This window comes from Leuresthes tenuis, unplaced genomic scaffold, assembly GCF_036924035.1.
Source record: "Leuresthes tenuis unplaced genomic scaffold, fLeuTen1.0.hap1 SCAF_4, whole genome shotgun sequence".
NCBI classification, from domain to species: domain Eukaryota; kingdom Metazoa; phylum Chordata; class Actinopteri; order Atheriniformes; family Atherinopsidae; genus Leuresthes; species Leuresthes tenuis.
In genome coordinates this window covers 33608279-33680367 of record NW_027325358.1, presented here as the reverse complement: position 1 = coordinate 33680367, position 72089 = coordinate 33608279, and the positions used below count along the sequence as shown (strand labels likewise).

At 40.5% G+C, this 72089-nt stretch overlaps 1 protein-coding gene and 1 pseudogene across 1 annotated transcript; one reads left to right on the top strand and one right to left on the bottom strand.

Moving 5' to 3' along the window:
* Positions 1-26636: 26636 nt before the first annotated feature.
* On the top strand, positions 26637-27675 carry LOC140304910 (histone H2B 1/2-like; annotated as a pseudogene).
* A 6785-nt stretch (positions 27676-34460) lies between these two features.
* p2rx3b (purinergic receptor P2X, ligand-gated ion channel, 3b) lies at positions 34461-71095 on the bottom strand. Its single transcript, XM_072383885.1, has 12 exons — positions 70544-71095; positions 57008-57143; positions 56829-56900; positions 55385-55454; positions 45782-45875; positions 44823-44900; positions 44597-44738; positions 40729-40865; positions 38756-38849; positions 38515-38580; positions 38119-38196; positions 34461-35028 (listed from the first exon to the last, which is right to left on the bottom strand). The coding sequence occupies exons 1-12, from the start codon at positions 70663-70665 to the stop codon at positions 34912-34914; spliced, it is 1206 nt and encodes a 401-aa protein (XP_072239986.1). The 5' UTR covers positions 70666-71095; the 3' UTR covers positions 34461-34911.
* Between the last annotated feature and the right edge of the window lie 994 nt (positions 71096-72089).

The window sequence follows — 72089 nt, the reverse complement described above, 5'->3', positions numbered from 1 at the left end:
TAAGATCCCCTTCAAAGATGAGGTGATGTGTATTTAGGCACGGAATGGATGAAAATAGGGAAGACATAAAATTAGGGCAGTCCCATTTGGGGGCATAAACACAAACCATAATAACAGGAGTTTGGAACTGCACATCTACGACAATAATATAACGGCCATTGGGATCAGATATGACTTGTTCTCATGAGAACTGTACATGCTTGTGTAGCTGTGCCTCATGAACGACAAATTACAATGAGACATCGTAGGATTACTAGGCTCTACAGTCTGCTTAAAACTTCAGTCCAGTTTTCAGAGAGCACCATAAAAGTTGGAGACGTGTGAAAAGACATAATATTTTCACTTACTGCTGAGATCCAGGTAGAAACGCTCCGCTTAATCAGCAAATAAGTCAAATATGCGAGACTGTCCGTCAACAGTGACCCGTAACCGTGCCGGATAGATCAAACTGAAGCATATCCCATCCATGTAAAGGAGAGACTTCACTTTACTGACTGATGCCCATTTCTTGGCGAGTGAGGCGCTGAAATCCTCAAAGATCCTAATGGGATTGCTCTGGTATGCGATGCTCCGTGTCTTCTTCGCCCATAGCAGCACTCGCTCTTTCTGGATGTACCTGTGAAAGCATACAAGAATGGGCTGGGAACCCTGTGCCGGTTTCGGCCCCAGGCTTCGGTGAGCTCGGTCCAGCTCAAGGCTAGTATCCAGTAATGCATCTCCGGTCACCTCCTTAAACAGTCATGAAGAGTCAAGTGTCAGTCCCCTCTGCCCCCTCTGGGATGCCAATCACACGGCGATTTTTCTGTTTGGATCTGGAAACCAGGTCCTCAACAGCAAGCTGCAGCTTTTCGTTCGTCTGAGTGATGGTCTTCACCTTGGATTTCAGTGTGGCCACTTCGCGCTACAGAGTCGTCAGGTCATCTGAATGGGAACTGGCTGTTTCCATTGCGGAGATGCAAGCTGTGTGAGAGGCTACGGTATCAGCGATCTTTTGGAGAGACGCTTGGATAGGAGCCATGGCAGTTGTCAGGGATGCGGTGAGTTCACCTGTTACATCTTTGCGGAGTTTCTCGAGTTCACCGACGAGCATGTCCAGTGTTAGCGGTTGGGCTCCACCTGTTGCTACACCGAAATGTTGAGTCATCTGAGGCTAGCTTTTGCTGCAGTTCCCGTGGGATTTACTCATTACAGCTCCAAAAATGTTATGCTGAAAAAAAAACAAAAAAACAAAACTTCGTACAAGTGTAGATATGTAAAAGTTACAAATGGTCAGGGAGCAAATGTCAGGCCTGTAATCACGCCATCGCCATTACCGGAAGTACCTTGAATATACGTTCTATCGTAACTCAGGAACCCAAGTAATTGGTGTACCTCCCCCACTGTGGTAGATATTTTCTCCCTCAGAGACACTACAGCCTGTATGTCTTTCGGGTCCACTCTCACACCCCCAGCTGAGACCAACCTCCCCACATACCTGACCTCTTGCTTGAACAGCTCACATTTTGTAGGCCGCAGTTCAACACCATGATGTTGCAGGGCTCTTAGTATAAGACGTACTGCATCAACACGATCACTATAAGACTTGGAGTTACAGAAAATGTCGTCAAGGTAAGGAATACAGCACTCATCACGCAATGTGATGAGCATCTCCTCCGTGCTGCGCTGGAATGCAGCAGGAGCATTGCAAAGACCAAATGGTATTCTCACCCACTCATATAGGCCCCAAGGGGATATGAAAGCTGTCATGTGGCGGAATCCTTCAGCCATGTAGCCTTGGTGGTAGGCTTTTCCTCGGTCAGGAATACTAAACCACCTCTGACCTCCCAGAGTATCAAAGAGGTCCTGGATACGAGGCAGTGGGTGGCGGTCAGGTACTGTTTTCTGGTTCAACAACCTGTAATCAATCAGTCTGAGAGTTCCATCTCATTTTCTGACACAGACTAACGGTGCTGCAAAGGGTGACTTTGACCTAACAATCCAGCCTCTCGCCAGCAGGTCTTGGATGTACAGTTTGACCTCTTGGTGAGTGGTTTGGGAATGGAGGCATAAGACTTTTGGACGGGAATATCATCTTTGAGATTGATGGTCATTTGGAGACTGGGGATGTCATCAATATCACTGTCATTTCAAGCAAAAGCCCCCGATTCCTCCCACAGCATTTTTTTTTTACCTCCTTCTGTTGCTCATCTTTTAGGTGGCTCACATCCACAGGTGGGTACCAGAGTGATGCAGTGGGCAGTATCTGATCTTGGTTGAATGATGGTAAGGAGTAAACAGTGTTTACCTGGGTGCAATTTTCACCACTTCTGGGACAGTCTGTCTCAATGATTTTAAAAATGGGTTCAATAATGCCAAGAACAGTTCACCCTGGCAAAGTCACATCATGTTTAAAGTGATTTGCAACTGGCTCTTTGATGAAAGGTCTGTCTGTTTTGTGAATTTCCACTAATCCTGCCCATATACTCAATCTCTCCAGCCGCACACTGTCAAGCATGGGCTTAAAAAGCACAAGTGACTCTGAGGGGGTTAATGTTTGCTGGGACTCTGCACTTAATGTGAGCTACATGACCTGCTGAAATTGTGACTTCTTTAAAGCCTGCTTTCACTGTAGTATGTTCCTCTTTAGGAGCTTTCTGAGTAAAATTGACTATGGCCTCTACAGTGCCACTATCAATCTCCATGATGCCAGCAAGGAGGGCAGACAGAGTGGACATAAGCTTAGGTCGGCTTTCATTGTTCTGAATGAGTACTTGGATTACATTAAAACCAGTTATCGGCCTGTCTAATTCCAGGTGACTCACCAAAAAGGGTACTCATATGGATAAGTCTGGGTCATCGTTGCCTTGCAAGTTTACCACCAACTCCACCCATCCATAATATGGAATGTCATCACCAGTGACTGCGGACACATGCAGAGGATCATCCAGTAGCGCTCTCCTCAGTATCTATGGCGGAGGACGAACGCAGCTATGAAAGTTAACCAACATAAATCTCTCCACGCTGGGAGGGAAAAAGAAATGCTATGAACAATTTAACAAAAAAAACCTCACGCTCTCCTAATTAGGCGGATTTAAACAAAGGACGCACTCGAAAAACAGAGGCACTATGAAACTTTAACTATAAACGTAACACTCGCCTTTAACGGCGGTGACTATGAAAAGTTACAACGAAAAATCTCTCCTTGAAAACGGAGGAACAAACAAGGCTATGAAACTTACCGTATTGAATAAATAAACTAAGAATATGAACAAGAATAATTTACTAAACCAGATAGCACTGCAGGAGGATCACTCACTGCAGGCTCGTGGACTCTATGACCGTGAAAACTATGGCTCAAGACAAAAGGCTGGTACTGAAGCTCATGGGGAGAGACAACATACCGGCACAAGACAAGGGAAACGCAGACTATTTGAACACACGAGGGACCAAGGGGAACAGGTGGAAACACTTGGGAATCAGGGAAGACAATCAGACGCCTGACACGGGAGAAAAGGCAAGATACCTGAAACGAGAGGGGAAAGTCAGTGATTTTCAAAACAAAACAGGAAATGACGAGACAAGACATGAAACAGAATGTATATCGGGACAGAGACCTGCCACAAGAACTCATAGGTTTGGCAGTTATTGCTCTGCTGTCAGCACTCATACATCCATTTTATTTTCGTGAGACATGTGAAGGCACCTGTATATATTCATCTATTCATATATCACTGTGTCTTATTTAATTTATTGTCAATAAGAACACTTTATTAAAGTATGTTAGTACTTTATATATGTGTTAGTGCTTATATATGTGTTAGTGCTGTTTAGAGAGCCCAGTGAGTAGGCCATTACAGTAGTCTAACCTGCTGGAGACAAACACATGAATTAGTCTTTCTAAGTCTGGTTTAGACACTATTCCTTTGATTGTGGCAATGTTTTTTAGATGGTAAAAAGCTGCTGATGTTACTGATTTAATCTGGCTGTTAAAGTTCAGGTCTGAGTCCAATATTACCCCTAGATTTCTAACATGATGATTAGATTTTAGAGAGAGTCTCAAGGTGACTGATAAAACTTTCTCTTTGTTTGTGTGAGCCATGATGTCACGAAGCATTGGTGTGAAGGGAGGACCCACCCAGATGCAGAACTCAAAAAAACTACGAAAAAGCACAAGGCAAGAACAAAAAGCACGACTGAGCCAGATATCAATAATCTTAACTGTTAAAAACAAAACAAAACTATGATAAATAACAAGAGGCAAAAACCTGACCTGGCAAGATTTGAGAAAATGTGACCATGGAAGTAAGGTGAGGTAAGGTAAGGATTCAGTCTTGTGCTGAGGGAAACCTGGAAACTAAATACTGTGGGGAGGTGATTAGTTATGGGGTGCAGCTGTGAAACAGAAACAGGTGACTTGAGCGAAACTTAAGGTGACAGGGGAAAAAAACATGACAAGAAATAAACCAAGAATCCTGAAAACAAGACAAAACATAACTCGAAGAACACACAGACAGTGATTTCAGTTTTGGCTGAGTTTAGCTGGAGAAAATTGTTTTGCATCCACACACTGATCTGGTCAATGCAGTGACACGATGCATAGTTGTGGTAGGACACATTATCGTTGCGTATTAGCTGGCTTAATGGGAGCATGTATAGATTGAATAAGTGGGGTCCCATGATAGACCCCTGGGGAACCCTACAGATCATAGGCATTTGGTCTGAGACACAGATACCAGTTTCAACACTACCAATACTTCCTGTCCTCAAGATAGGACTTGAATCAGTTTAAAGCACTACCAGAGATTCCCACCCAGTCTTCTAATCTCTGGAATAAGATTGCATGATCAACTGTGTCAAAGGCAGCACTCAGGTCCAGCAGAACTAAGACTGCGACTTTGCCTGTGTCTGTGTTCAGGCGGATATCGTTTGTCACCTTGATCAGAGCTGTGTCAGTGCTGTGGTGGGGCCTAAAGCCTGATTGGAAAGTATCAAAAGCATTGTTAGACAAGTCAGAAAGCTGTTGGTATACAACTTTTTCTAGGACTTTCCCTAAGAATGGCAGGTTTGATATAGGCCGGTAGTTGTTCAGCACTGTGGCATCAAGACTGCTCTTCTTTAGAAGAGGCTTAATGACAGCAGTTTTTAAGGCCTTTGGAAATGTTCCAGTCTGAAGTGAGACTCAGACTGCAGATGATCTTTTCGACTGTTTTGTCAGTAACAGGCAGTTGTTTGTGTTGTGGAAATTATTGCATTTTTAATGCCTTCAACTTTGTCAATAAAGAATATTGCAAACTCATTACACTTAGTTGAAGAAATTAGTCGAATTTAAGTCGCACAAACAAAGACTCGAGACTTGACTTCAGACTTGCCATCAAAAGACTTGAGACTTGACTTGGACTCGAGGTTTGGGACTCGTAAACAATCTTTCATGAAATTATTGTTTCTGATCTTTATTTTATTCATTCCGATGTATGACAAGACTGATGGCACAACATAGCCTCAGGCATGCGTAGGGCCACTGATATCAAAACTGCTCTAACTGTAACTGCCCCACGTCAGTTTAATACATTCTCATTTATTTATTTTTAGTTCCTACCTACCTTTCAGTTGAGACAGGCTCATTGTTCGTTTTTGTTTGTACACGGTACCCTTTTAATGATACACTGTCTGGCAAAGCATGGCAAGGGAGAAACCACATGGCCGGTTGTCTCCACACACTCAGTAAAGTAAAGTTGACATAAAGAGTCTGTCTGGGATCGCTCGAAGAAAGTCACTGTGAATAAACCCTGTTTTTTTTAAACGATCTCGGGCCTCGTGCTTTACTACTGAGAGGAGCTACACTAACCATGGCAGCGTCAAGCTCATCTGGAACTGTGCCATTTGTTGTCACTTTTGGTGATAAAGCGTTCATGCAGACAGCAACGGACAGCCACTTGCAAAGTGTGTGGAATAAAGGATGCTGACTCAACTATGTCCAGCTTCATCAGGCACTTAAAAACGCACAAGGATAGGTCAGTCTTTTTTTAATGTGAAAGGGAAACTTAGCACGTATCGACAGGTACCACTAACAAACTAATCAAAGTAGACAGTGTTGTAAACAATATGCAGATTATAGCTTCATTGTTCACCACATGGCATTGCTGATTTAGCTGCAGCAGCCGGTGAAATTTGGGAAGGCCTTTGGTTAAGTAGCCTAGGTTAACAGTTACCAAAGTAATTGCTAAGCCAAGTCTATGTGGATGTAGCTTAATGTTAATCTAATTGCTGTTTTAAGATAGCCTACTTTTACAATTTTAGAGACACCTGATGAAATTCCAGGTTGACTAGTTCTCATCCATGTTTAGCTTCCCAAGTGTTTATTTAAAACGTAATAAAGGTTACAATTTCTTCAGTCATTTGAGACTTGAAACTTGACTTGGACTTGGAAAAAAATGCTTGTGAACATGTCTGATATATACTTAAGTATATACAATAGGAACTAATACTCCTGTAGCTGTACATATGTGCAGAAGTTCAACACGGTTTAGCAGAAGCTGAACACTGCAATAGCAATAGCAATAGCTTAAATATGCTTGGTGCAGTAATGATACAAGTCCAGTGTGTGATAGAAAAGTAGTGGACTATTCACTATGAAAGTAACACTTCTGTAAGCTGTGAGCATGTGTGCAGAAAGTCAACAGAGTGCAATCGCAATTTTCAAGGTGCAATAATGAGATCAAGTCCAGTGTGTGCAGTTCCTGAGATAGAAGTAGTGAAATATTGAAATATTTCTTTTGCAGGCTGCTATCTGCTGTTTAGGAGTCTGATGGAGTTTTTGAGCCATGACCTCCTACATTTCACACTTCTGTACCTCCGGACTGAGGGTAGGAGTGTAAACAGCCTGTGTTGGGGGTGGGGGTAGTCCCTAAGGATGGAGGTAACTCTCCTGTGGACTCTGCAGTGGTAGATGCTCTGCAGAGAGGACAATGGTGTCCTGGTGATCTTTTCCGCTGACTTCACCACTCTCTGCAGGTGTTTACGGTCCACGACTGTTGTGCTGCAGTAATGCAGTTGGTCAGGGGGCACTTGGCCATGCAGCTGTAAAAGTTGCTGAGGATTTTAGTGAACAAACCAAACTTACTCCACCTCCTCAGGAAGTACAGCTGCTGTTGAGCCCTCTTGACCAGCTGTGTGGTGTTGAGTATCCAGGTGAGGTCCTCACTGATGCACCAGGTTTGGACACCCAGGTACTTGACGCTGCTTACCCTCTCCACGTCAAGTTCTTGGTTGAACAGTGGCTGATGAGGTCTCCTCGCCTTCCTCATGTCCACTGTCATCTCCTTTTGTCTTGTCTGTATTGAGGGTGAGATTATTCTCGTCACACCACGTCACCAGACTGTCCATCTCCCTCCTGTAGGCTGCTTCGTCCTCCACAGTAATGCGCCTGATCACTGCAATGTCATCAGCAAACTTCAGGATGATGTTATCCTTGTGGCTACGTAGTCATGGATGAACAGGGTGTTGAGTATGGGGCTGAGGACACGTCCCTGTCGGGTGCCAGTGTGTGCAATTGTGCTGGCTGTCTTGGTACCTGTCCAGACAGACTGGCGTCTGCCTGTCAAGAAGTCCAGGAGCCAGTCACAAAGTGTGGGATTCAGGCCAAGTGCTAATAGTTTGTGGGTGAGTTTGTGGGAGATGACTGTATTGAAAGCGGAGCGGTGCTCTGGCTGAGAGAAAGGTTGAAAATGGAGGTGAGAACATCAACCAGCTCTTTGGCACATGAGGGCCCATCCTGACATGTTGTCTGGTCCTGCTGCTACCTGGTAGGGGTTGATCTTCCTCAGTGCTTTGTGTACTTGGCTTGTTGAAACTGTTGGGTGTGTGCGTGACTCCTCTTTGTGCTGTGGCTGGTGATCTCAAACCAAGTGTAGAAAATGTTGAGGTCATCTGGCAGACTGTCTACAGAGCTGATGATGCTAGTGGAGTTCCTGTAGTCTGTAATGTGCTCTAGGCCTTGCCACAGCTGCCTGGGAGCAACTCTGTCGTGGAAGCTGTCCAGTTTGTCCTTGTACTGCCTCTTCGCCGCTGTGATGCTTTCCTCAGTCTGTACTTGGCAGCTTTGTACTCCATCCTGCTGCCTGAGTTAAATGCAACAGATAAGCTCACAGCTTGTGACTGTTAAGCCTTGTTTATGCTACTGCGTAATGTCGACAGCGTAGGTTGTGACGCCGTCATTGAGCATTCGAAGTTCTGTGTTGAGGGAATGCGTTAATCTGCAATTCACCATGCCGCTAGGGGTGTGTGGCTGTGTTTTTGTGTGGTTTCAGGGGTTATAACCGAATCCTTGCTTTTTCTTCCGTTCTCTCACAGTTTTTTTTTCTCACAGTTACAACAGTGAACAATGGCAACGAGGTGGAGCAGCTGTATTTGCAGTTGGAGCTCATCAATATTGAATAATAAATGCTTATATTGCAAATGTTGAAGCGTAGGCGACAGAGAAGACAGTTGCGGAGATGGTCTGTACGACCACTAAACCAGTCGAGGCTTGGAATGGGTGAATTTATAACACTGGCTCACCCATTGAAGGACCTGGATGAACAAATGCACTTTCGATACTTTTGAATGTCAATGGGCCAATTTGGCGAGCTTCTTCGCCGTATACAGCCATTAAGACCGGAAAAAGCAACTACTGGAATTTACGTTCAAATCCCTTTTTTAAATGATTATCAACTTTAAAAAAATTTGGTGTAATCTGCTACATCATATGTCTCTGTTTACATCAACTGAACTCCGTCTCCTTCTGGATCTTTTCCAAACCATCAGGGAATCCCTGAAACCTTCCTCTTGGCTTTCTGCAGTGCTGGCAGTTCCCTCCCTCTCTTCCTCCTTCTCTCCTTCTGCCTTCTCATTTGACAATCTGCATTGCAGTGTTAGGCATCCCCCCGTCCCCTCCTTCTCTCCTCCTCTCTTGATCTTTGCAGCATTGAGCAAATAGCATGGCTATCCTCTCAGTCTGTGACTAAGTATGCCTTTACACCGTCTTCCTGCCTCCCATGCCTTCCTCCTCTCTCCCCAGCTCTGCATCATTTGCACCCCAGTTGTATTGTTATACCACTGCGCCCTCTACAGAGCAGACAGCTGATATTACATTCAGCTGCTACATAAGGTTTTTACAGGTGTTAGGAAAGAGGAATGAAAGGAAAGATCAAAGAAAAAAACAAGGTCTTAAGTAAGACTGAAAGATCTATAGGGGTCTGTTTGTGAACTGCGACAGGGGGCATTATTTCAAAATGAGAGCAATTTAAAATCCTTAAACTATCTAAAATCACACTGAAACATGGAAGATTTTAAAATTTAATGTGGAAAGCCATACAAAGATAATTTAGAGCCAAATGGGAATTATCTGGAATATTAAGTTTGATTTCCAGGAACACTTTTCAAAAAGTCAAAATATGGCTACAACATTTCAAAACATCATAATCCTGTGGATAATTTGTTCAGTCATAGGTTGATAGACTTATTTACCAGTGTGAAAGTATTTCTAAAAAAAACCCATTTTGTTCCAGCAGGTGAAGTTAGGTTTACACAAACACAGTTTCATGTTATTTAAAAAAAAAATATCCATCCATTCATCTTCTATACCCGCTTTACCCAATTCAGGGTCACTGGGAGGCTGGAGCCTAAGCTAGCTGCCATCAGCAGGCGGGGTGCACCCTGGCCAGATGCTGATCAAACTGCACCATATGTAATGTTGGTAGTATTTTTAAATTGATAGTATAGGGGTTTAGGGCAGAAAATACATCTGCTTTAAAACAGCCTATCATGAGTCTGATATTAAAAGGATATAATGCTGAATCGATGGCACATTCAACATTTTCACAGTTCATCCTCTTTTGTTTGTCAGTTGGGCTTCAATTTAGCCATGTCAGTATCTCTTCACATCTTGGATATTAATGTGGGACTGTTGATATAAATTATCAGGGCTGTACAATGCGACATATAAACATGCCTGTGCTAAGAATTGATCTGCCCTGTAGCATGAGTGCTATGGGTACGATGGTAACACGATTACCCTTCCTGGTAGTTGTCGTCAACTGTGATCAGTGATTAATGTTATGTCTTGTGTATTGAACACCAATTCCTCACGGTCGCAGCTTCATGCTCTGTCCCATGCGGCTGGGTTGGCACAGGTACACAGAGGCTAACGTTACTCCCACGAGCCAAGAATATGAAGAAATATTTTCAACCTGTTCACGTTGATAAACACGAAACGAACGAAAGACACCCCAGACACCCTGGACGACACAGACAACGTAAAATAAGTTGTTTTTTTCCTTGTCCTGTCCAGCATTATAGCAGCAGAATTGTAATCTGAATACCTTTTATGCCAAACAGATTTCCTTTGCCAAGGGAAGCTTTATGAATGTAAAGCTCCCCTTGATGCCTATCAACTGCTCATTTATTTATTTTTGTGACAATATTTAACCGGACCGGGGGACAGGGAAAGAGGAAGAGCAAAGAAGAAGAAACAGAACAAAAATAGAAAGAAAAACCAGACAACCAACTACTACACCTGTAAAAACAAAACAGAGGACAATCCACGGCCTCTGTGGGGAATCCAGCCTTAGCGCCACCAGGAGCACCTGAAAGCAGACAAGCAGAGAAAAAACAAACACAAACAAAAAAAACAAGCACAAGTAGCGGCAATCGCATACAACACAACTGTGGATAGAAATTACCACAGGATAACACATCAACTGCTTAGCGAGCATGCTACTGGGCTAATGTGTGTAATTAAAACAGGAGCGGGGAATTGCAGAGTGCAGCAAAGGGGACCACCAACGTCACCCCATCCACTACACTCCAGAGAACACACACGCCCCCAAAACCCCCTACGTGTGTGAGTGTATGCTGTGTACAGGAGCCAGAAGGGAGAGGGGTATGGGATATAGACCCAGAGAGGGCATCCAGACACTGGCTGCAATAGGCACCCCCGTTTCCTGTGACCTAAAACAGGGCAGGAGGGCCTGATGTCCACCAGGCTCGGGGCCTCCAGCGACCGTATTTGGGGAGCTACTGTGCACCCAGAAGGCTCCCACCCTCCCCATCCCACCTCAGAGGACCTCTACAAATAAAAAAATAAATAAAAAAAACAAACAAACAACCACACAGTCACACCAGTCGCAGCAGCCTGGGCCTGAGACCCACCATCACCCAGGCACACCCATGCTGCCCCCAACAGGTGAAAAGCACCGCGCCACCCCACCGCACGCCTCAACACCCTAAAAAAAAACAACAACTTGCAGTGTAGACACATCGGAGGTCCCAGAGCAACCAGCCCGGCACCAGGACTTGCACCAACCCACCCATACTGTGGCGTGCTCAGGGCAACCCAGACCCCCCAGACACAGGCAGGGCTCCCCCCTGGGGCGCAATGCAGCACCCAGACACCAGGGCCCAGGCCCAGCACCACAACTCATGCCAGAGCAGCCCGGCCACCACCCCAGTAAACGTAAATTAAGTTAACGAGGACCCACCAACACAGACCGAAAACGCGACAACGACAAAAGTGAAAGCTAAAATGTATAGCTACAACACTGAGTGGTAGCAGAAGTTCGCCTGGATCAGGCCTGGAGTGGCTAGTCAGGAGGACCAGGACAAATTGCCGGTGGGCTGATCTGATGTTGGGGCCGCAAGGGCCGGTGTTCTCTTTTTTTTCTTGTGGGCCAGTTTTCAGTCATGGCATGGGGTTGATTACGTGCTGCTACCGCTGTCCCTGGGCTGCCTTTGTTTGTTTGTTTGTTTTTTTGCACACGAACACTGACGTGTTCGTCACATCAGTGCACTCAGTCAGTGGTGTTTGAAATATGGAAAGCAGAAAGCGCAGAAGGCTGGAATTAAAAAGAGGAAAGCTCTGGAAACAGACGCAGCTAAACATGCAAATATTTGCAACTTTTTCACTAAAACGAGCTTGCGGTTTGTAACGTCAAATGAGAGGACGATGAAACGGGTAAGGCAATATGTTGAACTTTGCCTGCAAACCACTGTTCAAATTAATAAATTTTCAAGCCAATGAATTGTGTGGCATATAACGTAACGTTATATAATTTAAATTATAGTATGATGCAACGCCACATAACTGGGAAACTTTGTCTTGTAGCCCCTCAGAGTCAGAAGCAAGATATGGTACCAAGCACCAACCATGAGCCCACAAGTCCAGAGTGGACAGGATTACTCATTGAATGAATATTATTGTGAGAATGCTGTAAAGAAAAAAGTGCCCAGAGATGCTAGATGATTCAGCACTACATTAATGAAACACACCTGAATTGATCAGAATGCTTTGTAAAAAGGGGAGATTTGCGCTGAAAATTATGACCATTTTTTAAATGTGATTTAGTGTCAGAAGCAGAGCCAGGAGCGATGAGTGGATGTGTGTGGACAAGCAAGCATTGGTTACAATATAACCACTTTCTATGCCCAAATGATTGTAGTGACCCGTTATACTTTTATCATTAAAAGTAAGACAGTAAATACACAAAGCCCACAATGGAAAGGGAATAGGATGAAAGCAATATGAATTAAACCTACATATTTTGCCATTGAAAATATCTTAATTTGTTAAGTCAAAATTTGTTTTCCATATCAAATGTAAGGTTATAATTACATGATTTTAATCATAGTTTGTGTTCTAAAGTGGGCCTGTCTGAGGCATGAAACTCCAGTGCTGAAAATGAGTCCCACTCTGTCCCTGGCTAAAGTTCGATGCGACAAAGCTGTAGAGGTAACAGGCATTTTTAGGGTGTGCTACAACTCTCTGGTCCTGTGCTAAAACGCTGTCAGCCTCTCTACCACTAGTGCTATGTGCTGAAAAAGTAAACGTACAGCCCTGGTTAGAATACCGAATTATTTCATAACCAGTAGCTGCTGTTCTTCAGGTGGGACCTAACCTTAAGTAAGTAAAAGCAAACGGATTTCACAGTAGCTGGAAAATCTTTGTGCAAAAGACTTGTTTGTGAAGGATTTTCACATAAATCCTTTGATATTGTGAGGGAGGTTAATATGTATGTTTTCATTCAGAATTATTTCTGGCGATATTTCAGTTCACACATACTTTGAAGTCCAGATTTTTGTCTAGGCTGAACACAAATTTGTTTAACACACCTGAACCTGAGAACTAGAATCAGGCAAAAACCAGTACAGAAAACCACACTCACTCCTAAGGACAGTTTTAGAGTCACCAATAAACCTAACATGCATGTTTTTGGACAGTGTTGAGGAAGCCGGAATACCCAGATAGAACCCATACATACACAGGAAGAACATGCAAACTCCACACAGAAAAGCCCCAGGTGGGGCTCAAACCTGGAACCCTCTCACTGTGAGGCGATGGTGATAACCACCACCGTGCAGCGTATATTTGGAGGTAAAATAGTAAAACAGATTTTATTACACTATATTTTTAAAAAGTAGAATTTGACTAGAGAGACATTCAGTATATGTCACGTGGTGAGGTTAAACGATTGCAGTGTGTTAGACATGAGCATCGGTTGCATGAGGTGGCAGTTTTGTCTGCAGCCTTTACCTTATTTCTCCAAACCACATCCCACCCCCCAGCCCAACCATGACCCTTTATATACAGGTCAGGTGCCGGGCTTCATGGCAACAGATTAGGTTAGCTCCCTGATTGGCTGTTTATATCTGTGAGAACTCTGCTGCTGTCAGAAGTGCTGAGTGGACCCTCTTTTTTTAAAAGGCCCCAGCCCTGCCCTTCATATCCCACCCGGCTGGTTCATGGCCTCCTATTATTTAGCAGATTTGTTTTTGCGTCCTGGCTGAACCTTCTAGTTTGTGAGGAAAAAACTGTAGTGGGGGATCATATATGTGCCTCTGCTGGGACGCCGGGGGCATAACCTAACAAATGTGTGGGGTCAATTGGTAAGGACTGCTTTCTGTTGTGTTCCTTGTGCAGAGGTATAGGGAGTACTGCTAAGTTGTGTGCTGAGGTGAGAAATGGGGGTGATGGAGAGCTTGGGTTTGGATAACATTGACTGGGACTCTATGTTCCTACTTTAAACTGCTAACTCTTAAAGCTGAAGTGTTTCAGAGCCTCACAGTGAGAACTTGAACTCCTGATGAATTTGAGGCAATTGTTTTCGTTTGTTAGTTGTTGTAGATTTACTTTTACAAGTTTAAAACAACTTAGTAGTACCTCTATTCTCTGATCTGTGTGAGTGTTTGTAAAAATAAACTTCTCTCATGGATTACTAAGTTTTGGGATGAATGATTTTTTTTCAAGTTGAAACAGAAGGGAAGCGTATGTGACGTTGATGGTGATGCTGCTTCCAGCTTGTTTGTTAGTTGACTCAGATATTAAGAGTGAGCTCCTCTTGCTAGCTGCTACAGGCTGGACTGACGAAGAGAATGTCAAAGTTATTTGGTTCTTCTGAGTCTAAAGACAGAGGCCACCGGTCAGTAAAAAAAAAAAAACTGCTGTGGAGCAAGAGGAGCAGGTGGTAGGCTTGGGCAGAGGAAGAACTTAGATGATAAAAGACAATCGATTAGACAAATGACAGTTGAGAGGAAAACAGCTGCAAAAGCAGGATGGTATAGTTCATTACAAGGAGTTCTGGATTGATGAGATGCAAGAAGGTAAGGTTCTCAACCTGCTTTTATGACATGAGTCTTCAGAAGAGGGAAACAAAAGAAAATGGCCAAGTGAAAAGTAATGAAAAAAAGACTCAGACAAAGCTAAATTAAAAAAATAATTAATAAAATGAGAATGCAGATGAACTAAAAGAAGACTAAATTGAAATAGACCAGTGTGTTTGGCTCAGACAAGGTCAGCAAGAGGTCAAAGAAACAGTTTTAGATCCGGACTTAAGAGGATTTTTATTTTTTTTTTGCCTCTAATTGTTACATTGAAAAAGAAGAAAACATCTGAATCAGAAGTCACAAAGCAGCTTCCTTTCTTTTATCCCTGAAACCTCAAGGAGCATTTGAAATAAGGAAGAGGCTAAAGTGAACCTACTCAGATAAGTACAATGAAAGAGGTATCTGGTAAAGGGAGGGAGGGAGCAGGGGGAGCAAGGTCAGCTCGACAAAAAAAGTTATTCTCGGTACATTTAACATCGAGCCCTGCAGGCGACAACAATGGCGTCAGCAAGGGCCTTCCATGTGTAAACGTTGCTAGATTTCTCTCTGGCTGATTTCAGTGTGCTCGAACAGCACAAAGTCCAAACAATTGAGAGGTTTTTCTGTTTTTCATTGTGCTCAGCAGGTCACAACTTGTATAAAGACACAAAGGCTGTGGTGCTACACAAAGCTGCCATTAAAAAGCTGCTGCGTTTTTGTTAAGAATGTGAAGCTTACATCTGAAGGAGGCTAAAAACTTGTGCGATGATGGTGCTTCGGTGAGGAGTATTACTGGTTGAGGTACTGTCCTGCTCGCTCATCTAGGGTTTACAAAGTGAGGGGAAATTAATGCTGCAGCAGATGTGGGGAGTGATAAATTGTACGGTGAATGTGATTGATTGTTTGGTTCCGTAGCCAAAATTTTAAATATATAAAGATTACATGCTGGATTGTTAACTGATCATTTAGTTAGGTTATTTTTTAAGCAAGAATGACATATTTGTTGATTCCAACCTCTCATATATAAAGACTTGCTATTTGTACTTGAACATAATGAGGAAGGAAATCTGTCTGGGAAATAGAGAGCTTGGGTTGGCATGACTCATTTCATATTTATAAGTTTATATTTCAATTTTATCATCTCGCAGAATTACACTAATAATTAGATGTCAGAGTCCTGCACTCTGTAATACCTGTTTTCTGACATTTCACAGTCTTAAATCAAGAAAACATCTGAGTGATTCATAGATCATAATGATTCTCTGATAACCATGGATTATTTAATTACATCTCAAAATGAAAGCAAATTTCAACTCCAGCAGTTTGTTCTGGTCAAGGTTAGAATTGTCTTGCCAATTAAAGAATAACTTTAGATTCATTCCATAGCTGGGTTTCCATTGCTGTGTTTGATTTACCTTTTAAAGATCTGAATAAGAAATAGTTAATGGAATGAATGTGAAACGGAATGAAAATCTAAAAAACTTCAACTAATGTGCAAATGAAATTGTATAGTCACTTTTTATGGTTTCAGCCTGTTTAGAAAAACAACTTGATGACGTTAGGGGGAATAAAAACATTTTTATGAGTCTGATCTGGCAGAGATTGAAACTATGTGTCTTACCAGCTGGTCTAGTTCAACACATAGTAAAACCATGTGACCAACCTGTGTCTTCCCAGATATGATTATGATTCAGATATACCAGATATTGCTGAAGAAGAGCTTTATACGTTTTTGTCTTGTAGATGTCTACTTAAGGTGTTATTTTTTTTCCCTCTCGAAGATTTGTTACTGGCTAGGACAACTACTACTTTACTGAATCACAAACAATTTCCATTCTGTGGGGAGAGTACGCATCTTACCTTTTTCACTTCAAACCAGTCAGTGGCAATAGGTTTGATTCACATTTATTTTTTTTACAGCTTTTGAAAAAATTGCTTTACATTCACTTTGCTTGTGACTGGAAACCAAATGACACAGATCTTAGACATTTGAATATTAGCTTTGACCTGTAAAGGTTAAGCTTGGTTAGAAGTGTAAGATGGAAAAAAAGGTTTACATTATCATGAAACTGTGAAAACTTGTAATGTTGCCCTAACATGACATTAGTTATACAGCCAAGCAATTGCTTTCTGTGCTGTTTTCATCTTACAATTATAATCACTTTAATAGGCTGCAAATATGTAAAGTGGTGAGACCCAGATGTACATCTAAAGCACGTTCAGTATCTTGTTTATTAAAACTAAACATAGTTGGCATTTCTGTTTTTAAACCAATCTATTGGGAAAATTAAAATTTGTTCAGGGGGAACATTGATTTTTTTTTTTACATAAATAAAGTAGATGTTAATATGTCTAAGAATCTGGTTTGATTTCTAATTTTAGTAAAGAAAATTACTTAAAGTGTAATTCAAATAACCTTGCTGTATCTAAAATGGCAGCAAAGAGTTTAGATCATAAAGTGTCTTAAAGCTTTCTGTTTTGTTTTTTGTCCTATGAATTATGATAACATAAAAGATAAGTAAACAATAACAAGACAGTAACCTTGCCAGCTATGTGGTTGCCATGACTGTAACGAATATCTGTTCCTGCAGGTTTCCCAAGGGGACGCTACTGAGAAGCTGGCTCACCAAGTCGCGGCCCAGGTTGCTGCTGCTAATTGCAGGGTTGAAGAGGCCTCAGGTGACCCTCATGAGGAGGAAAAGGATGAAGCGCACAAAAGTAGCAAAGGCCACGTAAGCGGTAAATATGGCTTATGTTGCATGGAAGAATGCTAAACCCCACTATTAATGGAAACAAAGGAACAGCAAGAAAACGATCATATAAATATATATATATATTATAACAATATAATATATACAATATATATAATATATTCACTATGTATATTCAGTATGGTTTTCAACAAACAAGGTACTCTTAAACCATATTCTTTGGATGGGAAGGGATGTGATCTAACTGTTGATAAATGCTATATCATCTAAAAAATCTAAAAGATCAGCAGTTATTTTTTTTAACCTTTTTAAGGCCTAACTATGACATTTCTACATACTAACCAAGTAATTCTAAACCAGGGCCAAGGGGAATTCTGGTATTTTTAAACCTAGACCTTATTTCTGTCATGAAATATGTTTATCTACTCACTGAGAACAGTTTGGCGAAAGTCGGCATTCTTCGGAAGATATTTAAATGACTCGCGATCGTGTATATCCATATAACGGGAAAGAGCAGGGCATAGAAAAGACAGCCTCTAAATATATAAATAAGGCATTATCTGTCTTTGTTTCACCAATACTTTAAGACGAATGAATGAACGACCGTGTACTAAAGCTCTGTTAGCTCATAGGTGCTATTATGTGGCTATGTGGCTATAGGAGAGCTAACGGAGGGATTTCTACACAGGCACTCTACTGGGACCACTTCACCCACGGCCCCCCTGGAGCACAGTTTATTTACACCTTTCTCTGTGACAGTTGGCTAACTTCACACAGAGTTTGCTACTGCTAGTTTTGTGCAACGTGGCAGGATATTTATCAAATTTTGACAACATGAATGACAACTTTGAGTAAGATGGATGTTCTTACCAGAGTGAATGAGCTGTGCTGCAGCCATGCGTGTGGATGAAGTCGTCCCAGTAGAAGTGTGTGTAGAATTCCCTCCGGTAGCTCTCCAATAGCTGCAAGTAGCCACATAATGGGTGGCAACACCCATTCCGACATCCCGCTATTCCGACATCCCACCATTCCGACATCCCACCATTCCGACATGCAAAAGTCCCACCATTCCGACATCCCACCATTCCTACATCCCGCTATTCCGACATTCAAATGTCCCACCATTCCGACGAGGCTTTCCGTATAAGGAAATGTGCGTTACTCAACAGGTGAGTCCCTTCTTTCTGTTCATGCAATGTATATGTTTACAGATAAGCGTTATTAAAAACACAAAGTCTCGGCAACTGGAGGAGGAGAATCACACACTCCAATGCCACTTGTTTCAACTTCCGAAAATTTAATCCAGGAAAAAAAGGCTTACAAACATGGACCGAAACGGCTCCATAACACGCACAAGAATCCAAAAGAAACGAAAGTTAACTAAAAGAAAGCAAATAAACAGCATGAAGTGGTCAAAATTGGTTTTACGCATGCCTATGTGCGTCTGGCACATGCGTCTTCGGGCTCTCCCACGTTGGTTTGTGGATGAAAGCTATATGTTCAGCTGTAATGCCATGTAAAAACAATCTCTACATGACATTTACTCCCAGGTGTGGCCAGTTAGGTCCTTAAGATATCAACAGGCTGTATAAAGCCTTGCGCAACGGCTGTGTGTTTGTGCCAAATGCGCAAAGCCCATCTGCGCTTCCCAAAATTGGAGCGAGTACTCATAAATCACGTGAATAACATGAATAAACGTTTTTACTGCATTTTGTTGTGTTTTATACGTTCTATGCTGTCATTTCTCTCTTCTCCTATTGGCAAGGCAAGGCAGAGTGCTCGCAACTGTGTCCTGTGCAGTAGCCGTGATATCTGTAATTGCAATTATTACTTTTGCATATGATGACAGCGTGCAAAAGACGCATGGGCTCTGTAGAGAGCTCCGTTCCAGCTGGCTGCTGTGACAGGTCACTGACACTGTATTTCTGCTTAATCAGTTTCAGTCTCGAGTTACATTAATATCTGTATTTTTATATTTTAAATTTCAGGGGATTTTGATAATAGATTATTAAAGTTTGTTTGCGAGGCTGTGGCCTCCGCATTTGCAGTTTGTGCGCCAAACTTTAGGGCGTATTTGCGCCGGCATATCATTAGTGCAAAATGTTTTGGGTAAAAAATAGACTATTAAAAGGAACTGTTGGAATGGCGGTATGTTAAAAAAAAAAAAACATACCGCCATTCTGACCATAGGAGGAAAAAAGTGTCGGAATGACGGGACGTTTGATAAAAAAATAAGTGTCGGAATGGCAGCATGTAACCCCACATAACAGTAGCTATGTGCTAATAGAGCAATAGTATGCGTTCGTTCGTTCATTCATTCGTCTTAAAGTATTGGTGAAATAAAGACAGATGATGCCTCATTTTATTTAGATCACTAGTTATCTTCCGAAGGACGCCGACTTTCGCCAAACTGTTCTTGGTGATGTTATTTCTGACATGTTTCATGCCAGAAATAAGGTCTAGGTTGAAAAATACCGGAGCTCCCCTTTAAGAATATGTAACAAAGTTGTGATAATGTTAATTAGTAAAAAGAAAGAGCTGAAAAACAATGTTCCCCAGGTTAAACACAAAGGCTGACCCAAATATCAGTCCAGTGTGTTTGGGATAATGCCAAAAACTAAACTGAAGAAAAATTATGTTTCCTAATGTTGTAGTCTCTCGGCACTGGTACCAATTTATTTCCAGATTATCTCAATTCCCTACAGCAGTAAGAACAATGAGTGCCATATCCCTCTTATTTCCCAAGCTTGCTTAATAACTTCTCATATTAACATTATCCCATTATGGTTTAATGGCTTAAACTGACCAAATATGTGGACCATTCAATTTATTTTATTTATTCATTTGATTTATCTGATCAACACAAGGCTGGGAAAGTTATATAATTTTGATGCAATTTTATCCATGTGTCTTACGACTACAATCAGCTTTTCCATGATTTATGTTATGGGAGACCGCACATCTCCCCAAAATCTGCCCTATGTGACTTTCATGAAGGCAGATATGCAAGCAATAATTACATTCAAAGAAAATGCAGCCTCTCGTGGTCATGGGAGCATCTGCATGTGAAGGATGAAATGGTATCCGTGACACTAGAGTTGTGTTGTGAATATTGTAAATATAAATCAATAATTTTTTAGTCCTATCCATGACTGTTTCCCAACCTTACCCAAGTAGTTCAACTAGTTTTGTTCTTTCGTTGGTATTAATGGGGTTTTGTGTTCAGTGTGTGGTTGTTGATGAGAAAAATGTCCAAGTGAACAGAACATCTTAAAAAGAATGTTTTTCTGCGTAACATTTTGTCTGTCTTCTTCCTTATCTTCTGTGTAATGTTAAACTGAAGACTTCTTGACTGTATGAGACGACAAAATTTTGATGTGGTCCATCAAATGTTCCTCCTTTTCCTCCAGAACTTGCAGCCGAATGCCCCACTTCACCTGAGTCCTTAACAGAGATGACCTGCTTGTTAGATATGGAAGACAAAGAAAGTGAGGACCTGTGTGTAGCATCTTTACTCCATAAAATAACTAAAATCCAAGAACCACAGAACAGATTGAAGCTAGAAAATGAACCACAGAGATTAAGACCTCCAGACTAATCAGACTATACTCTGTCCTAGATGCTTTTCTTCAAATACACATATGTTTTGACTTAATAGACCGTAATGACTGTTATTTGAACATCATTCCAATCCAAACACAAAGTGTTGGTCAAACAAACCTAGCTGTACCCTTGTTCATAGTTCTAAACTCTGCGGTTTGAGTCTCAGATGAGCTTAAACCAGCTGCTGATTAAACTCTCTGCCTTTCCAGTCTCACATTCTTCTGTCAGATTGAAATGTCTCAAGTTGCTCACTTTAATGCAAAGTTTTACATGACACACACTAAGAAATGTGAACTTTAGCATATCTAAGCCTAAATTACACGATAACTTGTAATGTCAAGATATAAATATAACATTAAAAATAAAGTTTCCAGGCAAGACAATTTTCAATAGAAACAAATTCAACTTAATTACGTTTGCTGTTACAAGCACTTAACAATACAAGACACATTTGCAAAGCAGAACTTTTAGGATTTAGACAAACTTTTTTTTTCTTATCGTTTTAAATGTTCTTACCTAATAAAATTCCATCTAAATGCTCAAATAACGAATTTTAGTGATATGCTTTCCATCTGGGTAATAGTACTTTCCAGCTCTTGTTATAATATCAGCTACACTACAAAATTTATGCAATTAAAAATGTTGCATTTTGTTATTCGAGTAGCCCCCCTGTCAGAAATATCCCGACTTCATACATACTGGATCAAACTTATTAAATTGTGATGTAATGAGGTACGGACAAACTAGTTTGATTCATTAAAGCATAATACAGATACTAACATACTGTTAGTATCATACTATATACATTATACAGTATAAAGGAAACTAATTGGGTTTTTTTCAATTTCAATCTAATTTTCACAGTAAATTGCCAAATCAGAATTCCTTTACCTTTGCAAGTTAGCAAGCTGCAAACATGCTCTGTTGTTGCAGTTCCTTACAAAATGTAACAATTCAATCTGCGATTATTTGATGTTGGTACACATCTTGTTATGGTACTAGATGGTAGCCTGGTAGTCACTTTGCTGTGATGCACTTCAGAACAAATAAAACAGGGTCTGGGTTGTGGAGTGGTAAGATTGCCACCTTTCATGTGGGTGACCTGGGTTTAAATCCTGACACCCCTGCATGAAAGGTACTACCCCCAGTAGGGGTCCCTAGGTAAGACCCCCTTACCCTACCTGCCCACCTGGGATATGAGTGTAAGTTGCTTTGGATAAAAGCATCTGCCAAATACATAAATAAAAGACTATCCCTTCTAGCTGAAATTTGAATATCCAGTGGGAACACTTTATATCAATTTTTTTATTTATTCTGTCACATATTAGTAATTCCTTAGAAATGGATAAAAATTAATGGATAACTAAATAATTTATTTCAGGGGATGTACATAAATCAAGGTTATTCGATTTTTGGTAAATCAAATAAAGAACTTACTTTATAAGGTGTCACCAAATATCTATCATCATCAATACATTGGCTATGTACAGCCTATCACTACTAATTTGAACAGTCATAATTACTACAGCTGGAACAAATGTGACACGGGTCTGGACATGATGACCCGATTCTCGTCATTTCATAGATCTGAAGCCAGGATTACTAGATCAGTTATAGTCAATCTGGTCTCAATTTTGCATATTTTAGCAAGTGTGCTTTGGGAATCACCCTTACTTATAACAAACAAATAAAATAATAAAATATGCTTTCCTTTTGCAAATGTTTTGATAAATGCTTTAAGGACAGAGAATCTGCATTTTGTCTTTCCTCTTTTTCCCAATTTGTATAGAGATCAAAATATTATTTTAGAAGCGACATCGATAAAACCTTTAGTTACATGTAAGATCTGCATCTATCTATTTTTCGTAATTTGAAACTACATTCAATAGAGGGTATGCACGTGACTTCACGGTACCCGGAAGTTGGTGTGGTTATGCTCACTGAGTGGCAAAAAGACGAGTAGCAGAGCCGCCAAATTTTTAACTATTCAATTAGATATTGAACATGGGGAAGAGCTGCTGTTCAATCGACTGTACAAACAGGTTTTCAAAGGGGTCAGAGCAGAGTTTCTACAGGCTACCTAAAGCAATAGAAAAGAGACGGCGATGGATTGCTGCGATCCGGAGAGACAGCTGGAATCCAGGCAACGAAACCTGGATTTGTGGTTCAGTGTCAGTGTCAGTTACGAACAAATAAAGCCTGACAGTAGCTAACTCAGTTTCTAAAAAAATAGAAATATGTATAACTTATATACAAACCTGTCCACAGACCACCATAATATCCATCGATGTTCTCATCACTTTAATATCGCCAACAAATCCCGCCTTAAAGGGAAAGTTTTAAGTTTTTTTAGTTTTTTTAGTTTTTTAGTTTTTTTAAACCTTGACTTTATTTCTCGCTGTATATAATTTCATTTACTTATTGATAACATTTTGGTGTCACTCTGAATTGTTTGGACACTATTTAGATTATTCGAGAGCCGCATATATATCAGGGAGCCTACATCAGTCCGACGCTCCAAAAGTCCTACTGCCCATCTCTCCGACTACCCATTAATCCGACTTTTCTATGCCCGTTGGCTCGACTGCCTATTGCGCCGATCAAAGCAATCCCTGTATTCCGACCGGTGCTAAATCAAACCTTCCAGAATTCCGACTTTGGACCGGGTCAGTTTGGAAAGGCTCGAGGCGAAGGAGACTCACCTCACAGTCACGGTTTATTTGTTTGCCTCTTTCTTTTCTTTTTGTCACCGGCTTTATGTTCAAGGCATCTCCTCCTTTGGATGCCAAGACTTTGTGTTTATTAATTAAGCTTTCACTGACTGTATCACATCTGTGCACGTCTTAAAACATGAAATGAACAGAAGCAGGTCCCATGCGCTTTTGACTAGACTGTGGCGCCGCCAAAATACAGGAGCTTAAGTTGATATCTCAGTCTATATCCTGCTTCTGGGCTGTACTAGTCAGTCTAATACTATTACTGGGAGTCGGCACACCGGGAATACTAAAGTCAGGGAAATGGGAGTTCAGACTAATGGACGAAAAAATATAGAAATGTATGGTCGGAGAAATGGGAAATCGAACTTTTGGGTAGTCGGAGAAATAGATAGTTGGACTAATGGACGCAAAAATAAAGAAATGTATAGTCGGAGAAATGGGAAGTCGGAAAGACGCCATGCGCACGTAGATATGAGTATATTTTCTAATGGGAGTGAACAAGGCAAGGTCAATGCTGCCTCTAAAAAATGGCACAAAACTCCTTAATTTCACCAATACTTTAATACGAATCACCAGTACTATTGCTACTGCTAGTTTTGTGAAACATGGCAGAATATTTGTGGTGGATGTGGACAACTTTGAATACGACGGACACAGATGGGGAGCTCCTGGAAAGAAGGGAGCAGAAGCAGAGGAACAGCTGGCCAAAGAACAACAGACTGCTGTACGTCCGTGAATCGATGCTATCTAGTGGTGTTCTTGTGGACCATGTTTACCTGTACCTATGCCATTGTTTTTTCTGAGTGGGATTTGAGGCCAGGAAATACACGCCTGGATGCCTCCAGAAATTTCACAACGGCAGACTTTTTCGCTGCTTTGATAAATCGGGCTGTGGTAGGGATAATGTCCCTAAAGTAAATTGGAAGACCCAGCCAAAGCCTGCAGGACCGAACGGGCAACTTTCGATTGAGTAAGTAGCCTACACACATGCATAAATTGCTGCATTGACCCTGCCCCGTTAACTCCCGTTATAATATACGCAGATATATACGCGGCTCTCAAATTATCTAAATAGCGTCCGAATGACTCTGGGTGACACCAAAATGTTATCAATAAGTCAATGAATGTATATACTGCTAGAAATAAGCTCCAGGTTTAAAAAAATGGAACTTTCCCTTTTAAAAATGGGAAAAGCAAACAAAAGCCTTGACACTTTTGTGTACCTTTAGGCTTTGCAGTCTGTATTTACCTGGCCTTGAAATCAGATAGATATAAATGTCCAGATACCCGATTTCTGGCCACGTGTCACTGTCCGTGGACCAGATGGTTTTGGGGAGCTGATCTGGATCACTGTCGAGTCCAACTGACCTCAATTTATTTTGATGATCCATTTTTGTTCAATTTCCCTGTGTCTGCCGCGATCCTTCACCATGTTGTGGGCGGTTTGTTTTGCCACTCAGTCTGAAAGAGGGGGGCGTGTCGCGGGGCGGAAGTGACATAAACGCATACCCTCTATTCTACATTGAATATGAATACCCATAAAAAAAGAAAAGAAAAATATATGAATACCCACATGTCTGTAAACAAACAGTATAAAACCCAGACAACAAATTTAAACTTGGAAATTTACTAAATAGAATAGAATAGAAAAATACTTTACTCATTCCCCAGTGGGGGAAATTCAAAAGGTCATAAATATAAAATTGTTTCAAGTTCTCAGGACATTATAAATATTTTAAAATATAAATCACGTACTGACAATCCAGCAGATCAAAATTAAATCTATCATCTGCTTCTGGTCACACGGTGAAAACAAGTCTTTACAATGAACAGCTTAATTCTGGCTCAATTTTGTAGGGAAAAGCAGAATGATAAGGAAATGAAATGTTGCGAACCGTATGACCTTTGAAATAATAGGCATATAGAAATTCTCTAATAAGTCATTTTTTTTAATCTCTTTTCGATTGTAATGCATCATTTCTGACGGTTTCAAATTGTATGCATGATAAATGTTAACCATCATCGGGTGGAGAAGAATAGAGTAAAATAAATCGGATGAACTCTTAAAGTGAAAATGAGGTGGCTCTTAAAAGAGTTGTTGTTGTTTGTGGAGCAGCAGCTAGTTTAAGCTCTCTCTCCGCGAATGCGGCGGGCCAGCTGAATGTCTTTGGGCATGATAGTGACCCTCCTGGCGTGGATGGCGCAGAGATTGGTGTAATCAATTAGACCGACCAGGTATGCATTGGCCTCCTGCAGCGATTTCTCTGACCAGGTGCTGGAAGGGCAGCGTGCAGATCAGCAGCTCCGTGGATTTCTGCTAGCGACGGATCTCTCTCAGAGTCACGGTACCGGGCCTGTAACAGTGTGGCTTCTTCCAGTAGATTTACGGGCAGTCTTCTTGGTTCTTACCATGGTGTCTTCTTTCTCTAATGAGGAGAAAAGTGTTACAAACTGAGATGACTACCTGCTCTTAAAGGAGAACTCCGTTTTTTTTAAACCTAGACCTTATTTCTGGCATGAAGTACGTTTATCTACTCACTGAGAACAGTTTGGCGAAAGTCGACGTCCTTCGAAAGCTATTTAGAAAACTCGCGATCAGCGTATATCCATATAACAGAGGGCAGGGACGATGCGGCCTCTAAATAAGGCATTTCGATAATTTTGAATGTCAACGAGCTTCTTCGGCGTATACAGCCATTAAGACTGGAAATGGCAACTTCCGGAACAATTCAAGCATTTGTTCTTCAATATTGATGAGCTCCAACTGTAAATACAGCTGCTCCACCTAGGTTTCCATTATTCACTATTGTTAACTGTGACCGGAAGAAAAAGTAAGGATTCGGCTATAACCCCTGAAACCACACAAACATACAGCCACACCTCCCTACCAGCATGGTGAATTGCAGAGCATCGTGTTCCCTCAACGCAGAACTTCGAATGCTCAATGAAGACGTCACGTTGACATCGTCGACATTCTGGAAGACTATAAATCTAGCTTAAGACTGTGACCGCCATGGATGTGGTTTACGCTCTGAAGAGGCACGGCCGAACTCTGTACGGCTTCAGCGGTTAAGCGTAACACTGAATTCAACAAACCAATGGTCCTTTTTAGGGCCACCTATTTTCTAACTTTGAGAGCTGATTTTAGTTTTTGACTTACTGTTTTCGTTGTGCTTGATGGTGATTGTGTAAGGAGTTTCTACGTAAGAGGGTAACTAAATAAAACAGTGTATTCCTTAATGTATGTGTGTGGTGGTTGTCTTAATCAAGCAAAGGTGATTCGAAAGTACTGAAACAATTGCCGCCACATGAGTAGGCCTAGTCGTAATAGCGTGCATGTGTTGTGATACTACTGCACTGTAAAAGACCAGATTCTGAGCCACACATTATTTATTTGTCCTGGTCAGTCAAATGACATTTTCTGAACTCCAACTCCCTCCCTTTTTTCTACATGTAGCGCTTCATTTATTGTCCGCCACTTTATTTAAATGTGTAAATTCTGACTGAACAGTCAGACTGAACAGTCAGAATTTCGGGCTGGATAGTGTAGTGGTTTCTAAGCAGGTTTCTATAGAAACGCATAATTTTTCCTTTAACCACGCGGCTTCACAAATCACAGACCATGAAGAGCATAGTCTAATTTGCCTGCACTGTGTATAAAATTACTTCCCCTCGTCGAAACATTCAATATAATCTCAAACCAATTGAAAAACCTAAACTGCCTGAACCCGCAAAGTCTGCGCCAAAGAAGGGCTCCAAGAAGGCAGTGACCAAGACTGCAGGCAAAGGAGGCAAGAAGAAGAGAAAGACCATGAAGGAGAGCAACGCCACCTACGTGTACAATGTGCTGAAGCAGATCCACCGACACCGGCATCTCCTCCAAGGCCATGACCATCATGAATTCCTTTGTGAACAACATCGTCAAGGCCACCATCACTTCCAGGGAGCTCCAGACCACCGTGCGCCGCTTGCTTCCCGGAGAACTGACCAAGCACGCCGTGTATGAGGGCAAAGGTTATTTTATGAGCCACCCACTCAAGACCAATGCTTGATAGCATGTTTATTTTTCTTATTTTTTATGAAGACGTCATTACAAGATCATGAATTGATTTGGTAATCAGTGAACAGGGAGTCATGTGATGGACAATAGGTAGTTATTTTGCTCTTGCTGATCTGAAGCTTATCAATGTGTCACATTTCAGTTGCATTCCATTTTGTCCAACAATTACGTCCAAGTTACATTTATCTCCAGGCTTTAGACGAGGGCATGTTTCTGAGCCCGATTCTTTCATTGGAAGCCCAACAACAAACCAGAGAAATCTTAAAGCAAACAATTATTGGTCGCAGGTAAAGTATGGCAGCGCTGGACTTGGAGTGACAGAGTTCTCGCAGGAAATCCGTCAGCCCGAGCCCCGATATCCAGAAATAGTTCATGTTTATCTTCTTCACATTTATCTCACAGAGGTTGTACTTATGGTTATTAGTGACATGACCAGGCCAACCACCATCCTTTAGGCAACTCAAAAATCAGTCAACTGGGGACGCATTTTCCTTTGGGGACGAAAACCACCGACCCCATTTAGACTTCAGTCTAACTGCATTCAGCATGCTCCTAAATGGGTTTTGCTCGGAAAATCTCTTCAGTCCCTAAAAGGGACTTTTTTCAGATTTTTTTGTGTATGTGTATGCCTTTCATACCAACCTCCCCACCCAATCTGTGTATAATTCTACATCGCTCCCTATTGGCAGTGTGTAGAAATATTTAGGACCCAATAGGGGATTCGTTTTCTGCCTGATTTAAAAACTCACATAGAACAATGTCTAGAAACCTTTAGAACCTAACAGTAGCCTGCATTTTGCCTGATTTTTAAACCACATAAAAAGAACAACTTGCTATATTAGCTTTAAATCTGAAAAAAATCAATTACTTCTACAATTAATGTAGCTAGTGTTACATTAGCATTCAATAGTTTGATCAGCATTACCTCCATTATTTAGCACTATATTGGTATGTATATTATTAGAAATAGATTCAACTCATATACATATACTGTATATCATAAAGTTAGTGCTATATTTGATTTGATTCCTACTTTAGCTCATACCACCTCATCTCGACCCAAATTAGTATATATAGGATATACATTATTGCTAATGCTACATTAGCATATGAAAGCTGCAAAGCATTGTTATCCAAGCAGACACCCACCCAACTTCACACACTTTTCAAGGTACTAATAATAACTTTTTACCACCAGAGGTGTAAGTATTTAATATAAATGCTCATACCAATAAATTACATCAAATCTTGTTACATTAGATGAGTGATGCATTAGGAGCTTGACTTGTTTGAACTTTACAAACAGTTCTATAAGTATTGGAATATCTTGAAAATTTCATTTTCAAAACTTGATCATCAAAAGAGCAGGTTACTTTCATAAAGGTGAGGAGAATTAACCAATTAACAACATCAATAATCTAATAAAACACATTTTTGAATCTTTGATGAATATCAGTGTAGGCGTAACAATCACATGTGCCACATGATTTGATAGAAATTATACATTTTGCTCATGTTTTCCTATTTTCAAATTAGACATAAATTTGCTGTAGTTTTCATTGTTCACACAGTTAAAAAAATATTATTGTTGTTGTAGTCCATTTGTACATAACAAAACAAAATGCATAAATAATATATGGTCATCAGCAATTATATGATCAAACCCATATGTATTTGTATGGTGTTTTATCATACCTGATTATTACAATCCAACTTTGCTATAAACCACCGCTGCTAACAACCACATTAATATTAACATGTAGTTAACATCCACCACGGGAGCAGATACTCTGGACAATGCTTAAGCATAGCATCATCCAAAAAACAGGTAAATGAAAGGTAAAATCATCATTGGAAACAAGTATTGGAAGACAATGTAAAATAACACAAGTCTCTTGAAACTGCTTCCCTGGTAAGTTACTGTTACTGTCATACAATATAACTGATCCTGTGAAACCATATGGCTAATACTAATACATACACATAGAACTTATTTAGAAATAAGAAATTATAGAAATTATTTCTTTAACAGCGTAGCTATATTTACATGTTATCATTATATTTTCTACTTGACAATAACATCAACGGACAATGGTAGATAACATCACCATTGCATATATTCAATTACATCTATAAGACAATTTGAAATACTGACTAACTTTCTTAATTTGTTTAACAGAAAATAACCGTGTACATGAAGAATCGCTCCTAGGGTCAATTTAGTGTCACCAATTACCCTAATATGCATGTTTTTGGACTGGGAAGAAGCCAGATTACCCAGTGAAAAAAATCAAACTCCATTCAGAAGGGATAGAAACCAGGAATAATCTTGCTGTGACGTTATGGTCCAAACCACCATAACCCCAGGCAGCCTTTCCCACATCCGATTACTTCTAAATGTTTGCATTATATAGCTGTCAATATTATGGTGGGAAAGTTGTATCAAGCCAAGGTAGACTAGCTATGTAGCCTATGTTGATAAACTAAGGCATCACATTTTCAGCTCCACTCGGCGTGCTTTGAACCCTGGCCTAATTGTTGCTAAGGAATAGCAGGTGCTACCCCCTAACAGAAGATTCCAATAACTGAGTCAAGTCGAGTTGAGTTGGACTGAGAAGGTACGAGTGGAAAAGGCCATATATTCACTCAAAACTTCCATCAGCCAAAGAAACGGTTGATTTAATGCCTTGTGTGTGCTCCATGTCCATTGCATTCAAGTATAAAAACCTTGAGGTCTTCAAAGTGGCAAAAGACGAAGGTGGGGTATCAAAAATGCCAACCAAAAACTACAAGAAGCATAATGGAGGCCACTTTAAGCTTAACAATTCTGCCAGTCAAAAGTTTGGACACATCTTCTCAGATGAATATGGGTCCATCATATGAATTTGTTGTTTACTATATAATTCCATGTCTTCATTCACAGTTTTGATGCCTTCTGCAATGTAAATAGTCATGATAATAAAGAAAAAACATTAACTGAGAAGCTGTTTCCAAACTTTTGACTGCTAATGTAAATGAAAGTAAGGGGAGACATTTGTTGGGTATGGAGACAGCTAAACAGCATAAAGCAACAAGATCTTCCCAGAGACATGAAACAAGTTCTTCACTCCCTTTAAAAAACAGAAAATAGAGGTCATCAACCACCCTTCTTGATCCGAAGGACATACCATTAAACTGCATCAATACCTTGTCAGATCTACACTAGGAGTGTGAATGTCCCTACTGCTATTATTGAAACGGTGTAACTTCTATAAGCCTCTATAATTCACTTGGCTCATTTATCATAATTTTCTTGGGGACAGAAAGCCATGACAGGACCGAATCTCCTCAGCATTTGTCTTGAGCATGAGATAGTCAAGAGACATTGCCCTCAACCTGCTTTCGTATACTCTTTTTACAAATGACTCCTTTCGCCATCTGCCCATCCAACATCTGATGAGACTCCCACTCATGTACTCATGACAGATAGCAACACAAACATCTACAGTAAGGAGGTATGTCATCTAAGAAATCTGGACCTCAGCACCACTGAGATAAAATAAATAATTGTGGATTTAGAATATCAAGACACAATGAGTCACACCTAAGTTAACAGCTATTGGCAGACTTCTGTTGTGCAAACAGCTCACCTAAATGCACATTGTTGTATGGTAGTTGCTTTGAGTAGAACAAGAAGGATCTGATGTTGTCGATTTTGTCCACAATAACAACCTTAAAGGGCATTTATTATGACTGACTGACTGCTAAAGAGAGCCAACTGTATCAAAAACACCATTCTTATTGTGGACCTTGTTGAAATCTCCTACTTCCGCTCCCGGCGCTGCTGCAAGCGGCTGCACCAGCACTCCGCTGTCAAGGTCCTGCACCAGCACTCCACTGACTCCGCCAATTGTTTCAGCCATGACCCAGACGGCTGCAGCCACGACCGAGACTGTGGTTCCAGCCACGCCTGTTGCCACGACCAAGCCTGTTGCCACGGCCAAGCCTGTTGCCACAGCCACGACCAAGCCACGACCAAGCCTGCTCCGGCATTCAGAGACCCTCCCTCCCACCCTGAATTTGGAACGTCTGGGAGCCGTTCCTTGAGAGGGGGGCTGTGGGCTTCGCCGGGGGTAGGCCAGGTGGGCTCATCTTTGCCCTCGCCATCGCAAGTGGAAGTTCGGGCGAGCTCACGCCGTCGCCAGTGGAAGCCCGAGCGAGCTCATGCCTGCCCTCGCCTTCGCTAGTGGAAGTCTGGGCGAGGTCACGGTTGTCCTTGCCATCGCCAGTGGAAGCCCAGGCGAGCTCACGCCTGTCCTCGCCTTCGCCAGTGGGAAACCGGGTGGATTCACCACTGCCCTTCACCAATGGGAGCCCGGGCTGGCTCACGTCTGCCCTCGTTTCTCCTCGCCGCTCTGGAGGGGCGTCCGGGTCGCCGGAGGTCTGGCCGCCCGCCAGATGGGAGCCAGCCCAAGGCCCATCAGAGCCCTTCCCTCCCACCCTTTGTGGATGTCTGGGAGCCATCCTTGAGGAGGGGCGCTCTGTCACGGTTTATGTTTTAATATTCTTGTTTTCAGGTTCTTTGTTATGTTCTTCCCCTGCCACTTAGTTTCACTCTAGTCACCTTTTTTTCTGGTTCACAGCTGCACATCATCACCAATCACCTCCCCAAAGTATATAGTTTCCTGGTTCCTCTCACTCATTGCAAAATCCTCACTTTAACTTCCACGCTCACGTCACGTCAAGTCTGGTTTTGCCTCATAGTTGACCATAGTCTTCTTTATGCATCATAGCCTTGTTTGTCATTTATCACAGCCTTGTTTTGCGAATGTTTAATATTTTTGATGTCCGGCTCAGCCGCGTTTTCTGTTTTTGCCTTGTGCCTGTTTGGAATAAACCTTTTGATTTTTTTGTGAAGTCTGCATCTGGGTCCTTCCTGCACCAGCGTTTCTGACAATCACAAGTGCACATGTAGCATGCCTTCAACTGGTTCAAGCAATTGTTTTATTAGCAGTCTATTTTAGGAGTGAACATGAATCAAAAAACAGAGAACATGAATTTAAAAAAAATGACAAGTACTATTTTAAAGCATATCCATTTATTTTTTATATGTACTTTGTTCTGTACTGAGTACTGAACTGTGCTCAGTTCAGCTTAACCACCACTTGCACAAGGCACAGCCCGTGGCAAAACATTGGTTTCATCTTGTAGAACCTCCTGATGCAGTCTTTATACTCAAAGACCTCTTGCATGGTTTGGACCATCAATGGCTTTACAGCATACATCAAAGTGCCTCTCTCTAAGTCTGTTGCGCAGGGGTATTTTTATATAGAAAAAAACACACAAATTATTGTGTTTTAGCTGCCTGTCTTCATTGTCTAGTCTAGTCTGATGTGACTATACTTTTCCCTGCCTAGTCCAGTATAAGAATTCAAATTAATAGTCAGACGACGACTACTATTTAATCTCCTTCTCAAAATCACCAGTTTCACAGATAAAGTAAATGAACAATTTTCAATTGTATAATACAAGATTAATAAGGATCTCAACGAATTTGGTGGAAGCTGCACATCGCTCATGAAGTTCGCCATCATTTTCAGCGCGTCAAGACCATAAAATTCTGCGACACTCATTGGCCAAATATTTATTAATTTACACTGGCAACAGTACATGATTGGCTGTTCGGCTGCACTGCTGGGGCGTTCTGACCTGCGCCCCATGACAGAATCGATACGAGTCGGTGGAAATTCACTGGTGAATGAATGTTAGTAGGTGGGAAATGTAGTGTATATAATTCATATTGTATATAGGCACACATAAGTGTGTAAACCGACATTTTTAACTGAATTTGTAAAAATATATTTTACATTTCCCCTCCTCTTATCAAGGAGGGCGGTGCCCCATTGGAGCTATGGACCAGTCTCCAATGAACTGGACGTGTTTGGGTGCAAAAGAAACAATACTAACCCTTTTTGTCGATCTGTCATCATCCATGTTTGTTGCAGTGAAAACTTCCTCTTCTTCGTCTCTATGGATGTGGTGGTAAAAGATGCTTTGTTTGACATGTTGGCCGGTGCTAATTTCTACACAGCGCCACCGCCAGTACTGGTGGTTGTGTGAAACTGCAGCTACATATGAATTAAATGACAGATCCCAACTGGGAAACGCTTGATGAAATTACCGATTGAAAACCAGCCGTGAGCTGGTGGCAGTAAGGAATTTGGCGGTGGCGGACGACACCAAATTCTCTAAGCAGGAAAAACCCTGGTTGCACTTGTTTAAGCCATTTGATCTGCAGCCAACATATGGTTTTGACAGAGATTACCAGTATGTCGTGCCAGTGCATGTACTGGTGTAGGATATATTTGAACTTTTATGTTTAATCTTTTACACTTTTGTTTTGTTTTTGTATCTCAGTGATGATACAAAAAAAAATCTTTTTTCAAGCTTATATCACACCATGGCTGTGTAATTTTGGTACAAACTGATTTGGTGTTCAGTACATTTGTTAATGTGTTTATTATAATATGATAAAGACATATTTCAAGAAAATAATGTGTGGACTATAAATTCTTGAAGTGATGATAATTCACTTTAAAACTGTTAGGTGTACACCAAGCAGAGAGTATATTCTCATTTTCATAGTGTTAAATGATAAGCTCTACAGATTCCTATAAAACACTTACTTAGAGTATATCTTTTACTCTCTGGGATTTTAGGTGTACACTGCAGGTGTTGAAAATCACTGGAATAGTGCCTAAAAGCGATGGAGTACAATTACACACTGTAAGGGTTCAAATATAACTCTTTATTTGGAGTATATATTTTAAACTTTTGACAAAATTCAGTGAACACCAAACTCTTGGACCTACATAGACACTGAAACTGGTGTTAAATGTACATTTAAAGGGTACAATATACACTGGGATTTTAGCTCTGTGATTGAAACTAAATCAGATCTATTAAAGAGAGCCAAACAACTGAAGGGGTTCATGCCCCTTTTTTATAAGCAAATTACAGTCACGTCAAGACACATAACTCAGAAGATCCTGAGCTTCTTTCACATGCAAAAAATATCCCCATGCAAAATTATCCATTCTTTTATATTGTGTTGTTTCATATGTGTTTGTCTTTGTGTACAGTTGTTTTCAATGGACTCAACCTGAGAAACATCTTTTCACACTGATAAAAACATGTTTTTTGTTGTAAGCAAGATCCCTAAATTAGCCAAACTGTTGGTCCTGTTGATTCAGCAGTGTTCAATAGAAAATGCCCCAGAGTCACTGGACCTGAGTGTTGTTTGTCTGAGTGACAGCTGGGAGCGATAAAAGCCATTGCTGTGGGATTCCAGAGAGCTGTCCGACACCTACAGTTTTTCATAAGAGAGAGAGAGAGAAAACGAGAGATCTAATCTTTAACTAATTTTTACAACATCCTAATTCCCGTGTTAATCCAACAAATTGCTAAAAAAGTACAAGTTACATTGGATCAAATTTTTTTATATAAAATTACTACAATCATTTAGTACAGAATTACTGAAATGTTATTTCTTCAGTTAATCTGACAAATCCAAAGCCATTATCATCAATGCAGAACCTGTCATTAAAAACATTTCACCATTTTACTTATCTAAAAATGAATAATAATAAAAGAATGTTTACTAATTTGGAGGGGAGGGGGGTATTTTCTTTGTCTAAATATTCACTTCTGTTTGTATCATGTAAATCCCCTCACAAGTTAAATTAAACAATATGGTGATGAAAATCCTAGACTACAATTAATGTTGATGCAATTAGAAACATTCATTGTGCAAAGATGACATCTACAAACCCTACTATTTGCCTTCAAAGGAAGTGAAATCCTATAACCCACCTCAACATGGGTTTATAACTGCTTTGAAAATTGTGGTCTTAGGTAGAGGTCATCAGTACCATTTGACCTCACTTTATCACACAACATGGCCTTAAAGATAATGAAAGCAACCCTTTTAAAAAACAGGTAACAACTGCCTGATCACTCAGGTGCAGATCAGCTCTTCACCATCACCCTCCCCAACCCTTCACTCAGCTTACCTTGTCTGCCAACCACACCACACAATTTTATTTCTTTAAAGGTACACTTGGGGTTAACCCACATCTCAGGATAGTGCTTGAACACATCCTGAGAACCTATAGCAGACACCAGTTAATAACTGCTTGGGCAAGAAAATGAGACATGGTCAGGACCCACTGACACTAGAAGGATCTGCCAGAAAAAGTTAGTCATCCAACTCTGTTTCTTCTACTGCATTTCTGTTAAAAACACAATTTCAGTAACGCAATCTTTTGTTGTAATCCAGCACAAAGAGTTATCTACAGAACGCCAAAATGAAAAAAAACATAGTTTGTTCATAATTTCTTAACCTAGAGGCAGAATTATGGTCTTAGTGTCTATTAGTGTCTATGGGATGAGGAAAAGGACAACTTGAACGACTGAAGTTTTCTAGTAGATTGTTTGAATGACATTTTCTCTTTCTCTCTCTCTCTCTCTCGCTCTCTCTCTCTCGCTCTCTGTCTGTCTTACACACACACACAGGTTTGGTGAAATTTTCTGGAAAGGGGTCTGACCACGTTGGTATCAACGCTTCTGACAGGGTTAATTTTTTTAAATGTGCAGAGCCGGCTTAGCTCTTTTACTGTGGGTGGTCTAGATTTATCAGATATTAGGAGGTACCAACTGTGTGTGCACTTGATATATATACCACTGTGTCTCAAACAGAACAACTTCTATTTGGCTGGATGTGGAAGCATCCCTTTCAGAATACCCACTGAGAGACCTCCTCTTTTTTAAGATATTCAAAACGATTAGACAGAGATGTGACAACCCTGTAACACTTACTACTATCAAGGCATGGCAGCTTACGCGTAAACTTGAGAGAAGGTCTAAATTTACATCTGCCTTCTCACGTATTATGAATAATCCTGAGTTTCAGCCAGGACTATTTGATACTGGTTATCGACGTTGAGCTACTAATGGCATTGGTACATTGAAAGACTTTCTTGCTAGTACTATAATACTCTCGTTTTAGCAGATGGTTGAGAAATATGACTTCCCCAAACAGCTTTTTACAGATAAGACATCTTATAAAGCACTGCACAATCTTAACTGAGTATCCAGAAATATCTCCCTCAAACAAACAGCTGGGAGAATGCCCATGAGTCTTTTCTATGGGGATAGGTGTGTAGCCACCTTTGGTCTGGCAAGGGTCAGAGATAAATGGGAAAGAGATCATTCTATTAAAATCAGTGACATTGAGTAGGAAGATATATGGAAACATGCTAAATCGATTTTACTGATCATGACAATGCAACACAATTCAAGATTATACACAGAGTGCATATATCTCCTAACCGCAAATTTAAATTCAATCCTTTTTTTCTCACATGTGACTTTTTTTTCCATTGACTTCCCAATGTTTCCATCTCTCACTTGTAAAGGAGAAAACCCATGAAGAAAAAAAAGGAAATGTGTGGTGTTGTGTGTGTTCTGCTGGTTGAGTGGTCACAAACATACAGAGGTTGAAGGTCATCAACGCAGCTGGCCCAGGTTTAAATCTAGCCTGTGGCTTTTTGCTGCATAACATTCCCCATTCTTTCTCTTTCCCCCATTTTCCTGTCCTGAGACTTTCAAATAAAGGCCACTAGTGTCATGATTATGCTTAGCTGTGGTGTTTGTTTGGTTTCTGGGTCTTAGGCGGGGCTGAGCAGGTTTTCCAGGAAGCCCGGGGCAGAGTCTGGTTCAGCTCTTGCTCTTGCACTAAAGGATATAGCGCTCCACTGTGGAATCCGAGACTCCTGCCTGCTAGCCGCCTACCTGCTGGCCCCGCCATTGACTCAATACCTTCTACACCACAGCCAGCACCCTCCCCTCCACTCTGGAAACACTCCTGGATTCTGTAAGGAAAAACCCTCACTTTCATCTGGATAAATTATTCTCTCCAATTCACTCTAACCATCTCCCTCTCCTCTCAGAGTCACCCGTTCCCCTGGATCCACTCAACGGCTTACTGCTGCACCTTCCTTTAAATAAACCTAGTCTTTTACTCAAATCCCTTTGTGTAAGTGTCTGCTCTTGAGTCCAATTTTTGAGTCAGCCCAGCTCTCACCATGACAACTAGAGCCCAAAAGAAACTTAAATATAGCACTTATTTGTATTCTGAAGTTTGTCTCTGTATAACTGCTTCTCTTTCAAAATGATTTTGAGTATAGTTAGCACAGATTGTGAGCAGTTTGGAGGCTTCTTCATAAGTCACTGCACAGTGGCTTTGGTTGTCTTTATTATCTTTATCGGTTCATGTCTTGTAGCAAAACGCATTACCGGGGCTTATAACGATAATAATAATGATTACTATTATATATATATATTTTTTGTGATGCACATTACACTGAATAATTATCATAAGAACCTGGTATTTTACCTCTTCAAATTTCTTGGCCTTGTACTGCTCTGCCCCTTTCAGGAAGTTCAGTAGTATGATGTCACACAGCACTGTGCCCTAAGTGAATAAAACAACAACAATAATACATTGAAACAAGAGAAGTACAACTTTACTATTTCCTTTGACTTAATTTCAATGTTTTAAAGTAGCCAACTTTACTTTTACTGAAAAAAAAGATGAAATGTTTAATTGAAAAAATGCAGCAACAATATATTACTTTAAAATTACTTTAAAAAAAATAGGTGTATCTATGCCAAAGGTTAATTAAGGAATTTAACATATTATTGTGAAAAACCAATTACAAAATGAAAAAAAAAAAACTGGTACATAAGCAACCTCTACACTGGTTCTGACAATTATACCAGTAAAACTCACCACTCCAACTGATGTAAATGCTGCCACCATGTTTATGAGTGTAGGGATCATGTTAAACTTGCCTGCCTACAAAGGAACACCAATAGTTGATAACATGTTTCAGTTACTTTGATAGCTTTAGCACCAAGTTAGAGCAGTAGCACAAGAACTGTTTCTTTCATTTTTGTTTTTACTTTCTTGTGTTGAATGGGAATAAGTGACTGAAACCCAAACTGTTGCATATATTAAAATATATACTCACATTTCCATTGACCAGAACATCAAATCTAATAGCATAGGCTTTGACCAGCGTGCGGTAATCTGTCCCATTTTCCATTTTATAGTATTTGGCAAACCTGTACAGACAAACCCATCACATTATTTATGGCTGTTACAATAATTCAGATCTCATACTTTAGTATATATCTATGAAGTAGTTTCAGTTTTTAATATAAGAAAAATAAAGTGAGGGTAAGAATAGAATAAACTGTGAAAAATATATGATTGGAGTGTTTTATATGAAATACTTATCAAAAGATACTAAATTTAACACCTGATTTACTTAAACTGTGACATCAGCTAACAACCAACTTATCTAGCTAATTCAGTGTTTTCTCAGCTAAATCTTCATTATACAGATGTTCCTTGGAGAAGAAGCCTTTTCACATTTGTGAAGTACACAGTGTGTGACAGTACAGAGGCAGAGTGGGGGGTTAAAGTTAAGCTGCCACTAATATATGCTTGAGTCGGCATGTATTAACAGAAGCGAAACAGGCAATGTGTGTAAGGTAGAGCCAGAGCCACAGGAACCATTCTAACCAATAATGCTGTTGTCACTCAGCTGATCCCACGACAACAACATGTTGTATGTAAATACATACTGATGCAGTGCTGAGCTTCCTCTCTTTGGCAGGTGTAATTACCAAAGAGGAACACTAGGTTAACAATAATTTTTCATTGATAAAGCACAGCTGATGTGTGAAAAGGGCTAAATGCTAACAGGACTACTTGAAGGAGCAACCACTAGCATTCCAGACAGGTTACCAATTTTTGCTAGATTTTATTAGTTGAAGTGACACACTGTGACTGGTTGTTTCTTTGTTCTTTATACACAAAGCCGACAATTTACCGTTGGGCACATCTGGAACATTAGTAAATGTTTATCTCTTGTATTTTCCCTGTGTGTGCATCCTTGCTATCATCAGCCTTTGTTGATGTATTTTTTTTTTGACTGCTCAACATGAAGTTGTCAATGACAAAACTCTGATTGGCTGTTTACAAAACAAGGCAAATGACTGACAACAGCCATCCATTTTCTATACTCTTTATGTATTTATTCTATTCTTTGTATGACTACAATGAAAAACTGAAACTCACATTGTATCTTTTTTTTTTGTCTAAGTGGTCTTCTCTGTTTGTATAATGTATGGACAGCCACGGGTGCTGTTTTGTTTTACTGGACACTGGCAACATGACAGAAAACACTACTACTGCCATCACCAGTATGTTCTGGTCCCCCAACACCTGATGCAGACTTTGTTAATATGCGCAACACCCAAGCCGCCATGGCTCCAATTCTATGCCTCACGCTCATATTAGTATCAAGATTGCTGGAGGGAAGCCCTGACTGGGAATCGAACCACCATCACCATATATGTGTACATAGAATTGAAGCTGTGCCAGCCCGGCCGTCACACAGATTAATGAAGTCTTCATCAGGTGTTGGGGGACCAGGACTTTTTTTTTGTTAGAACATAATTACTTGTTTTTGGCTTGCTTTCATAGATCTTGTTTCCATGAAAAGCTCTGAATTTCTTTTACTCAGACTTTATAGTGTAACATGTATTTGATACTGGTTTGATATATAGTGTTGTGTCACCCCACCAGAAAGTTTTGGGTTTCAACCTGCTGATCAGTTCAGGACTTTTTCTTTGAGGCTTTTCCAAGCACAGTGATTTCCTCCCACAACCCAAAGATAACGTCGGTGTGAGGTCCAACCGTAGTAACAATTACACAATGAATCTTTAAATATGTCATTTCTTTCCACAACATTATGACATCCATGGTTATCTTTAAAACATTTTACATTAATAAAAGAGTCAGGTGTTGGGTTAAACATGTTTAATTGACAGGGGATAATGAATCTCTGCATAAAATTTTCTTGTAATCTTGTCAGTGGTGGTCAAGTTATCTAACTGTATTCTCTCTTTGGAGCATATCAGAGTATCCAAATACCTGAAATTGTAGCCAGGTGAGACAGCGTTCTTCTGTGACATAGCATCCAGTCGAGTGAATGAGTATGAAGGGTTACATTGGTCATCTGACTTGTCCAAATCGCACATCCAGCCAATCTTTATTCCAATTACTCCTCCCTGGCAGATGTATCAACAAGAGAGCGATACATGGATAACTAAATCTCTGCTTTTACATTTAGAAACTGCATTTATATGCAGTGTGTTTGACCTTGATTATTTGTATGGGAGAAGTAGTATGCTTTCTGTATCTGTATAAGATTATATTCCTCTGCAGGAGATGTGACACACTTGTATCACACCAAAGAAGGCTTCTTATTTTGCCTCAAGATTCAAATTAGCTGGCCATTTCAACTCATTGTTCAAGCGATCTTGTGAAAAGCTACAAAATAGAAATGGGAATCAGACACCTTCCCAATGATGTGTTTGATGTGAGAAGAAAATAAACAAACAAAAAAAGGACAGGCTGTAGAGTAGGTTGACAATATTATGGATTATGTTGCCAGCTGCTGTAAATGTGTGTAAGAAGTAGTTGTCCTAACCAGAAATAAACCTTTATTTGAACACCTGTGTTGGACATCCAGCAGAAAAGAAAACTGACAGCTATTTGTTAGGAATTACTTTTGTTTCTGGGAATATCTGGGATATTATATCACATTACGTCATATTATGAAAAGATGCTGCTCTTTCAAATTAATTAATTGTTTCCTTGCTCAGACCAGAAATAGTAGATTCACAACATTTTAGTCTTTGCCAAGTCAGATGTGATTCACAGTGCTGTTTCCATTCCCCTCAATGCCTATCAAGACTTATTTGAAACAAGCAAAACCAAGCTAAGCAAGCGTAAAAAAAGTTTTCCGCATTAAATATTTACTATTTCTATTAACCTCTGTCTGTGAAATTGCCAATATTCAGGTAAAAAAATGATGAAAAGAACTTGATCAGGATAATTTCTCCCTCTGCTCTGTGTAGACTGTAAATCAAGGGAGATTGAAGCTGTGGTTGATTACGGTAATAAAACAAATTAAGTGTGCCTATATACACCATTTACCTCAGTGCTCTGTATCATCACGAATGGAAAATAAACAACATTACAATAGCAGCGTGTTTATCCAAATCTGTGTCATGAATCAGAAATGGAAATGATAATTATAATCTTATCATTATCATCTCTGCTTTATAGTTAAAGCTGCAGTTTGGGTCTCATTTCATCTAAAGTAAAAATGTTTGGTTAGTTGGAGCGACTGAAGCAGTCTTCTGGCAACTTCAAGGTCAGTGATTTGACTCCTAGCTTTCCCGGGGACCAATTATCTACTAATGCATCCGTTGTTGTATGAGTGTAATTTGTTAAACTGTATAGACTAAGACATGCTCCATGAGTGTGTGAGTGAATGGGTGAATGTGGCATATAGAGTGTTTTGAGTGGTCAGCTAGACAAGAAGTACAGTCCATTTACGATTTTATCAAATTTTACACAAAATTAAGTTTTTGGAAGTCTTGGAAGTTTGCAGCCTTTAGAATGTCTTTAAAATCCTTTTAAAAACGTTCCTTGCTATCTTGGAATGCATGGCTCTTTAATATATACAACCTGCATTATGTTGCACATCTACTGATTTAACACATAAACCACATTCAGATCCTTCGAAAAAGTAAATAAGAAAAGCAAATTGTATTACATGCAAACCAGAACATTTTATTTTTGTTTTATCTTATTGTGACAATGTTTGTTCTTCATATATATCATAGTATATATGAAAATATAATAGCATTATTCTTGTTAGGTCCTGTAACATTACCCTACTTTTTCTTTTGATATTTTTTTAGTGACATCTGGAATTGTTTTTTTTATTATTATTATTTGTCAGCTTCTATAGCATGGCAGCCAATTCTCCTGTGTTCATGTGCAGAGCTCAAATTTTTCAAGGTCATTTTAGGTATAATGGGTACATTTAGATCCATCCATCCATCGTCTACCATTTCTCCAGGGATCGGGTCACAGGGGCTGCAGCTTCAGCAGAGAAACCCAGACGTCCCTGTCCCCGGCAACTTCCTACAGCTCTTCCGGGGGGACCCCGAGGCGTTCCCAGGGCAACCGAGAGACATAGTCTCTCCAACGTGTCCTGGGTCTTCACTGGGGTCTCCTTCCAGTGGGACACGCCCAGAACACCTCACCAGGGAGGCGTCCAGGAGGCCTCCTAACCAGATGCCCGAGCCACCTCATCTGGCTCCTCTCGATGCGGAGAAGCAGCGGCTCTACTCCGAGCCCCTCCCAGATGACCGAACTTCTCATCTTATCTCTAAGGGGGAGCCCAGACACCCTGCAGAGGAAGCCCATTTCGACCTCTTGTTTTTGTGATCTCGTTCTTTCGATCACTACCCACAGCTCATGACCATAGGTTAGGGTAGGAACGTAGATTGACCGGTAAATCGAGCTCCTTCTTCACAACGACGGGTCGGTGCAGAGCCCGCAATACTGCGGATGCCACATCGATCAGCCTGTCAATCTCCCGTTCCATTTGTCCCTCACTCATGAACAAGACTCCGAGATACTTGAACTCCTCCACTTGGGGAAGGATCCCATTCCTGACCCGGAGAGGGCATTCCACCCTTTTCTAGCTGAGGCCCATGGTCTCGGATTTGGAGGTGCTGATTCTCATCCCAGCCGCTTCACACTCGGCTGTGAAGGTCACGGCCCGACGATGCTAGCAGAACCACATCATCCGCAAAAAGCAGAGACCCGATTCTGAGGTTGCCAAATCGGACCCCCTCAACGCCCTGGCTGCACCTAGAAATTCTGTTCATAAAAATCATGAACAGAATCGGTGACAAAGGGCAGCCCTGACAAAGTCCAACCCTCACCAGAAACACGTCTGACTTACTGCCGGCAATGTGGACCAAACTCTGACACCGGTCATACAGAGACCAAGCAGCCCCTATTAAGGGGCCAGCACTCCATACTCCCGGAGCACCCCCCACAGGACTCCCCGAGGGACACGGTCGAATGCCTTCTCCAAGTCCACAAAACAAATGTAGACTGGTTGGGCAAACTCCCATGCACCCTCCAGGATCTTGCTGAGGGTGTAGAGCTGGTCCACTGTTCCACGGCCAGGACGAAAACTACACTGCACCTTCTGAATCCGAGATTCGACTATCCGATGGATCCTCCTCTCCAGTACCCCCGAATAGACCTTACCAGGGAGGCTGAGGAGTGTGATCCCCCTGTAGTTAGAACACACCCTCCGGTCCCCCTTTTTAAAGAGGGGAACCACCACCCTGATCTGCCAGTCCAGAGGCACTGTCCCCGATGTCTACGCGATGCTGCAGAGGCGTGTCAACCAAGACAGCCCTACAACATCCAGAGCCCTGAAAAACTCAGGACGGACCTCATCCACCCCACAACGTCCCTAGTTGAGGTCAGAAGCCCGTCCCTACTATACAGAGTGTTGACAGTGCGTGAAAAAAGTGTAGTACTTGGTGTAATTTAAAATCGGGAAGCGGATGCTATTCTTAATGAAGATCGTGAAGTTCTCCTGCAGGAATTTACTGGAGAGTAAATATAGATAATTTTTTGTTAACAGTACCATGGTCTATTACTGAATGATTCCACCTGAAGAACGAAGATGGAGGAAGACTATGGAGACCAAGGTCCTTCAGAGTAAAGAAGATAGCTTTGATAATAATAAGATAAGTATCTGTTAAGTATGTAATATAGATTACATGTTGTATGAATAATATATTAATTATTAATTAATTCTGAATGAATGTGTGTCCAAAATTTTGTTTGATAATATATATGGCATAGGATTGCTCTAAAGCAAATTTAAAACCCTTAAAACAACTAATGTCTTTACCTTGTCTGCCAGTTCACTGAAGTTCTGTTGTGCATAGCGGACAACATCTCCCACTCTGAAGATTGGGCAGTAGGTGTTGTTGACCATGTCAAAGTTACATGTTTGGATGTAACTTTTAGTAATAGATGGAAGGAAGTTCCCTCTGTGCACAAATATAATCAACTTTTCAGACTTCATCACGACAATCATAATCACCTTTATGTTTAACGTGAAAAAAGTGTAGTACTTGGTGTAGTTGAAAATCGGGAAGCGGATGCTATTCTTAATGAAGATCGTGAAGTTCTCCACCTCAGTCATTGGTGTACTGATGTGAGGGGAAGAACACAGAAGAGAAGAAACATAAATCCAAACAGCTTTGTTTTAAGTTTGTTTATAAGAGTCTAGTCTTTCTCTATCCTAATAGATGCAGGTAGAATACACTTGATTTAGAATAGAAAAGAAAAATACTTTATTCATCCCCCAGTGGGGGAAATTCAAATTAGCCAAGTAGCTTAACTTTTTTTCGAATATTTACAATAATTGTGTATGAGAACAACAACAACAACAACAACAACAACAATAATAATAATAATAATAATAATAATAATAATAATAATAATAATAATAATAATATAAATCAATAATATAAATCAATAATTAATTAATTAAAATAGAGAAAAACATGTCAGCAGTCACTGTTAAACACCCTTATGGCTGTGGGGACAAAGGACCTCCTGAACCTCTCAGTCATGAGATGAGCATGTTTTTAGCACACTAAGAACACCATCCCAGTTCATCACAGGGCATATATTAGCATAAAATTCTTCAAATATTCTCAACTAAAGTGTGAACTTATATTATGAAAGCACTTGTTTGGTTATGCTTTTATTATCAACACAGTAGTACTTTTAGTATATGCTCTCTCCATCCTCCTCCACCTCTGTCTACATATAAATAAGATAGACAGAGTTAGATCTTAATCTGCAATCTATCTGCAATCTCAAAACTCTTGAAAGGTGGATAACTTTAGAAGTGAGATAGCATATCACATGACATGTCTGAATTTAAGGGCAATTAACAACCTTGCTTTAAGAAAAAAAACATGATATAAATCTGTTTCAAAATGATTAATTTGGATATTTGTGCACAACTGTAGCACACCCTCATAAAAAAAAGCAAAACACCGTCACATGCACATCATCTTACGTCTTGATGGTATCAATCTCAGCAGGACACCACCCTTTAATCTCACATGCCTTGATAGTGCTGTTGAAAGGAACACATTTCCCTGTGGGAATTCCTGGGTGGAAACAGAAAATTCTTGAAGCAAAGCTATATCTATATATCTATATATATATCTATATCTATATCTATATATATATTTAAACATATAGATGAAGCAATTCAAAATTGTTACTCCTTCCAGCCGACTGCCAGATGACTTCCAGCCAGTTCTCAGCCAGGTAACACCACCCCCAGTAATGACATTGGTAAACCAACCTTAAATATTAATGCCCCTAATTATCTCTATCCCCACAGGGAAGAGCAGTGATTATTGAAGCTCAAACTGTGTACAACTGCAGTAATACCTGCATTTTGAGTTTTCCTGGTAGAGTTATTATTGTAAAGTTATCAATTTGTAATGCTGGAACTCTTTGTTAAACACCGACAAAGACATAGAAGCCTATGCAATGAAACAGGAAGCAAAGGTGTCCCCACACTTTTGTTGGACGGAGGAAGGTTTAGGTTAAACTACAGCATGAAACCTTTTGTGACGTTGTCACATTACAGTTGCATGTAGGTTTACAGTTTTGATCAGTCATGACAATCATATCAATTACTAATAACACTGTGGCAGCAGTTGGACAAAGAAACACACAGAGAAGTCAGACCATCAGCAAGAAAGCCCAATATCAATCCACTCTCTCTGATCTTACAATGTCAAGTAATTCTTGTGGTTAAGCATAAGAAGGAAAGTCCCTGCATTAGCATCTGAACGTTGATGACCTCATCAGCACTCAGCGAAGAAATATGACATCTAACAGCTCCCCCAGCCCCCACAAGCACAGTAAAAAAGCAACACTTGCCTCTTTGTTTGTTGGTAAACAACAGCACACCTCAGTCAGTGGGTCTACATGATGAGTATAACTTGATTATAGCTATATTTGGGTTATGCTCCTTATTTGAGCAAGGGTAATTATCCTTGGCTATATGGCAGTGAATTAATCAAATCATTGGCACAAAGCATGTCATACCCCGGTACGATAGGTACCCATTTCAACTATCGCTAATAGAGCCACTTCCAGTCCTCTTCACCACCAACAACAACAAACTCAGGTATTTGACAAAGATGGCGAACGAAGAGCAAGATGAAACTACGTCCCTCTACATTTTGTTTGTGATGAGCATGGTTATGGCACAAACATGATGTACAAAATAGCATTCTCCATCGCGTTGTTTATTTCTTTCTGACGGTGTCGACAACAACAGTAATAGCTTCTCCTTCGACTTCCGGGTGATGATCCCGAGAAAAAATCTCAAGCATGCACAGAACGCTCAATCCAATCCATCACGTACTTCTGCCGTCTATATGCACGTTTATCTCGGTTATCTCGGGGTCTTAATCCAATCGCAAGTAACCCAATCCAAGTTTTTCCTCAGATTAAGGTGTCTATATGAACTTAATAACTCAGTTTTATTGTAATTTAGCCATTAATCTGATCCGATGGCACTCATGAGTGTCTGTAAAATGATTTCACCTTGCAGCTATATGGGGCAGTAAGAAATATCCACAGATATATCAGATTGTAATTAATTCAGCATTTATGAGTGAGCTATGCATTTTCACTCTCACCGTCATCTCTGTTTCTGTCCACACCACTCACCAATTTTGACATGTTTATCCTGTAAGCCTAAATAGCCCAATCCTGCATCTTCATATGATGAAAACTAACGATAAAATAATTCCCAATATATGCCACAGTTCTGATCACTCACGACAAACAAATCAATTTAATATAAGGTTGTGGCAGGAGAGACGGAAAGGGAGATGACTGAGCCTCTGAAGGACATCTACAGTATAAGCCTCTCTCTTTTGCTCACCATGTCTTTTTATGCAGTGTTCTAAAGTCTAAAATGTTGGTGGTATGCTATTTGCCAATGCTTTCTGATGAATCATAAAATCATCCGTAAAGGCTCTAATTGGTCGGTCATTAGTCATTAGGTCATTAGTAGAGGCAGTAGTAATTACCGCATACCGGTATTTCGACCGGTTCCACTTTAGCAACGCAAATTGGCAAATTTGCCAAAGTTGCAGAAAAACTACTGGCAATTGGGAAGAAATACAGCTCTGACCATAAGTTAAGAAAATATAAGATAAACGGTTATTTAAGACTAAAGACCTGGTGTCACGGGTTGGTGTACTGGAAAAAACACCGTTATTTAACCATCACCACGTGCTTCATGTCTATTACTGGAGGGAGCTATAATCATGTTTATTGTCTTTTCTGTAACAGAATCATAGAATAGAATAGAAAAATACATTATTGATCCCCCAGTGGGGGAAATTCAAAATTAGTCGAAAAATTTGGTCATATGTATGCATTCTGGGTGGAGCCCAAGTGCAACATATGAAGTCTGGGGTAGATTGGTTAATGTATGTGGGAGTTAAAGGCTTCTTTGTTTTTCATGGCGAGTAATGGCCAGTCGAACTTTGAGGTTTCGCCACGGCCACACCTTTTAAGGTTCGAGAAAGATTTCCATGTTTTGGTCCCCCATGGCTTAAGACTAACATGGCCAAGTTTGAAGGCTGTAGCATGAAATGTGTAGGAGGAGTTCGATCAAATGCGAGGTGTGGAAACAGGCAAAAATTACGTCAAAACGCATGTTCCACTCAAAATGGCTGACTTCCTGTGGACCTGACGCCATGGTGTCCATAGGCATTTCTGTGTGTCTGGGCATGACGAAGGTGTGTACCAAGTTTCGTCAGGGTACAGCAAAATGACCCCATTCGTTTGGCATAATTGCGATGTTGTAGGTGGCGCCACAGAGCCTCTAATGTTCGCAAATGCCAAATTGCGCCGTTTCCCCCCATGACTGACGTCCCTGCCAAAATTGGCGTGGTTTTGGAGGAGGTTTCGTAAACAATAATAATAACACCTTCAGGAAAAATAGGGCCTTCGCAGTTCACTGCTCGGGCCCTAATTAAAGCTGCAAGCAGCGTTGATCAGACCCTCGCACAGGCGCACGTCGGGGTATGCGCTCGACTCCGTCCGATGCGCACCGCACAGCACAGTCGTCCATCAAGTGTAGAGCAGGATGTGAGAATCCCAGTCAGACGTTGTACCGCCGGACGTAAAAAGTGACGTTTATGGCCACCAGCAGGTGGCGCTATAAGTATGCATAAGTGTGGACATATGTATGTGTTCTGGGTGGAGCCAAAGTGCAGCCTATGAAGTTTGGTGAAGATCGGACAATGTATGGACAAGTTATAAGTGACTTATTTGGCCACCAGTAGGTGGCGCTATAAGCATGTGTAAATGACAAAGACAGAAAGATATGACCAGCATATTGTTCACACTCCAGTTGTCCATTTCTTGATATGTTTTATCTTCGTGTTGCAGATGCCAGATTGAGAAATGTATTGTCAATGGAAAACTTATCATCTAACGCTTATATCTGCCAGCACCTTACTCTTGTAGAACTTTCCTACTTGTCCTCCCTCAGTGTTTAGAAATTATGCTTCCTTTTGTTATTTTGTACATATCACACCTTTGTAATAAAAGGGTGTTATGATGATTGTTAGGTCAAGACTACTTTCTTGTTTATTGTGATGATAACAAAGAATTTAGATACTCACTTGTTCTGAAACATTTTTCACATTAACATGGACCTTTTGTCAATATAAAGCCCTTAAGCACTCTTTAGGATATGACCTTGTGTTACATGAAATATTAGCAAAACCCATATTCAAATGAGATATGTGGCAGTCTCTCTATCTTTTATTAAACTGTGTGATATGTATAATATAGGTTATAATATATGTATACTCCCATACACAAAACATGTATGACTATTACAATTAACACAATAATGGCAGTGGTGCTGTATGAAATGATAAAAGACGTGTTACTTAATATTTGATTGTGTCTGATTTAATTTGTCCGAGGAAGAGGAACTTGGGTGATGTCCACCTGGGTGCTTGTGATGAGGTTGGGCATCCTCGTTTGAAAAAAGCTCAACCAAACTTTCAATGAAAATTGTCAAAGTGTCTGCCAAAACTACCAAAGTTTGCCACACATTGTCAAACAAATTTATCAAAAAGCTTCTCCAGAAACTTGTGAAATGATCTGTTGGTTTTTGCTTTGCGGTAAGACATATTGCATCACTTCCTGTTGCTTTGTGTGTGCACTATGATATTTCTTGCTCCTCTTGAACTACTAATACCTTATTTCTCCCTATAATTTACAAATCTTGCATAGTTAACTCTATCGCATACTTGTTATATTCTAAATAGATTTTCCCCACTCAGCGACATATTCGCTGAGAACAAAACCCTGGTAATCGGCAGCTCTATAGTCAGAAACGTGGCATTAGCAACACCAGCGACCATAGTCAAATGTATTCCAGGGGCCAGAGCGGACGACATAGAATCCTATTTAAAACTGCTGGCTAAGGATAAGCGTAAATACGGTAAAATAGTTATTCACGTCGGCAGTAATGACACCCGGTTACGCCAATCGGAGGTCACTAAAATTAATGTTGCATCGGTGTATAATTTTGCCCAAACAATGTCGGACAGCGTAGTTTTCTCTGGACCCCTGCCAAATCTGACCAGTGATGACATGTTTAGCCGTATGTCCTCATTCAATTGCTGGTTGTCTAGATGGTGTCTAGCAAACAACGTGGGCTACATAGATAATTGGCAATCTTTCTGGAGAAAACCTGGTCTGATGAGGAGAGACGGCATCCATCCCACTTTGGAAGGAGCGGCTCTCATTTCTAGAAATATGGACAAATTTATTAGTCATCCAAAAACATGACAACACAGGGTTGAGACCAGGATGCAGAGTTGTAGTCTTACACACTTCTCTGCGGCCTCCCACCTCATGCTGCCCCCCCCTCCATCAAAAAACACAAAAGGAGCAAATCCTCTTGTGCAAAAAAAATTTAAAACAAAAACTTTAACTGAACAAAAACATCAAACTATTAAATGTGGTTTGCTGAATATTGGATCTCTCCTTTCGAAGTCTCTGTTAGTGAATGATTTCATTTGTGATCATCATATTGATATACTTTGTCTTACAGAAACCTGGCTGCAGCAGGAGGATCATGTTAGCATTAATGAATCAACTCCCTCTGACTATTTAAATGTTCACGTTCCTCTAACCAAAGGCAGAGGAGGAGGAGTGGCAGCTATCTTCAGATCAGGGTTACTAATCAGTCCTAGACCCAAGATTGGTTTTAGCTCTTTTGAATTTCTGATTCTCAGTTTTTCACAGAAATCACAGAAACCTCTTGTGTTTGTTGTTGTGTATCGTCTACCTGGCCCTTATTCTGAGTTTCTGTCTGAATTCTGAGTTTTTATCACAGTTAGTGCTGAGTATAGATAAAGTCATTGTAGTGGGTGACTTTAATATTCATGTAGATGTTGAAAATGACAGCCTAAATATTAACTTTAATTCTATATTAGACTCTAGTGGATTTTCTCAAAGTGTTCACAGACCTACTCACTGTCTTAATCATACCCTTGACCTTGTGCTGACTTATGGCATTGAGAGTGAACAGTTAACAGTGTTCCCTCATAACCCTGTCTTATCTGACCATTTTTTAATAACTTTTGAATTTACATTACTTGACTATATGGCTGCTGAGAAGAATTTTACATATAGAAGGTGTCTATCAGAGAATGCTGTAATCAGATTTAAAGAGTTGATTTCACCATCCTTTTCTTCACTGCCATGTACAGATGACAGAGAACGGCTACCTAAATTTTATTCCAGTACAACTTGACTCTCTTGTTGACAGCACTATAGTTTCAATGCGTACAACACTGGACAATGTGTCTCAATTAGTCTGGAAAGACCGTTTAATAACATATAAGAAAGCCCTTCGTAAAGCCAGAACTGCTTATCATTCATCATTGATAAAAGAAAATAAGAATAATCCCAGGTTTCTTTTCAGCACTGTTGCCAGGCTGACAAAGAGTCCGAGCTCTCTTGAGCCATGTATTCCTTTAACTCTCAGCAGTGATGATTTCATGGGATTCTTTATCAATAAAATTGTTTCTATCTGAGAGAAGATTAATGGAATCCTTCCCACTATTATCACTGATGTATCACCAAGTAGAGCAGCTTTAGAAGTATCTTTAGAACCTGGTTTGTATTTAGACGGCTTCTGCCCAGTTGATCTCTCTGAGCTAACAACAGCAACAGTCTCTTCTAAACCATCAACTTGTATTTTAGACCCAATCCCAACCAGACTGTTCAAGGAGGTTTTCCCCTTAATTGACACTTCCATATTGGATTTGCTCAATCGGTCTTTGTTGACAGGATATGACAGGTACCTCAGACTTTGAAGGTTGCTGTAATAAAACCTTTACTTAAAAAACCTACTCTTGATTCAGAAGTGTTGGCTAATTATCAGCCTATATCCAATCTCCCTTGTTTGTCCAAAGCTCTTGAAAAAATAGTTGCAGTTCAACTTTGTGACCATTTACATAGAAATAATCTGTTTGAAGAGTTTCAGTCAGGATTCAGAGTGCATCATAGCACAGAAACAACAATGATCTCCTCTTAGCCTCTGATAGCGGACTTGTTTCTGTGCTTGTCTTGTTGGATCTCAGTGCTGCATTTGATATGATCGATCACAGCATTCTGTTACAGAGACTTGAACATGTTATTGGGGTTAAAGGAACTGCATTAGGCTGGTTTAAGTCATATTTATCTGATAGATTCCAGTTTGTTCTTGTAAATGAAGAATCTTCCTCACATATTGGAGTAAGTCATGGAGTTCCTCAGGGTTCTGTGCTTGGACCAATTCTTTTTACTTTGTACAGGCTTCCATTAGGTAACATTATCAGACAGCATGGCATAAATTTCCATTGTTATGCTGATGATACTCAGCTGTACTTATCTATGAAACCATATGAAACCAATAGGTTGGTCAGACTACAAGCCTGTCTTAAAGACATAAAGACCTGGATGACTCAGAACTGTCTGCTTTTAAATTCAGACAAAACTGAAGTTGTTCTCTTTGGACCTGAGCGCTTCAGGGAGAAATTGTCCAGTTATATAGTTACTCTAGACGGTATTTCCTTGGCTTCTAGTTCTACAGTGAGGAACCTTGGAGTTATTTTTGACCAGAATTTATCATTTGACGCACATATAAAACTGGTTTCTAGCACTGCCTTCTATCCTTATTATTGGGCTGTCCCACATATTCTCTGAAAAGCCTCCAGCTGATCCAAAATGCTGCAGCCAGAGTTCTGATGAGAACTAACAGGAGAGATTAATTCGCTCCCTGTTAAATTCAGAATAGAATTTAAGATTTTTCTCCTCACATATAAAGCTCTTAATGACCAAGCTCCATCGGGCGGCTGTGGCTCCGGAGGAAAAGCAGTCGCCCACCAATCGGAAGGTCGGTGGTTCGACTCTGGCTTCGGGCTACATCCTTGGGCAAGACACTGAACCCCACGTTGCCTCCTGATGTATCCATCAGGGTATGAATGTGTATGAATGATTAAAAAGAATGTAGTTATGTGTATCTTAAGACATGCTGTATGAGTGGGTGAATGTGGCATGTAGTGTTAGAAGCGCTTTGAGTGGTCAGTTTTACTAGAAAAGCGCTATACAAGTCCATTTACCATCATATCTTAAAGATCTCATTGTAAGATATTTTCCTAACTTCGCTCCCAAACTGCAGGTTTACTTGTTGTTCCCAGAGTTTCTAAAAGTAGAATGGGAGGTAGAGCCTTCAGTTATCAGGCCCCTCTCTTGTGGAATAAGCTGCCAGTAAATGTCCGGGAAGCAGACACCCTTTCCACTTTTAAGATTAGGCTTAAAACTTTCCTTTTTTATAAATCTTATTGTTAGGGATGGCTCAGGTAATCCTGAAACATCCCATAGCTGCTAAAGGCTTAGACTGCTGGGGGACCTCATCTGTCACACCTTTCCCCACTTTGCTCTCTTTTTCCCCCTGTTTAATTTCTCAAATGATAGTATGTACATGTGACATTATTGTGGTTATTAACTTGTGTTGCCCTGTTCCAACAGATATCCTTTGAATGGTGTTATGGTGTTTTTCCCCCCTCTTTTCCCTCTTTTCTGTCTTCTCAAACCCCAGCTGGTCGAGGCGGATGGCCACCCTTCCTGAGTCTGGTTCTGCCAGAGGTTTCTTCCTGTTAAAAGGGAGTCGTTCCTTTCCACAGTCGCAACAGGCATGCTCAGGACGGGAGATTGGATCTGTTGGTTTCCTTAGATAGGATATTTTTTTAATTGGCTCTATGTGAATGAATTGGATAAATTGAATTTGAATTCCAATTGGCTTGAATTGGACTATATTATTTTAGTGCCTTGAGTTGACAATTGTTGTACTTTGGCGCTATATAAATAAAACTGAATTGAATTTAATCTAACTGAATCTGTTGGAAAATGTGTCAAGAGATGTGTTGGAACAATTTCCTGATGGCAACCTGAACAAGAATTTGCCTGACGGAAACCGAGACAAGCTATCACCAAAATTGCCTGACAAATACCTGAATGACCACAAGGAACACTCTGTACTGTCACACTCGATCTTTGTCATGAGAACCCAAGTTTGTGCAATGTTAATGACCAAAGTGAATGTAATGATTTTTCATTTGTGACTAAACCAGTTAACTTTCCAGAGAGATCTGTGTTGATGGGTTCATTTGATCAGGGGCATTCGCAGTTTGGAAACGTGCGTAACAAGCAGTTTGGTGCCATCAGTCTGACAGCAGTTATGAAGAGCAAAACAAAGAGCGTGACCTGGGACACCAGAGATCTGGATGATGTGTTAATTGAATTTTACACTGGCTTTATCAATGTTAATGATTATGACCATGCTTTGCAGGATGTGCCCATGCCTTTTGATAAAGCACTACAGCAAGCACTGTTTGGTAATGATGCATGTTTGTTGACAGTTTGTGCCAGTACATGTGCCATACTTAATGAAAGTGGACGATTTGCCTTTGTCGATTCACATGCAAGCACAAAGGTTAACCAGAAAGGTGTGAGAGCAAGTTGTGTTGTATAGATCAGCTCTGTACAGTCTCTAGTCAGCTTTGTGTATAACGATGCACGATCATTTTGCATAAGGACACAAGATTTGAAGTGACAGGAGGGAAAGTGGTAAGCAACATCAGTACTGACACACGAGCACAGATGACTGAGCTCGTACAGTCACGTGACAACAACAAATACTACACACAGCTGCCCGCTGTACAGCAAAGTGGTAACAAGTGAGCACAAATTCTGCAAACAGTAGTCCTCTTTTGGTAAGCTGACTGAAGTCGCTTCAAATGTTGTAAATGTTTGTAACAAAACAGTACGTTCAACAGAAAGAACCATGTTACACTGACTGGAAGCTGGCTGGCAACCGGCTGGGAGTGGCAAATGAAAATGGCTGGGACTGTATACGTACATACATGTATATTTACACTAACATATATATATATGTATATACATACATATATATATATGTGTTAATTACATATGTTGATTTATTACATAAAATATTTTAAAGTAGAATTTCAAAGATTAATTAAAATAGACAGACAAAAGGTATCACCATAATCTCCTGATTTGTTGAGGAACCGTGTGCAGTTGCTGTCCTGGGTACAAATATACTTTCTCTCACTCTGGGCAGTGCACAAACACATACATAGTATCAAAAGCTGTATAATAGTAATTTCATAGTAATTCTTTTACATAAAACACAATAATTTTATTTGATCAGTCATAGAAACCCACCACAATTTTTTGAACCAACTCTGCACACTTTTCAAGTCATTGTTTTCTTTATGAATTGGACTGATGTGGAATTTGATTAATAAGATTTTATTGCATTATGATTGCAGTACAATTAATTGGATTGTAATTGGCTTGAATTGGACTGTATCTTCGAGATGTAATTTGTGTCCATATAAATAAAACTTGAATTTAATTATTTTCATGATCCTCGGTTGCTTCAACACTAGGCAAAATTAATGTAGCTTAGGATCAATTGTGACTTTAATTGACAAAGACTTGTATTATTTTAAAAGACACCTGGGGATTGATTCAGAGCCTTACAATTGGTAAAATGTAAATGCCGTTCTGTTACTGTACTAGCTAACTGCATCCTGGCAAAATGGCTAAATTACAGGCTGTTGTACCCACAACTGAGACCAACAAATAACACAGATTCTAAATACTTCGCTGACTCAATAACACATTCAATAGAATTGTGCTTCTTTTTTGTTGTTACTTTAATTGTCAATTAAATTTTAATTCAGGGAGATCATCATGAATAGACTACAGTATTGTTTTCGTAGATTGGTAACAATTTGATGATGTTGTTAGCATCATCAAATTGTCAGCAGGTAACACAGGACAGCTCTTCAGTAATCAACATGGACAAAAACTAACCAGCAGTTCAACATCTGAGATGTAGAGACACCCCACCTCTGTGACATAACCAGAAGCACACTATCTGTCTTTAACAAAAATACCTCCTCGTTCAGTTTTCTCTGTCTGCACTCTTTTTGTGCCAACATAATCTCAAAGCTGAATACAGAGGTGTTAGATTCATTCCTGCATTACTTTGGCTTTGGAAAGCTCAATCAACTGCTCCAACATGCAAATACTTTTCTCTTTGCCATGGTAATGTACGACAACAGATATGAAAAAAAAATGGTTGTAGCAGAAATCATTCCAGCAGCACAGCATCCAAACAAGCATAGAAAGTTATTTTAGAAATCAGTCTTTTCATGTTTGAAAATATAAAGAAGATGCAAAGAAAGACAAGTATGTCCAGAGCTACTGCAGCAGTCTGCCACTAGTGTGGCGTCATTCTGTCTGTGTACAGATGCATTGATGTGTCGCTTTGTTTTATCTATGGTTTATAGATGATTTCAATCAGATTTTGTGAACCATTTGTACATCCTAAAACAAAAGAGTCAGCCCTACCTCCCTCACCCTCTACACACACACACATACAGTGGTGATAGTGATAGATCAGTGATGTAACTGACCTCAGGACAGTATCCTTGGACTTGGTTCTCTGTAGTGATCAGTTTAGTGATGATGCAGAAGACTGAAGCTCCCTGTAGAAAAAAAATCCCACATGGAATACATCAATATCACTGCATATCATGACAACCAATGTGTCTGTCAGTTCCCTTAATTCCCTAATCCATTTATCGATTCATACTTGCGTAGGAGTGACGTAGTCTGCAACATCCATGACCCTGTTATTGTAGATACCAAAACCTTTGACCTTGGTCATCACTGAGGACTCAATTGCTGTGTCTCTCACCTGGTAAGCCTTTTCACTGAGAAATACCCAACTAAAATACACACAGACATAAACAAATAGAGAGACATGAATAAATAGAAAATGCAACACTGGGTTTCAGTTTTAGGCCTGAACAAACTTTAACACAAAGTCTGGTGGCATAGACCATAGTGAATGGTGGAAATATTTATGTTTATGCATTTAGCAGACGCTTTTATCCAAAGCGACTTACAAATTAAGTTATAACAAGCTATATAAAAAGCTAACAATAAACTACATAGAAGGAACCCACTAGTCAGACTCTGCCAGAGGTGACAGAGTAGAGATAGAGTGCAGGCATAGAGGGAAGTACAGAAAGATAAAGTGCAGAGATAGAGGGGGTATGGAAGTACAACGTAAGTGCTAGGATAGGCGATGCTCTCTGAAGAGCTGGGTTTTCAAGAGTTTCTTGAAGATAGACAGGGATGCCCCTGTTCTGTTATCGCTAAGTAGGTCATTCCACCATCGTGGAACGACACATGAAACAGTTTGGATTGTCTTAAGCGTGGTGTAGGCACTGTTAGACGACAATCCTACGACAAACGGAGGGACCGAGTTGTGACATAAGCCTTTGCAAGAGCATTCAAATATATGGGAGCCGTTCCATTAAGCACTTTGTAGGCTAACATCAGTGACTTGAATTTGATGCAGGTGGCTAAGGGTAACCAGTGGAGTTCAATGAACAGAGGGGTGATGAGTGCTCTTTTAGCACTGATCGAAGACCAGACACGCCGCCGTGTTCTGGACCATCTGCAGAGGTTTTATAGCACACGCTGGGAGATCAGTTAAGAGAGCATTGCAGTAGTCAAGGACCAGGAGCTGGATGGCATGTTGAATTAGGTATGCTCTGATCTTTCTTATGTTTAGCAATGCAAAGCGGCATGAACAAGCAACAGAGGTAACGTGATCTTTAAAGCTTAGATGGTCATCAATCATGACACCCAAGTTTCTAGCTACTTTTGATGGAGCAAGAGATAGGGATTCAGTTTAGATGCAGATGCTGTGGTGTATGGTTGGTTTGGCTGGGAAGACAAGCAGTTCAGTTTTTGGGAGGTTAAGTTGGAGGTGATGTGCTTTCATCCATGTTGATATGTCAGAAAGACAGTCTGAGATTTGTGCTGAGACCGTGTGGTCGTCAGGTGGGAGTGACAGATAGAGCTGGGTATCATCAGCATAACATTGGTATGAGAAGCCATGTGATCGATGATCTGGCCCAGTGAGGTGGTGTATATGGCAAAGAGAAGAGGTCCCAGTACTGAATCTTGGGGGACCCCTGTGGCGAGGTGGTACGCTTAAGAAGTCTGACCAAGCCAGGATACTTTGAATGACCGACCAGTGAGGTATGATTCAAACCAGGAGTGTGCTCTCCCTGTGATGCCCATGCTGGAGAGTATGGACAAAAGGTATACTGTGGCTGAAAGTGTCAAATGCAGCCGATAAGTCGAGCAGAATAAGTACAGAGGACTTAGCTGTCGTTCTGGCTTCTTTTAAGGCTTCTGTCACAGCCAACAGAGCTGTTTCGGTGGAGTGTCCACTTTTAAACCCAGATTGGTTTGGATCAAGGAGGTTTTTATGTGAGCGGTAATCAGTGACCTGCTTAAAGACCGCCCTTTCAATGGTTTTAGACAGAAACAGGAGGAGAGAGACCGGCTGATAGTTCTCCACTTGAATGTGGTAGGAAATGTGCCCGATGTCAGTGAAGCATTAATCACATGCGTGACTGCTGCAGTTACAGTAGGAGCAATGGATTGGAACAGATTAGTGGGAACGGGGTGCAGCGGGCATGGAGTAGGACATGTGAGAAGTTTAGACACACTGCTATGAGCGAGAGGGGTGAATGAGGAAAATGATGCAGTAGGACTTCTGCATGCAGATTTTGTGGCACAAGGTTTCCGGGTGTCAGTAGTACTATGAATCTTGTTAATGTAGAAAGACTTTTTTGCATCAGTAACACTGGTTGCAAATGATGACAGTAGCGCCTGGAATTTAGCTAGATCTGCAGGATCTTTTGACTTGTGCCATTTCCTTTCGGCAGCTCTGAGATTGGTGCGCAACGCTCGGAGAGTATCATTAAGCCAGGAGTGAGACTGGGAGGATCGAGCGGGTTTGGTGGATAGAGGACACAGACTATCCAGAGATGAGCTCAGTGTAGAACAAAGGGACTCGTGGCATCATTAACCTCAACGGAGGAGAATGTGTTGGAGGTCGGAAGAGCGGAGGCAACAACGAAGGACAAGCAGGTGGGCGACAGGTTGTGGAGGTTGCAGCGGAAGCAAACCATAGGGGTAGAAGCAGATGGTCTTCTCAGGAGACTCACTCTGAACTGAATGACAGAGGTCAGAAAAGTGCAGAGGTGTGACAGATAGGGCCTCTGTGGCACAGTTTCTTGTGAAAATGAGATTCTAGCACTTTGCCAGCTTTGTGAGTCGGAGGACTGCTGAGCAGTTGTAGCTCAAACGAGTGCATTAGTGTCAGAAAATCTGAAGAGTTAGGACTGTCAAGGTGGATCTTCATGTCACCAAGGACCATTATGGGACAGTCATGCTCTGGGATAGAAGAGAGCAAGGTGTCTCGTTAATCTGGAAAGTCACCGAGTTGTCCTGGTGGGCGATATACGACAACCATATACAGTAGGTTTTGACCGGTGCAGTTACCAAGATCACATGGTATTCAAAGGTATTGTATTTAGCATTAGGTAGCAGTTGGTTGTATTTCCATTTGTTGGAAATGAGCATGCCCGTTCCACCACACTATAAAAAATATATTGTAAGTATTTGCATGCAAATTATTTAAGTAAACTTTAATCCTGCAATATTAAGTAACACTCACTTGCCAGTATCAAGTAAATGTTACTTTCCATAAAACATTATAGTTGTGAAAATATTAAGTAACATTTACTTGATTACATCCAAGTTTTAAAGTATATTTATTTAAACAAATTAAGTGTACTTGCTTTTCATAGGCAGGAACATCATTTTACTTCAAATTTTAAGTAAATCTTACATATCTGTAGAATTTGCCGTTATGAAATAATTAAGTAGATATTTTTTTTTTGCACTTTAATTTACTTGGTTGCATTACATTACTAACTAAAATGAGGTAGTCCATCCATTTTCGATACCATCAATCCGTCGGTCGGGTCGCAGGGAGGCTGGAGCCTATCCCAGCAATCATCGGGCGAAAGGCGGGGTACACCCTGTACAGGTCACCAGTCCATCACTCACTCATAAGGACAATTTGGAGTCAACAATTAATCTAACATGCATGTTTTTGGACGGTGGGAGGAAGCCGCAGTACCCGGAAAGAAACCATGCATACATGGGGAGAACATGCAAACTCCACACAGAAAGGCACACAGAACCTGGAACCCTCTCGCTGTGAGGCAACAGTGCTAACCACCACACCACCATGCAGCCCAAAATTAGGTAGTCATTACCAGTTTTCTTTTGATCAATGTTACCGACTAAATTTAACCAATACTCTGCACTTAATATACACTCGTCATCAATTACAATGCAATAGTTTATTTTTCATTTTAAAGTTTAAGTCAGACATAATTATCATCCTTCTGACGTTAAAAAACACTATGCACAGAACAGTGCAATTTCAACATTTAAATTAGTCCTCTAGACTAGTGTACTCTTAAGAATGCAATTAAAACATTAAATGGGACAAAATCCACAGAATCAAATCAAATTACTACAAAACAGCTTAAGGTGTCTAACCATGCCATGATCAAGAATACAATCTTTACTGTGGACACTAAATTGAAAAACACTTATGACAGGCTTTCAAAATAATTTATTCAACAACAGACTTAAAAAACACAAGACGTTTCGGTGTTCATCCAAACACCTTCCTCAGTTGTTGGAAGGTGTTTGAGGAACTGAGGAACTTTTTTTAAAGCCTTTCACTGACACTTATGACAGGCAACTTTCCAAACCAAGATGACCCTTCCAACCTTCCAAACAAAGATGAACTAGAACTCAAGTGCCAATTATTGGCATTATTGGCAGAGTATACTTGCATGATGCCACTTTTTTCTCATGTCATGCTATAAGTAACTTCAATTTCAAGCTGTTTACTTTTGGGGACAGTTTAAGTCCATCCAGCTCCAGAAAAAGTTTTTGAAAGACTTCAAAAGTGTAGCGCAAAGTGGGAGGGTATGACAAGTTCAGGGCATAAATCAGTCCCATGAACAGTGAGCAAGCTTTGGCAGTGCACCCTGGCAAAATCTCATGGCCTTCGACAAGGATGGAGACATCGACTGGATCCTCATCAGCACCATGGACAACGAGTATTTTGAGGATGTGGTTACTAACATCACTCCGGTTGTCCTCCTGCATACAATGTACAACAAAAAAGAAGAATATTATTCAGAATTAAATAAAAAAAAAAAACTGCATTCAGAGTATATCTGTTCCTTTGGGCACTTTCACACCAGCCTTTTTGTTATCATGCATACAATATTTTAAACTTTCCTGAATAATGAAAATGATGAGTTGATTTGCTTCCTTTTGATAAATAGAAACATATTTTAATAAGACTTAATAAGAAATAAACTGCAACATGAACAAATGTAAATGAACCTTTTGTTTTGTCTCGCTAAATGAAACAGCACGGACGTTCATCAGCCCCCCCATTCTAAATGCACAATGTTAATTCACTAATGTAACGTTACTTCAGTGTTGCCGCCAAAAGTTTTACAGAGAACAAAACCACGTTCTACTATTTTGACATGAGTTGATAAACGTTATACTGTTACATCGGTGCTTTTTTAATATCCTACCTTTCGTTATTTTTAATCGGGAAAACTGCAGCCCTCCCAACAAAATGTAACTTTCAGGCAACGTTTCGTGAATGTTACCTCAACGTCCCCTAAAGGTTTAAATAGGTTGTAGTGCGACCTTCTGCAAACGGTGCCGGTGTTCCGTCGAGCCGCGTTTCCCCGTCAGATACGGTTTCCCCTGCATCTCTTCGCCGCTCCGCGCTGCACACGCAGCAAAGAGCGCGCGTGCCTGTTCAGCGCTCGTAACCAGCGAGACGTGCTTGCGCGCAAGACAACTACAGACACTGTGAAAGCTAAAACAACGTCTTTCAGTGTAGTGTAGTTTTTTGCACTTGCGCTGTCATCCAAAACATTCAAACACATACATATATATTCATATAAGCTATTTTTATTTATAGCCTTCATATGTATGTGTGATAGATAGATAGATAGATAGATAGATAGATAGATAGATAGATAGATAGATAGATAGATAGATAGATAGATAGATAGATAGATAGATAGATAGATAGATAGATAGATAGATAGATAGATAGATAGATAGATAGATAGATAGATAGATAGATAGATAGATAGATAGATAGATAGATAGATAGATAGATAGATAGATAGATAGATAGATAGATAGATAGATAGATAGATAGATAGATAGATAGATAGATAGATAGATAGATAGATAGATAGATAGATAGATAGATAGATAGATAGATAGATAGATAGATAGATAGATAGATAGATAGATAGATAGATAGATAGATTTAGTTTTTTACTAAGTCAAATACCAGTACAAGACACTTAGGAAAACGTCAAATAAAAAAAATAAAAAAAACCCAAAGAAACAAACAAATAAATTAAACTCAAAAGCTAAAAACTAAGTCATTCCCAAACACTGAACAAATAGCATCTTCACAGCACCAACGATCAGTAAAGACATCCAAAGAACCCATTGTCTTGTAGAAACAAAATTCCAGTGAAACCCTCGACATAAGTAGATTCTTAAGGATCGCCACAGCCTCATAACCTGGTGCCTGGTTAACTTTATTCTTGCGACTTAAATAAATAGCAAGCTTTGCCTGCCCAACAATAAAGTTAATCAAGCAACACTTTGTGTTACGTTTTTGACAGTAAGGGAACCCAAGAATAAACCTTTGCCTTGAACATATCACCCCCAATGGGCGAAGTAACCCATCCAAAAAAATAAACATAGGAAGAAGCCTGTCACACCCCATAAAACAATGAAACACTGTTTCCCTCTCGTCACAAAATGGACATTTATCACTTGCTCCTGGATTGATCGCAGCAGTAAGTGCATTAATAGCTATGGCCCCATGCAAGATCCTCCACTGAAGATCTCCTGTCAGTTTTGTCAATGGTGGTTTGTATAGAACCCTCCAAGCTGGCTTACTCTTTCCATCAATTTGCAATTTCTCTCTCCACACCGTATCAGGTCTATCTTTTAGTTGTTTCTCATTCAGAATCTTCACCATCATTCTGTACATTGCTTTCCCATCAGCTGAACACAGGTTAAGGTTGCCACGGATCCCTAGGTCCAGCAGTGGACTAGTGTAGCTGGACTCACGGAAACCAGGACAAAAAACAATGTCAGGAAAAGGATCTTCATCATTTAGCTGAAGGTTACCTGAACAGTACCCCTCTAAGAGGGCCCTCTCCCCACCATTCAAAAGTGCAGCCATTTTTTCTAAAAGCCTATGAGCATACCTCACAGACCTCAGTCCCAAAGAAGAGGCAAAAGCCTCTGCATCCTGTAAACTGTTCCCAGCTTTTTCAAAGACATGCCGTAATTGAAAGCAGTTACACGCACACAATACCTTCTTCAGTCCTGAGGTGTCATCCCCACACAAATCAAAACGAGCCCCCAAGATGACCGGTTCTTCAAGCAACCAATGTAGAGAAACCACTGGATTCAGCCAGCGGTGCATGATCAGGCCCCAGACCTTGAAGCAACTCTGGTAGAAGGGTGACAGTCCACTTAAAGCAAGTCTCTTATGATCCACCAGGAACAAAGCAGAATCCATCCTCAGCGTGTCCACCTCCCGCAGAATAGCCAGCGACAGGGGGCGGCAAACCATACTTTCTGGCCTCAGCAAAAACTTCTGGATGAACTGTAGGCGGAAGGTGGCCTTCCTGCTTATCAAGTTGACGAGGCCCTGCCCGCCCTCATCCTTGGGCAGGAAGAGCACACTCTGAGGGACCCAATGTAGCTTGTCCCAGAAAAAGTCAACCATGAGTCTTTGGATTTGGGCCAAGAGTCCAGCAGGCGGTTCATCACAGGCTAACTTGTGCCACAGCGAAGAAGCGACCAAGTTGTTGATCACCAAGGTTCGCCCCCTATAGGACAAACGGGGAACAATCCATTTCCACCTTTCCAGCCGACCCTTGACCCAATCCACAGTGCCCTCCCAGTTCTTCTTAGGAAAAGCGTCATGACCCAAAAAAACCCCAAGGTACTTAAAACCATCCCTTTTCCAGATCAGCCCACCAGGCAAGCTGGGGGGCTGCCCATTCCAGTTTCCCATCAATAACGCTTCACTCTTCCCCCAGTTAACTGTTGCAGATGATAAGCTGTTAAAAACTTCCACAATACATTCAAGTTTGCGCACATCATCAGCACAGGTGACAAAAACTGTTACATCATCAGCATAAGCAGACAAATAAAAGCAGCTGTTACAGTCAGGAAATGTCAGACCATTCAATTCAGATCGCAGTTTGTGAAGCAATGGTTCTATAGCCAAGGAATAAAGCATCCCTGACATAGCACAACCCTGCCTAACACCCCTACAGACTTTAAAAGGAGCGCTCAAACCACCATTGACCTTAAGCACACTCTCAATGTCCCTGTACATTGTTTTTATCATGGCACTAAAACCCGGGCTAAAGCCAAAAGCATCTAGCGTTTGCCAAAGATACACATGTTCGACCCTGTCAAAAGCTTTTTGTTGGTCCAATGAAATCAAGCCAGCTTTAATGCCCTTTTTGTGAGAGAGATCCAGAAGATCGCGAACCCGAGCAATATTATCAAAAATTGACCTCCGTGGTATACAGTAAGTCTGATCGATGTGTACAACTTGTTCAATTACCCCACGCATTCTTGTGGCCAAAGCCTTGGAAGCTATTTTAAAATCTACACACAGGAGAGAAACCGGACGCCAGTTTGCTATATTTCGTAAGTCACCTTTCTTGGGTAGTAAGGTAATAGCAGCTCTTCTGCAACTTTGTGGTAGTAGGCCTTTTTTAAAACTATCAAGCAGGACACCCAACAAGTCCTGCCCAATCACTGGCCAAAATCATTTATAAAACTCTACTGATAAACCATCAATTCCTGGCGCTTTACCGTTGTCCATACTCATAAGTGCAGAGTGGAGTTCATGAAGGGACAGAGGTTCATCCAAAGCAGTGGTGGCTGATTTTTTTATTTTGGGTAACCCATTGTAAAAGTTACTGGCTATATCTGCTGCATTAGCAAGCTTGCATTTATACAGATCAGCATAAAAACCTAAAGCGTGCTTACGAATATCAGTAAGATCAGTGAGCTCATGCCCAGTGTCTGAGAGCAGGCAGCGGATAAGTCTACCCTGCCCATTCTTCCTCTCCAGATTAAAGAAAAACTTGGAGGGTGCATCCATCTGGGTGACGCATTGAAACCTAGAACGCACCAGGGCTCCCTGGGCTCTTGTACCTAACAAATCAGACAACATGTTCTGTTTATGCTTAAGTACTGTAGAATGTTCAGTGGCAGCTACCAGCCCTTGCAGATCAAAGATTTCGTTCTCCAGGGCTGTCATCGTTTGAGCCATTTCTTTTGTTACATTCAGTGTATACTGTTGGCAAAGCTGCTTAATTTGTACTTTTCCACAATCCCACCACTGCTGTGGGGAGGAATACGTTCATCTTTCCTTCCTAAAAGTTTCCCAAAAAAAGGTAAAAATGTCCAGAAAGTGCTTATCATCTAACAAAGACACGTTGAAATGCCAGTAGGCACTTTTAGGCTTAATCGGCTCCATAATTACACTACAAATTACTGCACTATGATCAGAGAAGCCAACAGGGGATATTTTGCACAATTTCATAGAGCTTAAATGATGTTTAAAAACATATAGTCTATCCAATCTTGCAAGAGATACAAGGTTGTCTTTACTATGCGCCCAAGTGTACTGTCTAGTGCTCTGGTGGAAACTTCTCCAAACATCACAAAGGTCATTGGCTTCAGTCAGTTGTATAAGAGCCCTTTGAGAAGCAGAGTGGGGCTCCGAGTGGTTTCTATCCAAGGTGCCATTCTCAGTGCAGTTAAAATCACCACCCAAAAATAACAAGTCATCTGTACATGCATCTTTCAAAATATTATTAACTACATTCAAAAACAGAACTCTCTCTGGACCTAACGTAAGTGCGTATATATTTAAGAAAATCATGGTCGCACCATCAAATTTGGCCACAACCTTTAAACATCGTCCCTTAACAATCTCATCTATCTCATAGTGAAGCAGCACAGAGGTCTTAGAAAAAAGTACAGCCACGCCCCCACTCACGGAGGACTTGTGACTTAGCACAGACAAACCCCTCCCATTCCCTTTTCCAGTCAACCTCATTGACCCCATCACTATGTGTTTCCTGCACAAAACATACATCGATATGCCTCAATTTCAGAAACTCATAAAGCATCATTCTCTTTTTAATGTCCCTTGCACCATTTAAGTTAATAGTTCCAATAGTGAAGTTCCTCACAATGTTGAAACAAGCCTAGTGGAGATGTTATGAACCACGGTCAACCGATAAACCGAAATGTCACTTAGAAGCATCTTTACCGTGCAGTTGTTTTCGAATCTGGCTAACCTTTGCTCGAATTCTTTGCTCGAATTCTGGCTTGGGAATGAAACCCTCCCTCATCCATAAAGTCGCATCATTAACAAACTGTGGGAGATCAGGGAATTTCTTTTCAAAGTCAACACCTCTTTCCCCTTTATGGGTTCTAAGGAAACTCAATATTTCTTCAGACGTATAAACGGTGTTTGATGCATCAGTCTGTGAACACTCCAACCAGCTAGACTCCCCAGTGTCAGAGGGGCCAACACTATCCTCCCCCCTCGTCATTTTGCTGGCATTTTTTAGAGTTCTCTGTGGCTTTCTCTTTCTGTCTGGTACCTTAAACTGTGAGTCTGCCTCCATATCAGACACTATATCTGCCATCAGATCATCTGCCTGCTCTACCTGCTTAACAGGCCCAGGGGGGTGACCAGCGTTGGGTTCAGGTGAAATATATTTTGCAACTTTACAGTCGACTATCGCAGGTCCAGGCACCATCCTGTTTGCCAGGGCAGCCCATCCATGAACGACACTGTCTTTGACAGCTTCAGTTCCAGCAGACCCACCCGGTCCCTGCTCCGCAGATGTTGCTATAGTTACAGCAGCCGAGGGGTCTCTCACAGAGAATACAAGATCACCATGAGAAACATTTTCAGGGGAACCAGTCTTAGAAGGACCGGCTGCATCAGTAGACGCTGGGGGGTCAGTTACGCATCCTGCAGATTCTGTCGCAGCCGCTCCCCCCTGCTCCATGCTTGGTTCATCACCGGCGGCCGCTGCCTGCTCACCAGGGCAGTCGCGCACCAAATGCCCGACTCTGCCGCAACCAAAACATTTCAGTGCTACATTCGAGGTTACACAGGCTACATAGTCAAAACCATCATCATTAAATTTGATCGTTAGGTCTAGCTCATTTTGACCATGATTTAAAACCATGTAGACTTGTCTCCTAAAAGACACAAGGTGTTTGAGCAGAGGTGACTTGCAACCAGCGGGGATCTTTCTTATCGGAGACACCAGTTTTCCGAAACGTGATAATTCACGGGCAATATGCTCATCTTTTAGAAAGGGGGGGACATTTGACAGAATTATCTTCCGTGAGGGACTACTCAAGGGGAGGACAGGTGTCAAGGAACCCTGAATAACAATACCATGTTGAGTGGCCTCATTTGCTTTTTCAACAGAACTAAGAAATAAAACAATCGCCCGATTCATCCGCGAGGCAGAGACAATATGCTCATGCCCCACGACTTCCCCAACAGCTAGACTGCACTCCTCTATACTGACATCAGAAACCACCTTGATGCCATGGCGTCTTGACAAACTTTGAAAATCCATTGTTCTCCCACGGGGTGCCGGCCTCCCAGCAAACGCTGGAGCGCACCTCCGCAAAAAAAAATCAAACAAACACCACAATTATCCTCAAAACAAACCACCCAACAAACAAAGAAAAAATTGTCACAAGGACAAAACAAAAATATAAAGTTAGAGAATCAGTCACTCACACTCGGCTCAATCTCACACGCATGCGCAGATAGATTAGATAGATAGATAGATAGATGGCCTGATGACCAAATAACAACCGTCAGATACTGTTCCCCCTGTGATAAAGTGAGGGAACGCATCCGACAGTATCTGACGGCTGTTATTTGGCCGTCAGGATGCGTTCCCCCACTTTAACACAGGGGGAACAGTATCTGACGGGTGTTATTTGGCTGTCAGATACCGTTCCCCCACTGTAACACAGGGGGAACGGTATCTGACGGGTGTTATTTGGCCATCAGATACCGTTCCCTCACTTTATCACAGGGGGAACAGTATCTGACGGTTGTTATTTGGTCATCAGGCCATCTATCTATCTATCTATCTATCCATCTATCTAATATACACACATATGAAGGCTATAAATAAAAATAGCTTATATGAATATATATGTATGTGTTTGAATGTTTTGGATGACAGCGCAAGTGCAAAAAAGTACAACTACACTGAAAGACGTTGTTTTAGCTTTCACGGTGTCTGTAGTTGTCTTGCGCGCAAGCACGTCTCGCTGGTTACGAGCGCTGAACAGGCACGCGCGCTCTTTGCCGCGTGTGCAGCGCGGAGCGGCGAAGAGATGCAGGGGAAACAGTATCTGACGGGGAAACGCGGCTCGACGGAACACCGGAACGTTGTAGGAACGTCAGCTCAAGGAGGGCTGCGAACGTTGCCATGTCAATTGTCTAGACGTCCTAACGTTCGCCTAAAGTTCCTCTGTTAGCTGGGCTCCCACTACAGACCACCATGAACAAATGTCGTGTTATGCAAACTTTAAATTGACCTTTGAACAGTTAAATATCTTGCGTCACACTACATGCAGATTTATATATTATTACAAATTTAAAACAGAGCGGTAAAAACTTACCTGCCGGTGGTCGTACGTGCTACACCTTGATGAGCGTGATGCTGCTGTGACGTCCGGAATAGTGTCACTTCCTGTGCGCATGCGTCGTGCATGCGTTTCGAAACCCTACACTTTCAGAGTAAAGTTTATGTGAATTTTTTAGGTTTATGGACATACATCTATTAAACATTTAAATAATATGAGGAAACCGAAGTAAAACTTACTTTTCCCCTATAATTCATGTGTTACGTTAATAAAATGTTCAATTTTACTTAAGAAACTCTAGTTCTTACTGAATCTTAAAAATACAATGTAGAAATTATGATAGTTACCCTAATAGAATTTATCGCACCAAAAAGTCACTTTTTTCAGTGCACCTCTCCCAGATGTGCGAGAGGTGTGGGAGAATCTCAGTGAGAGCCAGGATGCCAAGAGACAGGGGGTTGGCATAAGCCAACTCTATCTGTTCTTGAAGACTTCTGGAAATAATCATGGTTGCATTTGACTTTCATGTGATTTTAGTTAACGTTTGCTGAGCTGGTTTCAATTTCACATAATTGCATGTACTTTTTTTTAAAGATATACCACCTTTGTCGCTTCTCCCAAGTATAAAAAACAGTTTTGTGATATTGAGATTTTTTTATTTTTAAATATTTAAATTTTCAATGTGTCCATCATTGCTTTTATCGAAATATCCATAAATTTTCTATTCCCGCTTAATTTAACTCTGGGTCACTGGAGCTCATTCCAGCAGTCACTACTTTTACTCCCAAATTAATAATGCACCACAAAACAGCTGGATGGAAAACTAAGGTATTGTATATTTATTTTATTGAACAAACAAATTACAAGAAGTTAAGATTGTTGTTGCTCATTTTTGTTCAGCAGGTGTGCACTGCATTAGCAACACTGCGTATATACAATTCAGAAATTCATAGAATCTACCAATATTTTTTAGAATTTAAGTCAGTGGGGGTTCAGGCTAATCCAGATCAAGATTTATTTTTTATTCTCATATTTTTTTTAATTCAAATAATGATTTCTATTAATTCGCTGCAGAAAACAATTTCAATGCACATTTGAAATTACCCGATTTTTACTGTGTTTATACATGTGTGTAATGGGGTGATAAGTTCTATTAAAACGTCTTAGTGAGGCAGACATACAAATTGCATTTTCTTAGTGTTGCAATAAAACTAAAGTGGAAAAACCTAGTTTGCGGGAAAATGCTATAAATTTCTTTCACACAATTCTAGTCATAACATTTCAAACTTTACATTATAAGCTTATTAATGAGTAATGAAGGTCTGTAGAATATATCAAATCCTTATCTATTACATTACGAAGACCTTATATCAGGATGACTGATGTTTAATTCAACTAGAGCAATGCAAATAATGTGAATCAAGCATACACTCACCAAACGAAGTAAGTAATGATCAGAAGTTGGACAACACGGTTGATGATGCCGATGGTCCAGCTCTTAACGACCACTGACTTTGTGGTTTCATAGGTGAAGAAGTCTTTTATACATGACCACATTTTAGCAGGATGTGAATGTGAGAAAATACCAAAAAGTTCTTATTGTGTATTTCCTGTATATGATATAATAATAAAATGAACGATGATAATAATAAAAACAACAACATCAAACTGCTGTATGCATGTTGGTATGTCCCCAAAGCAATTTCAGATTAATGTTCCTTAAAGAAAAAAAAAAGAAGAACAAATTGTCCCCTCTTTAGGTCCAGCACAGAGTGCAGCTGCCAGATATTTGACAGCTGTTTCTTTTCACACTTTAAAACTTTTAGCGTTTTCTTTTAAATCCCTGGAGCTCAGTTACTCCAATCTTCAGCTCTTGTTCTCGTCCTCTTATTATTCGACTTCATGTATCACGATAACCAACTAAGCTTTCTGCTTCATCCTTGTGTCTTAACACATTCTGCCTGCTTCTTCTTTCCTCCTTCTCTCAGTCTCATTTATCTCCGACTCTGTGGTCCCCCATCAAGTACCTCAATCCCTCTTCAGACCCTCCCTCTGCTAAGTGCACAAAGCACTTGCATTGTCAGTTTCATTTGCAAGCCAAATTTCATTCACAGCTGTGTAGTCAACATTGTAAATTTTACTTTTAACAGATTAAATTGTGTTTTCTCTTTATCCCTGCATAGTGGTTAAAGAAACATTTTCGGAACAGAATAAAAATAAATAAATGAAAAACTTAAAAAGAAAAAAGCCCCACAATTTATAAAATATATCCGTATTACACAAATTCCAAACAGTACATTACATCTTGTTTATTGTAATGAACACTTTCATATTGTATTCTAGTGGTGGGGTTTTGTGGCAGCCATCTAGATATTAATAACATTCCACTAAAGCGAAACACATGGATTCAAAGTATATGTGTCTATTATATTTATGGTTGCTGCATATTGCTCAGATAAATTGATGATAAACTTACATCATACTGGCCAGTATTAAATTATTTGAAGCATAGTGTTTTGTTATGTTTTGTGGCTTTATTGATTTGGCAGACACTAGATTTAATTGAATCTATTTTGTGATTTGCCAATTGACTTTTTGTCACTGATTTTTTTAATGTAATGAACAATTGTTTTAGTGTTTTAATTTTGAGGGCTTAGAAACTCTGACTTAAGCAAATTTGCAAGTTTGTACTTCTTCCCAGTTCTTTTTGGATATGGACAATAAATTGTTATATTATCTTCAGTTTTTTAATGATTCCTTTTGTACTTTTTTTTCTTTTTATGTTGTCTAAGATATTTTATTTTTTTTTGTACATGTTCGAAATAAATGAATAAACAAACAATTAGAAAAAGACACCTGAATGTAAAAATTAAACCAAGCATTTTAGGTTCTATTTCTGTATAAGAAGCGGGTGCCTCTGTCAGGATCGATGGGAAAAGGTAGGACCCAGATGCAGTTCTCAAGTTAAAAAAAAACAAGAT

What these genes read in the sequence shown, in the direction of transcription:
- p2rx3b (XM_072383885.1), bottom strand. Translation starts at nt 70,665, where the DNA reads ATGTGGTCATGTATAAAAGACTTCTTCACCTATGAAACCACAAAGTCA. An exon ending in ACTACGTCACTCCTACGCAA is followed by an intron (nt 56,901 to 57,007) that starts GTATGAATCGAT and finishes TTTTTTCTACAG; the next exon opens with GGAGCTTCAGTCTTCTGCAT. An exon ending in AGGCCAAGAAATTTGAAGAG is followed by an intron (nt 35,029 to 38,118) that starts GTAAAATACCAG and finishes GAAAAACTGTAG; the next exon opens with GTGTCGGACAGCTCTCTGGA.